This window comes from Apaloderma vittatum, unplaced genomic scaffold, assembly GCF_000703405.1.
Source record: "Apaloderma vittatum isolate BGI_N311 unplaced genomic scaffold, ASM70340v1 scaffold21451, whole genome shotgun sequence".
Taxonomy (NCBI): domain Eukaryota; kingdom Metazoa; phylum Chordata; class Aves; order Trogoniformes; family Trogonidae; genus Apaloderma; species Apaloderma vittatum.
The window spans coordinates 1-60,345 of record NW_009701021.1 but is presented as its reverse complement, the minus strand read 5'-3'; the positions used below and the strand labels follow the sequence as shown (position 1 = coordinate 60,345).

Below are 60,345 nucleotides of genomic sequence, written 5' to 3'. Positions count from 1 at the left end.
GGGTCCGTTCCCGTCATCTTTTGGTGATGAGAAAATGAGTCGATCTCCTACGTAAATCTCCTGGCTGGCCTGGCACTGTGAGCCATAGGTGAGGCTAGGAGAAAGCACAGCGCAGAACCGAGGTGTGTCAAAAAAAGCGTAGTCGTGCCTCTTTCTCCAGTGTGCCGTCCAAGCGGGCAGGGACCTGCTCCCCCAGTCTGGAGCCCTTGCCAAGGAACCAGCACCAGGGGTCTAGGTCCTTCTTCAGGCTCATGAGGTAAGTCTTATCTTTCTCCTCAAGCTGGGGGTAGGTGAGGGCACAATTCCTGCCAAAGGATGTGCATCCTTCTGGATGAAGCTGAGGGGGCTATGCAGAAATGAATACCAGGTTTGTTAGGCCAGTAGGATAGCAAGTAAGAACAAAGTCCAAACAGTGTGCTGAGGACCTTCTGCAAGGATGGAGGGAGCCAGGGACTCTGTTCCCTGTGAGATTTTTCCACTTCATGTGGCGATTCTCATATAAAATATACAAGCAGCCTATATGTCAGATGTTAGAGCATGTCCAGTCACATATGGTCTGTTAGTGCTACTGTTTGAGAAGTCTTAAACCCAGTGTTTTGCCTTCCAGGACGACAGGAGAACAGATATTTTCTATGGAACTCTGGTGTGAAGCTTTCAAAAATCCCATTTAAAACCACAAGTTTGTAAGCTAGTACTCAGGAATCGATCTGCCACAGCACTAAGTACAAGAGGCCTGTTGTTAGCCAAAAAGGAGGTGCTGCTGGCTCTGGTTGTGCTCTCATGTTTGGTGGTGAGGCTGTGGATGGAGTTCTTCCCCTCTTATCTCCAGTTTATTCGCTCCTGCCCTTGTGCTGCCTGCGGTGCTGTGCTTGCAGAGCTATTTGTGTGGCCATGAGTGATGCAGACTGAAGAATTGTTATGGCTATTTTTTATTCCCCACTCCGACACCTAATTCTGTTGGGAAATTGTGCAGCTCCCTTTCTCTAGGCACACTCCTACAATGTATCTTCATTAACACAAGTCACTGCAGGACTCACCTGCAGCTTTTGATGTCCCAAGCCAGGAGATGTAGTGTGGGATAGACAGGATTGTAATCGATTAAATGTTTGTTTTTCATGATGCTTAGTATTCACAGTGGGAATTTTTTTTTTCTCCTGAGAAGGAAACTCACACAATAAAATACCATCAAAAGAAGAAGTACATAAAACCAAGCACTCAAAAATTAAGAAATGACAGGCTGAAACTTTTCCCTACAAGTTAACGCAGACTTATTGTAAAGGGCTTTTTGGTCCATTTTGCTTGTGAGATTTTGCATCATATTTGTTGCAAGTGTCCCTCATTTAATGCAGAATTCACCTCGTGCCCTGCCAGTGAGCCTGGGATGTGTTTCAATCAGTGCCCTTCCCTTGGGCCGTGGTGCTGTGTGGGCAGCGAGGACAGGCAGCGCGGGACGGGGAGTGCTGCTGGGGACACAGTTTTCCTCTACTGTGGAGCTCATCTATCACCTGGGCTGGTGCCTGCAACAAGCTTTTCTGAGATGGCTGTTTTGTGCTTTTTTCTATTCTGCAGAGAACAGCTGAGCTGAAGGGGATCTGATTAAGAAACAGCTTCCAAGTTGTTTGAGAGCTATGCTGTGAATCCATGAAGTACCACAGAACATGAAGATATCACAAGACCCAGCTTCCAGTGTTTCCAGTTGTGAGATCCAAAACTGAGGGCACTAAAAGGTCTTACTGTTTTTGCCCAGCCTCTCCTGTGGCCTCCCCTACCCTGTTCATGGTCTGGGACCCCATGTCAGCCCAGCCTGCGGCTGTCAGTCCCTGCCCCAGCAATGTGGTAGGGTGCCATAGCCCCTGCCCTGCCAGCTTGGAGGGAGCAGGCAGACCTTGTGGCTCCCTGGTGAAAGCCATTTGAGAAATCTAACATTTCAGTTTTAAATTTTTGTCTTTCAAGGTCTTGCATATACAACTAAGAGAATAATGCCACCTTACCTTGCAGTGATGTAGTGCAAATAATTTAGTATTTCTAATGAAATGAGCTAGCAAGGTGTGAAGACCAGAGAGCCCCCCTCGCCCTCCCTGGGAAATTACTGGCACAGTGAGAGGCTGGAGAGGAGGCAAGAGCAGAGCCTGTCTTAAAGCAACCACATGGGAGTGAAGGACTGGATGCTTCTTGGTTTATTCTTTGCTGTTGTCCTGAGCAGCAGATTTGCTTGAAAATTAAAACGTCCCTTGAAAGTCACCAGACATGTCAGCTGTTCTGTAAAACTGTCAATAATACTACACTCTTCAACATTTTTCAACGTATAGCCTGTTACTCCCCTTCTCCCAAATTTTTACTTGCTGAAGGTGGGGATGGTGGCAGAGATGACCCTATTCTGGCCCTATTGAAGTCAGTGGGAATTTTCCCCTGACTCTGTGAGTGTCAGCATTTCACGTGGGGAAAAAAAAGTTGCATTCCTTTGCCTCTTTAAATTACGACAAGATCAGTGTGGATTTGGTGAGTGCTAAGTGTTACAGAAAGCTGTTTCCTTGAGCCTGAAGATACTGCTCTTGTTTCAGTTAAACCAAATTGTGTTTTAAATTCCAATTTCAGAAGCAAACACAGATGTGATAATTACCACCTATGAACAGGAAACTATGACTGTGTAAATGGGTCAACATGCTGCCTGGGCTTGAGCCAGAGAAGTGTTTTATTTATGCTACAGAAACCACAGTTTGTTTAGAAGGGAAGTTTTAGATTAAATCTTAGTCTTTTAGGAAGAGGTATAGTCACTGAAGCTTATGCTGTCACTAGTCCTCACTTGTTCTGTAGAGATACTATCTGCTGTGTATTTTATTTGTTTTGCATTTTATTTGCTTTGTACGTTATGTGCAGTATGTTAATAACACTATTTGCAATATTAATAATATGGGATTGCTTGCGCTTAGCTGTGTGTGTCAAAATTATCTGGGATCATGTCACGGCCAGTAACATACTATCTGTGAATTTGCAGATATTTTTTACTAGCAAGTTTGGTTAGAAAGCCCTGCCATGCAAGTATACTTGCCCTTGCTCTCAATTTGAGCTTTTCCCTGGCAGCAGCATCCCGCTCTGACAGGTGGGCAGTGCGGCAGGAGGAGTCCTCAAAGAGTAGTGCCGGCTCTGCGGGGTCTAGGGTTGGAATGCAAGTGTCTCTGGCCTGCTAGATTGTGGAGGAAGGAGTGAACGTGAGCTTCCAAAGGAAAGAGGACACTTCCCTGAAAATATATTTTTCCTCTGACGAAGACTGTGTCGAGCACCTTTACAGCAATGAAACGCAGTTAATGAGACACAAAGCTCCTCTCTCCCCAATCTCTCATATTGTTCTCCTTGGTAGAATCCAGCCCTTGCACACTGTGCTAGCATAATCTTAAACCAGAGGTTTTCTGGGCTGAAAAAAAAGCAGTTTTAGTGAGCAAGCCTCATGCCCCGCAGCTCAGAAGTGGAGGCACGAGCAGGACCGTATCCCATGGAAACTGCAGGGGGCACAGTGTCATTACTAGAGGGCTGGGATAATTAGATGCTGTTAACTTGCCTTCCCTAACAAGCTAAGAAGGGATGTTTCATGGTGGAAAATCAAGCCCTGGCTTTGACTGCTTGTCTGTGCAGAGGTGCTGCAGTGTGATGCTGGGCTGGCGCTTTAGCTCGCTGCCAAGAGAGAGGCGATGGATGCCACAATTGCTTTCTCCCTTGTAGTAGCAGTGGGTTGCTCGTGGATCTGGGTGGACCAGATGGTTCTTTGGGCTGATGGTGTGAAGCACGAGGTGGTACAACTGCTGGTAGCTACAGCGGACTTGAAGCGTGGGACAGTGGGAGCAGACAGCCGGCCGGGCCAAGTCAGCAGAGTAGCCTCCTGTCAGCAGACGAAGCCGGTGCTGAACCACGGGCATGGATGTGAAGTGACAGCAAGGCCTGTCAAGAAGCCCCATGTCACATCAGGGACACAGCTCCCATCACCCTGTAACACAGCATTTGCTCCCGTCCCCGTCAAAAGGGATGAGATGCAGCCGTGGGGATTTGCTCAACAGCCGGCACTGAGAATTTGAGGGAAAAGGCTTGCATCACCTTTTCAAAAAGTTCAAACCCACAGATTATAAAAGAATTATCATTAATATAATACTTTCTGCTCATACATAATACCTTGAAATGTGTTCATTTGGAAGCTGAATATATTTGGTATTACTCTGGGTGTATTTTTCTTACATGCAGCTGTGAGGAGCAGATCCCTCTTACCTGTTCTGGGCCAGCAGGATGAGGCATTTTCTTACAATGTGGAGACCCAGATATGGCCATTTGATTGGTATCTTTTATTAATTCTTTTTCCCCTGCAGAAGTGCCTTGTACAGCTGACATCGCCAGGTCAGCTATCTACAATGCTGAATAATCGTAAACATGTTTGTCCTACTTATTCCCCTGGAGGATTTTTCCACTTAAAATATTTAAAGGAATATGTACTTGCTGTGACATAGGTCTATTTTAGAAATACTGTCAGATTTTGCTAATGCCAAAGTTCAATGATTCAGTAATGATTTTCCTACAATTTGAAACCAAAAGGTTTTTCCTGTGGATAAAAAACTCTTTACCAGCTGTAAAAGTTAAAACTGTCTAAGCAAAAACATTTGTACTTTTTATAGAAAATCATCTTCTGATATTAAATACGTATGTGTGACAAGACAGTTTTGTGGTCTTAGAACTGATAAATTAACTTTAGAAACATTTGTTTCTCAGGTGTGTCGTCTCTGTGAAGTACAGCTAGGTAAATGAGTTTGATAACGCTTGAACACTTTTTACACACACTTCTGATAGTGTTAGATTTTCGCAAGTCTTTTGCCTCTAATATTTGTCTGAAGGGATCAGAACAGAAAATACAGATTTTTCAAATTATGTTGATGAAAATGAAAGTGAACAAGAGAAACCGCCAACAATTTTGAATAACAATATAGTATAAGGATTGCTTCCTCTCATGTAAGCTTAATGTTTATCCTTGGGCATAAAGAAGAAAAGAAAGAGTAACTGGGGAAATGGTGTTTCCAGAGCTGCCAGGAAGCACTGTTAATAGTTTAACAGAATTTATTGTAGTATTTGTTAATGTTTTAACAAAAATATTAGGACAGAGTTAACTTCCTAGTTTTGTTTTTATCTGATACCAGTGTTGTTTGCAGATTATCAGTCAAAGCGTTATGATTTATTCAGATACTTTGCTCCAAAGATAGTTCATTGAGGAAGTTTATTAAATATTATCTGAAAAATGCTGTTTGTAACAATACAGTGAGCTGGTTCATATATCTTCCCGGTTAAACAAAAAGGGATTTTTCCATGTATCTATCACTTTTTTATATCTTTTACAACAAGAGTATACATTTCAGATGGTAGACATTTCACTTATATTTAGGTGACTGCATTTTTAGGTGGTAAACCTAAGGTGATCCTGCTCTGGCAGGGAGGCTGGAGTAGATGATCTTTGAGGTCCCTTCCAATCCCAAACATTCTGTGATTTTGTGACTCTGTGATTCTGTAAACAAGTCAAACAGAGAAGACTCTTCCAAGCACTTTTCATGGATGGAGTTACTTAATAATCTGCTTTTCAACTCAGTAGGTTCCTGTGATAGCAGGGAACTGACCAGAGAAGACACAGGCTGGTGATTCCTGCAGGTGAAGCGTAGCTCGATGTGTAGGGGCAGATGAACAGTCCCCATGGTCACTACCCTCTGACTTGGTGGCAGCCCCTTGCCCTGACTTGGCCATCTCCCTGTCCCTATGAGAGCCTGAGCAGCCGTGCCAGGCAGAGCCCTGAGGGTTGGCTTTTGTCCCTTCCCCGAAGCTCTGGCCTGTTGGCACCTTTCTGCAGCTGGGGCCAAGCTCTGCCATTTCTGAGCAGAATCAAATAAAATAATTCTGTTAATTTGGCTTCACCTCTTCCAACACTTTCTACAGATTGGTGTTTTGTGATTGATTCCGAGCTCTGAGCGGAGCTTTGCTGTAAACGGGATATTCATATGGTGTCTCATTTAACGTCTGTTACCTTGAGGCGTTTGTACCACCACATCCCTTGTGCAGTGTGTTTACAAAATCCCCCTTTTCTACCCGAAAGAAATTTCCTATGAAAATGTGTAGGAACTTTGTAGCTCAAAATAATCTGTATGCCTCTGTCAAATTCGGTTAAGGCTGGCCAGAAGGTTACTGGGTCATACACACATAGAGACACATGGTGCCTCTGTGTCTTGTTTTCCTAAGGAAACGAAGTTAAAAATGATCTTTTCCTAAGATCAGAAGCCAAATTATTACATCTGTGCGAGTAGGGAAATCCTTCCTTTATGACTCCAGAACTTAATGACAGCAAGCTTTAAATGCAAAATTGGAAAAAAAACGACAGCTGTCTTCATGGGGAGTTACAAAACATATGGGTCTGGCCAGTGGGTTGAAAACCAGTTTCAGGGTGAGAAAGGACAACAGTTATCCGACCCAACCTTGACATGCAGTTATTCCATGGCTCACACTTTTACGACTTGTTTTCCAGTTTCTTACCACTTTTGTACAACTGTCTGTAAGGAAGATGCGAGATTTGGAAAAGTGAACATTAGGACTGCATATAGTAGCTGTCCCAGGAGTGAATTGTACTGTAGCAAAATCAATTCTTTTCACTCAATATTTCCATTTGCACCTTATGCCACAATCTTGTGTTCTGGTGCTTATTTGAACGGACTCTTTGACTTCCCTCTGAGAAATTGATTATCAAAGTAGTCTTCTATCCTTTCAGCATCACCTGCATTTCTGATTTCCATTTGACTTTTCTGAAACATCCTGTAGGGCTGTGACCATTTAGCAGAGCTCATAAGAATAACATGTTCTCTTCATTATTTTTTTGAGCCCTTGCTTTTACTGCCATGTGCAAGCTCTACTGACCAAGACCTTATGACATAGTGTAGACTATTGACGAATAGAAAAAGAGACTGAGAACTGCTCCCAGAAGGTTCACCCAGGAAAGAGTCCCTTTCAGATATTTCCTCATTAAACTACATCTTATATTTTGATATTCTTCAGTAAAGTGGCTTTTAATCTATGTATGGCTTATCTTCATGTAAAGCAAGTTTCGTCTATTGCATGGTTCCACGTCAGAAGCCTGCGAGTGTTCGATCCGTGCTGTACTGGTGTGGGTGTCTTCTACTTTCTGCTTCTGCTTTCTGCTCTCTACTGATGTCAGGCCAAATTGTCCATGCCCTCCAGATCGTTCTTCTATGTTTTTAAAAAAGGAGACAGAATTTGGCATTTTCTGGTACTGTCCAGGGATCTAGGGCTGTCCAGGCAGAGTTTAGGGTGAAAAATACGTTGTGGGGCCAAGGGCTGTGGGTGGGCCTGAAACACAGTGTTGAGGGAAGGGTAGAAAGGGATCAAGCTTCAGGAGAAATACTGGAAGTCTGTGTTCATTAAATCACTCTCCTCCTCAAAGCAGAGATGTGGTCTAGGGTTCCTAAATCTCATCCTTCTTTTGCAATCACCAAAGAGCTGAGAAGCTTTCTGGTGATTTGTGCCTTGCGTTCCTTTCTGTGCTGGTCCACACAGATGTAACAACCTGGTCCTGCCTTCTTACCTGACGTGACAGATGTGTTTGTGGTGGAGAACTGGAGCCTATCCTTACTATTCCTGAAGGGCTCTACATTCTCCTGGTCAGATTATTTAAGCCAAATCTTCTTCAATAACTGCTTTCATGTTTGTGACATAAGACCTGGGGGATTGCTAGACACTCAAAGGTGGATTTGACACGATGTGAGCTCTGCTTTGAATATGTGTTGAAAAGCAGGCTCCTGGCACCTCAAATTACTGTTTATTTACTATTTCTATATACTATTTATTCACTAATTATTTACTATTACTATTTTGCTATTTATTTTTTTCCCTTTATCTGTCTCCAGTTCAGTTCATGGTCTGTAAAATGGGAGTAATAATGGTGTCTCCCATCTAACCTAGGAGGAAAATAATAAAAAAATAGTAAAGCATATTGATACAGTGATGAATGTCCATAAGGAAATGAGTGATTCCTTTTGGACAGTAGAATTTAAATAGCATGTAAAAATCAAGTATCGGATAATACCTTGAATAACAGGAAGAAAATGAGATGCTAGGCTTCTGTTCGTTAAATTAACACTGTCTTCTCTTCATTGAATAATATAGAGATCTTGTGGCAGAATAGTGTGCAATCATGTAATCAGAGGTCATATATAGTCTGATAAACAGGTGTGCATCTGGAGGCAAACCCAAGTCGCACAGGTCTTTAGTTCTATTCTTTTCCCAAATCCAGTGTCAGTAATCCACTGTGCTAAGTATTTTATTTCAAGAAACTGCCTGAAATGTTGGTTATCAGAAAAACAATACACAGAACATCACGAGCTGTTTTGTACATCCGTCTCCCCGTACTCCCCTCCTTGCCTGTTGCCACATACATGTCGTAAATCCTCTGCATTGTTGCTCTCTAAGGAACTGTGCAACTGGTTCATTGTTCGTCTGTCAGTTTGCATATGCAAATGGCGCGATGCCATACATTTCAGCAGCAGAAGAAGCTGTTTCTATAATCAGGAAAACTAGCAATTAATGAGGTGGGAGTAGGAGCAGATATTGCTATAGGCAGGAACAGCAGGCTTTTGTGCTGTTTCTCCATGACTTTTTTTGTCTCTGCTTGGGTTTTAAAGCTGTTGCTGAGACGGCCCTTGGTTGTTGTCTTTCTACTTAATTCCACCTTCTGAACGCTCAGCACTATGTAAACGTGCAATTGAAAACTCGTCGATTCTGAAAATGAATTTAAACATGAGGAGACTTGATTTGAAAAAAACTATGTAACTGAACAGTGACCTTTTAGAAATCTAGTTTCCTCAGCATATGTGTTGCTCTCCAGGCTGCCTTACGCCCAAAGGTGGGAAAACAGGAAACAACAACAACCCAGGCAAACTTTCACCAGAGGTGAGCGTCACCAGAGAGGACCACGAACAGGAGATGCTGCCTTCTGGACATTTCCTTTGCAGTACTTTCTGTATATACTTATATGTAACCCCTGCATTTATCTGCTAGCCTTCTACCCTGGTATAAGCTAATGTATTTTACAAACGCTTTTGTATCGTAGCTTGGTATTTAAAAGGAAACAACAGATGTTTGAGAGCAATTCAGAGAGGAAATGAAAAGAGGAAGAGCATCTGGAGACTTGAGTCTGTGCTGGAGCTCTGGTTGTTGGTTGATTTAGTACTCCTCGGTCTTTGCAGTCTGATCTGGCCTCTCTGCTTTTGAGTAGGTGCCCCAAAGTATTCCCCAGCACACCTGACTTTGTTCTGGGCATGGGACTATGCACCGCAAGGCTCTGGAGGAAGGACAGGCAGCTGAATTGCTTTGACACCAACTCCAATTGCAACATCCACAGCTATGAGTTTTAGATCCTTTTCAGTTCTTATCAACTCTCTGGTAACTTTGGTGCCCAGAAACAACTGTCTGTGTTAACAAAAGTTTTGCAAAAGACAATCATCCAAAGAGAAGGGAGTCTGGGGACTCTAATAAAGGGTTTTGTGTTTTACTGCTCTGAGTAAAGCTGGTAAGCCTGCTTCTTTTATAGATTTGATAGTCACACCTATGAGCATCTTCACGACAAACTGTTACACCACCTGTGGTGATGATAAATATTTTATACTCTTCAGAATTTGTGTCTTAACAAAACTCTTGGTTATAATTACCTGTGTGTTTCTGTTATGCTTGTGTCTGCTGAGTTTGTGCAGACCATATCTGTACATCAGAACAGGCTTGACAGGAAATTCTTGCGTTATTCAGCTTCTCTCGGGCTGAGGAATAGAGAGTTTGGGAACAATTTTATGTTGGAAGTGGAATAGTGCAATGTTATCATGATTCCCTGGTATTTGTTGGGAGGGGTGTTTCCTTCACATCTCCGCAGCCCTGTGCTTGCTCTTGCTCAGGCTGCTTTTGTCCTCAGTGAAATGTGAGATTTAATGAACACCAAGGTTCACCTACATAGTCAGTCTCTCTTCTGAGCTACACTTTATTATTTAAATAAACATTTTTATATTTTGTGCCCTTCTGTTGACTTTGTCAGTGCATAGTGCTGGAAATACTGAGTGAGTTATCTTTTACTATCAGGGGTGTAGTTTATATCTCTTAAAATAGGCGCTATCTGTGTTTAATGCAAAAATTTCTTCCTTTCATTGAGCTTTGGTGCTGTATATTATATAGTGTCTAGACCTGGTCAAACTTAAAAGCAACACAGAGACATTTGATGGAGATCAGCCTTAAGGTCAATCCTTTGTTGCCTTTGGATTTTGCCACAAACAGTTTGAAGAAACGGGTAAAATCAGAGAGATGGCAAGGTGCAGGGTTTTTTTTCTCAGACTTTTCTTTTTTCTAATTTATATTTAAGATGATCAAAAAGCCTTATTAATGTAAATTGTAAAGATAGAGGTGGTTTTTTTGGGTAGTGCTTTCTTCGTTGGTTTTTTTTTTTTTTTAGAGGGATGTTTTATTCTGCTCTAGTGTTGACTGTTTTAATCCTCCAGACACACTATTCAAACCTTCTGGAGGTTTCTGCCAACACAGTTAATTCAGGATCCTAGGACAGCAGTGAGAGAAAAGCATGAGAATGCGTGTAACACTTGTGGAGGCCAAAGGTATGAAAGGGTTCAGAGAGGGGTAGGTCCACAGAGGGCCATTAAATGTAATGGTCCAGATGCAACTGTGGTGTTGGTGGAGATGTGGGCTTTAAATGAAAACTGTTTGGATAGATCGGGAGATTTTGAAGTATTATGTATGTGGGCTTGGAGATGTTTTTATTTAGTATGTGGCTGTTTTCTAGAAAACAAAATGAGTGTTGCAAATGTATCAGTTTTTTTTATTTCTCAGAGATAGAAAAGAAAATGCACCCTTTACGAAACTTCCTTTAAATAATATAACATATAGGAGAGTATAATAGCTTCAGTTTTAGGCAAGCTGGACAATGTTAGGTTTTGAGTGACTTGTTTTTTTTGGATATCCAGTAGAATTTTACCAACATGAATGGGATTGAGTCTTAAATGCTTAAAAATTAGCAATGCTACATAGATGCAGCTCCACAAACTGCACAGAGCAACAAAAGTGAACTGAGTATCACTAGCAGAAAACGTAAAAGAGTGTGCACATATGGGTTATGGTGAGCTTCAGCATTTATAGGAAAAATGATGAAAAGAAAGAAGAAAAGCAAGCTGCTTATGGAAATCATTTTCCAGCTATCCTGGGTCATAAATAATTTGTGCCAAAATAAAAAGCACTAAAAATATTTCTTCTATGCAGATTCGACTGTTCTAGTATTGGACCAAGCTGGGAAGCTTGAACAACTGCTGTGCACCTAGGTTGCATAATTTTTTTAAATTGTTACCCTTTCAGGTATAATGGAATATCTATCAGCTAAGAAACAGAGATACGTTTGGAGCCTTTAATATTTACAGGAGAAAAAAAGAAATGGCACAGATACAGAATCAAATTCTTAGTTTATTTATAAAACCAAATGACGCTGTTGACTCCATGCGAACAAGAGCATGTGGTGTTTATTTTCTTTTTACTCTGCATTCATTGTCTTTTAAAGATAATGCAAGTTTTGATGGTGCCTTTATGTGCCATCGTTCTCTTCATAATGTGAAAAATGCTTTCATGTTTCTGATAGGGAAATGATAATTTTCAATCTTGAAGAGATTGTCACATAAAGGAGATTGCATGGACTGAACTGCATATGCTGCACAGATGAGGTAATGTCTGTGGCGCACACTTGAGATTAACCTGGTTGATGCACAGAATACCATTTTAATGATGAATTAAAAAACAAAGAGGGGTGTGTGTGTGAACATATTACTTTGGGCAAAAAGGTGAAATCCTTCTCTAAGAAGGTTAAACGTGAGAGAAAACCGCTATGCTGCAGAAATGAGCTGGAGAATTAATGCATTGTCAGAGGCAGTTTGGAGAAAAAGAGTATCTTCCCAAGTTGACATATGATTTGATGAGGGGGCTGAAGAAATGTAGCGGAGGTGTAGAGGGGAAATAGATAAAAATAATTCCCGTTTCCTCTTACCATCAGACTTCCAGGTGTTACTTGTTTTCTTTGCCTCTTGAGTCTGATAAAAGACTTGTGGGAGTCAATGAAAATATTTTTGTCTCTGTATTCTATTTTTCCCCAATAACAGAAATTTTTAGATAAAAAAACCCCATCGTGATAGTCCTAAAGGCACTTCTTTAGGTGATGTAGACTGCAAATTATTTCCTCTCAGGAAAAGAAGTATATTCCTAGATCATAGTTCAGTTTTCAAACCAATTTTGATCTATTTTCACAAAACTAAGGCTTTAAGATATGTAATTGCTCTATAGTTTCAAAATCTTCTTACTATTGCATGTGATAAGCGATGTTGAAACACACCCTTCCAATAATTTAGATACAATCAGTGCACATATTACCTGAAAAAAAATGCTTTACATACAAAGTGGGGGAAGAGTGTGTTTTACAGATTGCTGCACTGAAGCTTTAGAAATGTTGCACAGTATTGATTATCTATATAATTTTTAGCAATTGCTGAGACTCTGTAGCCTAGTGACTGGGAGATTTTACATTTTCCAGATGTTAGGAATATCAGCCTCTGTTGTGCAAAGGAACTTTTTCCTTTAGTTATATGTATTCCTTTTAAACTGAAATCATAAGCCGCTTCACTAATGCGCTCCATTTATCACAACAGTCTAAAGAATGCACCTTCAAAAATGGATTTTGTGTAACTGCACAAGGAAGAGAAAGGTGAGAGGTGGCTTTATTAATTGAATAAGGTTAATCTTGTATGGTGAACTTCTTGTGCAGATAACTATAAATCTGAGCAAAATCTCAATTGACTGCCACTTCCATGAGTTATGATGAAACGCGTTATATTAACAGGTTGAAGGATTTTGTTAATATAAAAGTCCTCAGATAAATGTTTATTATGATAATTCTTGATAAGTGGTAGAAACGGCTATAATTAAACAGGTGTCAATAGCTTTAGGCCAGCCAGTTTCCCCTAGGCAGACGGCTAGAAATACTGACAGAAGCATGATTCAGGTTGGTGGACTCTTAACTCAAGGATTGCTGCTTCAAGTCAAGCTGCAACTGCCAGTGGAATGGGATTTCAGTCAATGCACCTTCCTGCACAGCATCCAGAGAAACAGAATCATAGAATGCATTGGGTTGAAGGGACCTTTAGAGGTCATCTAGTCCAACCTCCCTGCAGTGAGCAGGGACATCAGTCAGTGGAAGGAGGTGACATTCCTGTGTTGGCTTCTACCCCATTTCAGAATATGAGTTAATCTCCTTGTGTGTCCCATGTCCAACACCAGCATCAATGCAGCTGCCAGGACATGTTTCATTTCAGCCGCTGAGCGAAGGCTACCCAGCCATTTGCTGTGTGTGGGGGATTTCCTAGACAGAAATCACTACTCTTTTACTGTGCATACCATGTGCAATGAGACTGAAGCTTCTGGGAAGTATTAGATTGACTGCAAATGTGCAATAAATTTGGCACTCAGGGAGTGTTTTGGGCTTGCTGTGCATATGTGAATCAGCCATGCAGTCTATTAACGGCAAATCTGAAGCTTGCAGGCAGTGTCTGACTTACGGCGTGTGAATGTACAGTTTGTGTTGGAAGGGACCTCTGAAGACCATCTAGTCCACCTTGCCCCTGCAATGGGCAGGGCCACCTTCCATTAGACCAGGTGGCTCAAAGACCCATCCCAACTTGGCCTTGAACACTTCCAGGGAGGGGACATTCACAGCTTTTCTGGGCAACTTCTCCCAGAGTCTCATCATCCTCACAGAATAAAATTTCTTCCTTATACCTAATCTAGATGTACCCTCTTTTAGCTTAAAGCCATTGCCCCTCGTCCTATCACAGCTGATCTGGACAAGAACTTCAGAAAACATCACATTTCCAAATGACAAATAGCTGGAAATGGGGGCATGTTTGGGGAGAGCTGGGCTAGGGCAGCTCAGTGCAGATCATTGCAGAGTAGGTCAGAGTCTTCTGGAAACTGAGGAGACTTCAGTCTTCATGCTAGGTTTGTGGTTCCTTAAAATGAAAATTGAAGGGTACTAAGTTCCTGCAGAAAAATTAGAGGGCTGTATAAGGTCAGAAGAAGAAAAAAATAGGTGTTTTTTTTTCCCACCATGGTTTTGCGTTATCTTCCCATAAGCTGTGTATGAGGTAGTGATGGAGGGGAGAATGTGGAGCTCCCAGAGTGGCAGTGTTTGGGGGGCAACAGCTATGGGTGTGAGTCCAGGCTGGTTCTCCTCATGAAAGGAAAGTGTGCTGCCTTCTCACTGTACATGTGCTTTGTCTGTTTTAACAAATTGGCTGGAGAATGGATTTTTTTCTCTTTTTTTTTGTTTGTTTTGTTTTAAATCTCATTGGGAAGTATTTTGCTGCCTAGTCTTGAACCTGGAGGCTATTTTTAATTTTAAGAGGAGTTTCTCTCTTGATGAGGTGATAACTTAAAATTGCACAGGAGGACCTGATGCAGTGTGTTTTCATTCAGAGGGCTCTGTTTTACAGGCAAGCCTAGTGATAGAAAAAGGAAGCTTGAAAAGAAATTGTTAACTTTATAGATCTAAAGATGTTCACTTTTCTGCACATGTGTATTTATGGGTTGGAACATTATGCTTATATGCCAAAGAAATATTTGAATCCCATGCAGTGCTCCAATAGGTCGTACATTTCCAGAACCTTACTGTGTATGTAGAAATACGCATCTTGCATAAAGAACATCTCAGAGAAGAAGTTAGGGAACTCCGTCTGGCAGAGGACAGGAGGGAACTTGAGGATGGACTCCTAACAAAACATTGAAGAAGTTTGGCACTACTTATAAGGTCAAAGCCCAGACAAAAGCAAGAGGGCAAAAGGAATGTCACCACGTTAGGAAATATGTACTGACAGCTAATACTGTTGCTGCAGACAGACGTTTCAGGCACAGTAGTTGGTAGCTATCCCAGAACCAGCACAATTGGTGCTTCTGCCCTACAAAGAGCTGGTCGTGGGCGGTGAAATTGCTGCCTTAAAATCAAGTCAGGCCACTACTATCCTTTTCTTTTCCCTTATTGTTTCTCTCTAGAATAACTGTGACTTCCAGAGGTATCTTTAATAATATTTCCTTGTTATGTGTACCAAAGGTATCTCTTAATTTTTTCACTTTGCTTCCAGAACAGTTGCCTATTTATTTCTGTTTGCAGCCTTGAGGACATGATAGCAGGCTGTGAGCTTCTGGAGTCAAGAATCAGTCCCTTAACTACTATAAAAAGTAAAAAAAAAAAAATCAATCTCAGTGAAGTTTGGCATATTTTTCTAATTGATGCAAATGAGATGAAAGGGATAGCTCACTTCTGGAACCTCTACAGGATAGTTGCGTATCAAGTGTTGTGTGAATAAAGGAGTGTACCATAGCTGCAAAAATGGGCATTGACACCATTCTGCTCTTTAACAACATCCATTGGCATGTGTCATTCACGTATATTAACAGCTGTCACCATTTCTCTTCTGCTCACCTCCCAGTTCATACATTTGCATGATGCAGCTTGGTCAGTTAAAAAGTTTGGCGCTGAGAATTGTTGAGACTCTTATTCCGACTTATTTTCATAAATGGAAATGTAATTGCAAATCTGCTGATACTTTTCCCATCTTTACCAGAGCAAGACAGCAGAACAGAGTCAGCAGAACACCTGGGCAGGTTCTTCCATGTATTGCTGCATTGGAACCTGTAGCACATAGGTCTGTAGTACAGACAAGGTACTTATCAAAGGAACAAGTTCTCTGGCAGTGCAAACCGCCATGGACGTTTTTAAGACTGAGATCTACTCTTGAATGTTTTTTTTCAATAAAATTATTGGTCTAGTTTGAGAGCACCAGGATAAAAGTTTTCTGAGGCTGCCTGGCACTGGTGGCAACTACAGCAGGAGAGGAGGGGATGGGTCAGCTGACACAGATGGACCAATCACAGTGTTCCTTCCCACGTGCTCAGTATAAAAGGGCCCCTAAGGAGCACCCTGGGGCTTTTAGTGCTGCTGGGCTGGGAGGGTGGGTGTTGGCCATCTCTCCCTGTGCTGCTGGTGCTCCTGCCTCATGTTTTATGCTGCAGGAGAGTGCTGTTTGATGGAACAGATTGTCTTGCCCTGCATCACTGAGTGGGAGCAGCACAGCTTTTTTTTGTTTTGTTTTTTTTTGTTTTTTCTTCCCCTACTGTGATTGGGACTCTGGGCTCAGGCACTCCTGTCTACTGCTGTGTCCAGTCTGGGACCCTTTTTTTTCCTGCTCAGGACCTTGTCATCCAAAAGGTGGGAGTTCTGTATTAACGTATTCTTTTGTGTCTTCGAACATACTTGTGTGCTTGTATAATATCTGTAAATAGTTCAACAGCTTCATTGCTTTTCTAAGTGTTATTTTCTTCTTCTTTAAACTGGTTCAAGTTTTTTTCCAGTGTCAAAGTCTCTCTCCCTGGTTCCCCTGTTATTCTCCCCTAGGAGGGTGGTGAGGCATCATAGAGGGTGTCTATCAAAGTCTAGTGGCTGGGCCAGCCTTAAACTTTGACTGATTTACTGGTAACTCAGATGGGACTGAAAAGGCTCTTCTTAGGGGCCCTTATATACTGAGCACCATGGGAATGAACACCATGATTGGTCCATTTGGGTCACTTGACCCATCCCCTCCTCCCCACAGGCACATGTCCCTCCTCCCTGCTGTGATTGCCAGCAGTGCCAGGCAGCCTCAGAAAACTTTTATCCTGGTGCCCTCAAACTAGGAAAATTATTTTGAGTTGATTTTGTGGTATTTCTTTCTCAATCAAAATGAGTACTATTGAAAAAGTTTTGAGCAAAACTGGCTTTAGATGATACTTTTGTGTAAGAAGTATTATTCCCGTGTTTTCATTTCATTACAGCTCTAATGTTTGGTGGTAAACCAAGTTTCTGCCAAGCCTTACTCTTTATGGAAAGTTTTGGAACAATCCAGGCTCAAGCGCATCATCTTACTACATCCCTTTAGTCAATTTGAAGTTGAAATGTTCATGCTTTTGTTTTAAATTACCTATTTAACCCTCTTCTGGAATTCAGAAGGAGGTATAACGCAGACAGTATGAGCTTGCTTTCCCTTCCCTTGGTTAGGAGAGTTGCCCTGTTGTGCTGTATTGTGCAGCCTGATTTCTCCTGCTCTCACCTGCTCTGTGGGAGTGTATTTGATGGTTGAAGGGATGTGTGAGCTGGGTGTTAAGTAGCACAGGAGAATCAGACTGAAGACACTCTTCAGAAGGTTTGTCCAAACATCTGTCTTGCTAACTAATCATACTTAATATAGTCATACTCAGTAAATCTTTTGGTGAGGAGTCTGACTCTCCTTTTAAAGTCACAATCATTCTGTGAAGATTTTAGTATGGGTACAGTAATACTTATGCTGATACAAAGCAGAACATACTTCAATAAGCATCCTAAATAAATACTGGACTAACCACCTAAGTACTTTTACCATGATATATTCAGACCTATGCTAAGAAAAACGGGAAATACGAGTTTATGCTGGCTGTTAAAACAGCAACACCTTTTACAGGGATTAATTTGTGTGAGTCACTGATGATGAAAAGGTTATGCTTGAAGAACCTAATTCAATAACTATTGTATTTAAATGGGTTCTTTAGTGGGCTTTGGATCAAATTTTAATTTCTAACTTAAGGTATTTGTAAGCTAAAAGATATTTCAAATGCCTCTGGATTTCTTTTGATGTGTTAAATATGTTCCAAAGTGAATAATGGTTCAAAGGAATGCCTTGTGCTTGACAGAGTGAACTTTAGAAACAGTACAACTTTTTGCCACTCTAAGTATTTGCTATAGCAAAGTCATAGTTAAAACCAACCCAGATTATGTCTGTAGGGAAGGCAATGCAAGGGAAGTAGGTGAGACCATTTTCCAGTGCACTCTGGGCTGTGAGTCACATTTCAAGTTGTGGAGTGAGCAAGAAAGGGCTAAAGCACTTACTGTGAGTAGCTTGCTTAAACACAACATTAAGCTACATGGGAGGTCTGTTTAAAACCATTTTGTTTAGCAAACCCCCAACAATTAGGATTAGAAAGAGTTTGCCTGTTAACATTTAAATCTAATTTCCTGCCTGACTTCATGGCAATAGCTGTATGATACGAAAGACCTAAACTCAAACTTCGGTCAGATAATCTAGAAAATATTCCTAAGCATGTTTATATGTGGTCCTGTCTGGTTTCTTGGACTTTATGAACTTTTCCCCTTTTCATTTTCAGGATAAGCTGTGAAATGTAGCCCTCTGGGTATGTCTAGCTGTGAAATGACATTTTCTAGGAGCTGGCAAGTCCTGTGACTGTGCACAGTAGTGAAGGGTCAGCAGCTCTTCTCTGGAGGTTTAAGTACAGAAACGCATTTTGGGAGAGCGTTTTGTGTTTAAAACCTTTGTATTCTACTCTTCCAGAATAGCCACACATTCAAAACCTGAGTCTGCAGCTGCAACAGAATCATGTCAGACTGGGTGCCTTCTAGGACACCAGCTGTCATCTGCTCTTTCACTGCAACAGTGGCTGCATCTAATGGACTGGTGGGACAGCTGATGCATGTTCACCAGTAAAGTCAGTTAGAACTCTCTATAAGAACTTGAAGGCTGGACTGGGTCCTAACCTAACCCCCAATGCTGGAGAAGGAAGAGGCCACTTCACAGTGGACCTTAGGAGAATGACAGTCTTTTCATATCCATCTTCTCACCTGAAAAGATTGTTGCTTTACGGATCAGCCTTCCCTCCCCCGTGTCCAAATGCACCTGTGGAAACAATCATCTGTTTTAGGCCAGACAAATTAGTACTCTGAATGAAGACAAAAGGTGTGTTTGTGGGGATTGTGTCTGATGAAGAGACTGGGTTAAAAGGTTGGGAGATCAGCGGGCTACAAAATGCATGAAGAAAGGTTTCTGAGACGCTCAGAGGAAAACCCCATCCAAATAAACAGTGATTCTATAGACTTATTTGGGTCTCAGAAACAGCTTATTTTGATGATGGAAGTTTTCCACGTGGCCATTCTTACTCTTTTTTTGTATTGCCATAGTACCCTACAATGTGAGCCCAGCAGTTTGATTAGGTTTTGCATGGGTATTTCCTTGTCGCTTTTATTGTATTGCTTTGAAATATGTTGTTATTTTTAATGGGGTGCTATCATTCTGCTCTCTAGGCTTATCAGTTCTCTCTGCTTCTAATCTTACACCATAGCACCTTTCACTGTATTTCAGATGAGAAGGGGACTATTATAAAATGCTTTAATAATACTATTATAAAATGCTTTTATAAAACATAGCATTTTATGCCTTTCCTTCTGCATCATAATCTTTATCGCCTGAGATTTTTTCCTGCTCCTTCAGTGAAATCCATATGGACTGTCTCCCCTGACCCTGGAGCAGCTGCAGTTCATGTCAAACTGAGGAACGTGGAGCAGATGCCCCTTGCTCAGGGATCTTGTAGAGTATGTCCTCAGTAGCATCTCTCTATTTTGTTTCTCACTCTCAGCTTTATTTCTCTACTGGCTTCAGTACCATCTCTTCCTTGCTGCTTCAGAAAAGGTCAAGTTTCTTGGTTTCTGCCCCTCCCCTTACCCCAAACCATTGTTACTGCAGTCTGTGGTATGAGCTGCTTTTTCACCCTAGAAGAATCCCTTACCAGATTAGTCCTGACTGTCTATCAAGGAAGCTGGATGCTCAACATTGTTCCTCCTTGGAAGGTGAGAACTTGGAGTACAGTGGTGGGACATTGTTCAGTGGCTTATTATGTGTCTGTCAGATGTCAAATTTTGTGGAGAGCTTGTGCAGGCAGGCAGCTGTGTCAGTGTTGGAGCAGTCTCCAACCTGGGTTTGTCCCTAGCTGGTAAGTAGTGGGTGGAGCAGGCAGTGTCCATCCCCATTCAGTCTTCCCTCATGTCTTCCTCCCCACCCCCTTCTTTATAAATCGAGTCACTGGAGGACTAAACTGGGTGGCTTTGTCCACTTTGTCCTGCAGTTTCGTGGCAAACAAGACGGTGAAATGTCTGCCTGCCAATGAAGGGAGAAGGAACAGAGGGATACGAGTGCAGACAATAAGCCACACGTGCATTTTCCTAAAGCGTGGTTGCGGGGAGTGTGTCTGATGAAGGAAGCGGTGTACATAATGCATGAGAAAGTGTTTAAAAAACATTTAAGTAACACAGGGAGACAATCTATTTTCTTCCACTTGGTAATGCTCTGGGAGCTGCCCTTGCCCCAGAAGCCTTCTCAGCTCTATAACATGCTTTAGTTGCCTCAGAGCAGAAGAGTAATAGGGTAAACAGAGATCTACATTTTGGTTTTGGCAGGCTCACAGGGGAGCCACGAGGACCAAATACAGGCACATTGTAAGGACATTACTTAAACGCAGGATGCAACTTCAGACACCACAATTTCTAAAGTAACACTAGGTTGCACAGAAAGCACGTTTTTCTCCCTTCCAGACTGAGGCCTCCAAAAGTAGCACTGTACAGCTGCGTCCTGTTTTGAGGCTACCAACATATACTCAGTTTTAATCCCTCCAACAGACCCTGTTGCCATCCCAATTTCCTGCACCATGGGGTGAAAATGCAGCCCAGTACAGAGATGCTGCAGCTTGCCACACGTGAAAGACGACTTGGAAACTTCTGCTCTAGCATGCTTCACAATGTAATCAGTCCAAACACATCATTTTTCCTTCCACAAAGAGCTTTGCTATGACTCAAACAGCAGAGTAGTATTAACTGCTAGCACACTCATCATTGCACTTAACTAAAAGCAGATTCTTTCCATTATACCCTACAAAGAAACTATCATAATTGCACTGTAAAGTTTGCTAATTTAACAGCCTCCCATCCCAAATGCAAAACCTTTGGTGCAGCCAATATACAAGTAAACTTCTATCTAAGACTTGAACTAAGTGGAAATACTTCAGAGTAAAGCCCTTCACTGCTGAAAATAGCTTGTGTTATGCAATTACACAGTATGAAGGAAGATAAGGCCCTGACCCTGAGTTTAAAGTTCAAATTAGCACTATGCACCTAGTTAAAGTAGGCACTAATTAATCTGACATACTTGAGTAGAAGGGATTCTTGAATCCTGAATCCCACCTGCTGGGATAAGCAGGCACATCTCTGGAACATGGGACTTTCTCTTCACCAGATCAGAAATGACCCTGTTATCCTTGGGTAGCAGAAGGCAAACTAGAATTGTTGTCAACTCAGCAATACGCCTTGTATCTGCCTTGGTATTCCAAACACACTGTAGACATCAGTGATGGAGCCATTCGTATAACAAATTATTTTTATGTATCTCCTAAAAATACATAAAACAGAAAAGAGAGTGCTCTGGCCTTGGGCTTCCTATACAGAGGCAAGGTGAAAATAGCAGAAAAAGAGAAACATAATGAGTTAAGTCACCTCCCAGGCTCGTATACGAGTGCCAACCCTTTTCAAAACACAAGGTTCTCGCAAGTGCCATTTATTCCAATAGGATACACATCACTAAATAAAATGAGTCACTATGAATGAATTGGATTGACTAGGAACAAAGTAGGAGCTCTTTATAAACCCAAAGCATATTGGGCAGTAACTGAAATGCCTGCAAATATTCAGAGCACTAGGTAAGGATAAATTTATGCCAGCTTGCAAAGAAGTATTACTTGTATCTTAATACTTTTGGCCACATAATTATTTTATGTCATATCACTGACAAGAGATGAGACTAGAAGCTGTGAAAAGGCAATATCATTAGGAAAGCTAAGATCATATTGTTTACTGTGGGAAAAGAAAAAAAGCAACATTTTATTGCAGTTATGGCAATAACTAAGCTGCATGCTCATTCTGTTCAAACAGCAATTATTACAATTTTTTTTTATTAGACGGTAATGGATACCTAGGAAATTCTCAAAGTAGAAATCTGTAAATCCATTTATAAAATGTGACTGACAATCCAGAAACAGATTTTTAACAGATTTTTTTTTTTTTAATTAAGCATGGAATGGTCATTCTGTCTGACTTAAACTGGTCTGATTATTTCATTAAATAAAGGGAACACAATTTAGTATGTGCAAAAGCTAATATTTACATTGTTCAACACATAAGGGCATGATCACACTAAGAGAAACTGATGGAGGAGGAAAATAAGTTGTTCTCAGGGCCCACTGTAGTAAAATAAATATTAATGGGTTTAAATTGTAGTAATGTAGAGTCAGGTAAGGTGTTAGAATTTTTTTTTCTTCTAGTGATATAGCTGGTGGGGCATGGGAATGAACAGCACAGGGAAGTCACGGAACTCCCTTCCCTGGGAAAGTTTAACCCATTTTTTGCCAATGTTTATCTGCAGTTGAACTGCTCTGGGACAGACTATAACCATCTCTTCAAGTATTTTCCAGCCCTGTTTTCTAACAGTTTTAATAAGGCTATTGTTAGTGATTTTCTCTTGCACAAATTGCCTTTGCCACTTGAAGATGCGGCTCTCAAGCTCTTCGCCAATCACTTGTTCATGCATATTCCCTTACAGCATGACAGCAGCTCTCTGGTCCATCTCAGGCAGGAGTAATCCAGCATCACTGCCCAGCTTAGTTTAAACACCGTACGCTGCTCTGCCTGTGTAACCTCTGCTCTGTCCTACCTGTATTGTAAAGGATATGCTCATTTCCAGAAACAATACCTGCCATAGAGAAATCAGGGTAGAAAGGAAGAGATGAAACATACTTCTCTTAACTGCTCTCTATTTTTCTTTATTATTTCCTCATTAAATACATGAGAGTTTGAGTGAAACCAAGTGCACAGCACACATAGAGTGGGCACTGGATAAAGATGGGGCATGAGACCATCCGAATGCAATGATCCCACTCAATGTTGGGACTTGCTAACTAGTACTACACTGGAAAAGAAAAAGGAAGCACAATTAGGGGGTCAGCTGGAAATTCCAATTATACATTTAGCTTATGTAGTTAACACAGAAAGATATAATTTCCAATAGTTTTTAATTTAAACATTTCTCCTGCTGCAGCCCTTGCATTAACAAGCCAGCTGGAGATCCTACCTTGAATATCATCACTGCCTTCAGGTTTTCCTCAGGTGAGAGAGAGAAAAATCATTTTATCGGAAAAAATATTCTCTTCTATGCACTGTCATATACACACTTCTACTAAAGATAAGTCCTTCAGCTGCTTGCTGAAGCCAGCAATGCTGGTCTAGTGTCAGCTACAGAATAGTGCTGTGGGGATTGCAGGAGTAATTCCACTAAACCATTGCTTCAAAAGCATGGCTAGCTTCAAACTTAAATATAATATACTTACTCAAAGTTAAATTTGAGTATGTCCAGAAGCCTTAGGAAAAAAAGAGAGGAAAGCCTAATGCTTCAGTTGAATAGTTTGTTGGAGCAGGAGAACTGGAGCAGGTTTTTAATTTGGGGAACTGTGCTGGTTCATTTTATGTTGTGAGGGAGGTGGCACTGAGAAATTACCTACCAACAACCCACGCGCACCTGTACTATAAAAGCAGCGCAAGAGTTGGGCAGCCGGATGGTTGGGCGTGACGGATGGTTGGAATGGCACAGGCAGAGAACCAGCCAGGGAGCTTGCTGTCCAGCGTGCACACGTAGCTTAAGCAGCATTCATTGAACATCATGTTCATATTAAACCATAAGCAGCTGTGTGAAGTACAGGCTTAGACTAATAATAGACACATCATTAAGCGAGTAATGAAGAAGCTGAATCTCCCCCCCTCCCTATTACTTCTCTCTCCTCCCTATCATTTCACCTACTTTTAACAGAATAGCTCCTGGATTATCTTCCCTGTGGGGAATGTTGACTTTATCATTGTGTCATGTGTATTTTACAGGTAAAAATATTGCTGAAAACACTATCTTGCATCGGTTCAGTAAACTGAAAGGAACTGAAAATTGACAAACGTATTAAGAGAATTAAAAGTTAGTCAGAATACGGGCAAAACCCCACTTTACTACCACGTGCCCACAATGTGCAGCACAGGCTGTATCATGCATGGAAAGACCTGACAATCAAAGCCTTTAAATTCTAGAACAGAAAGCCCTCCCTCCTCTCCGTGAATTATTTAGGCTTATTCCCAAGTACTTTTCAAACAACTGTTTTAGCATGAGATCTTACACGTTAGCAAAGTTCTGCCAATCCTCCTATCATTAAACTATTGTGGATGATCTTCCCATTTTTGCAGTAATATTAGACTTAGGCCATAGAATCGTCAGTTATGGTTTTCAGTATTTGCTCTCGGAACATGGCCCAAGCCCCGAACCCCAAAGGCTAAATGTTTCAATCCACTTAAGGTAAGCGTGGAAGAAGCAGTGTAAAATCTAATGAAAAAGTTTCAAGTTTCTTCTTCTTTCTTCCTTTGTGATACAGGCTATGTGCTCATTTTAACATCCGAAATTCATCTGTAAGTGATCAAAACCACAGTTGAAACACAAGAACAAAGGATTTACCTAGTGAGTCATCAAAGTGCTTTATTTTATAAAGCCTCGCTCTTGTTTGGAGTGTAATCTAAGCACTAACATATACAATAATGAGTCTTCCTTGCCCTGTCCAAATAAACAGTTTAACAACAAGAATGAGTGACAAAATTGCTAAACAGACAAAAAGAATGCTTTGCTGTAAATGTCTAAAAGAGTCTAAAAAATGTACACTCATGGGCCGCAATTAAATATGTACTCCAGGTACGTGTACCTCATTTTTACTTCACGATCTCCCCGTGGCTTCATACTTTAAGAAGCCACAGCATGCTCCAGAAAATGAAACTTGGGTGAGAATGTCAACAGCTGGGGTATGCAGGGAGAGGACAAAAAAAAAAAAAATCAAGCCACAGTACCAACTTATTTAAATACATACAATACAAAAGTATACACATACATTACAGTGCTGCAGACATCACTAAGTCAAATGTAACAAAAAAAAAAATCCTGTAGGAAAGGTTGGGGAAAGAAGTAAAAAAAAAATTAGTACACAGCAGCAGGGATAGTATTGCCTTTGGCCGCTGAAGAGAGTGTAGAGGGTTGCTGTCGTATGGGCTCCTCGGAAGGAAACCGCTGCGTGCGTTCTGCACCGTTGCAGGTTTAGCAGCACCCACACGAGTTACGGAGAAGGCATGCTGGCACTCCGAATCCCAGTTACAAACGACGACGGGGAGGGTTTGACTTCTCTTAAGTTGCCTACAAAACCTAACAATTTCAATAAAGAAATTTTAAAGGCACAGCTTTAGCACAGTGTGTAAGTAGATAAACTTTTTAAGCATATGTAAATCTGTCTCTTTCAAGCATGGAGTCTTTCAGGGAAAAATACAAGAAGAGAAGAAATACAATGTCATTGTTTCAAAAGTCTAAACGAGTTAAACATGATCAGCACAGTTTTAGGCAATGTACTATACAATCAAACTTGAGTAAATGGTGGGACAGGTCATTTTGATGCTAAAAGATGACCTTGGGAAAAGTCCTTCAGAAATACCCTTTCTCATTGTATTGTAAAAGAGTCTATTGCGGAGGTGAGCAAGACATTCACTTCAGTACACTACTGCACGTTACGCCTTGGAAGATGACAAACATTACTTCATTTGTACTGCAAAATAACTTTACATGTAAACTCAAAAGTATTGTACATAGGTCTGAAATTCAGAAATATCCCTGCTTTCCTAATAATGTAAACAGTAAAATTCAGGGTTCATTTTTCGAGGGATAATCTATAATAAAAATACTGCTGTTTCAACAGTATGACATAAGCAGTCAAACTTCAAATTCCTAGTAAATTACAAGGAAATGGAATTTCTATCAGTGTGCACATCTTTCATAATGGGTGAAAGATGGAGCAGCTATTGCCCAAAGCTATGCGCTTCTTCAGATAAGCTTTTTTTTTTCCACTTGTAACACTATTAGTTCCTATATTGCAAGAATATAAAACAAATTAAAACTTCAGGTAACAAAGTGAAATAAGCAAAGTTTTCCCTTAACGTAAGTTTACTGTAGCAAAAATGTATACATAGCATGAATTATGTTAGCTCTTTGTAAGAGACGCCGGCTCTCAGATGTCTGAGAGGCTGAACTTCCTGATGCAATATGCTGAAAAAGAAGACCAAAAACAGGAGAGAGAGAAGAAAAAGGAAAAAACCCAACTGCTAGGAACCAAATGGGAAAAGCCTCCGGCAGCTGCTTTTTTTAAGGAGTGCCAGTGTGCAGGGTGTAACATTCGCAGTAGGGTTTTTATTATTATCGTCATCATCGTCGTCATGAAGAATACTGTCATGTATCTTTTTAGTTCAAAAAATAAACTGATCCACAGTTTACAATTTGATATCAATAGTGTAGATTTAACATGCATTTACTCTTCCCCACCCCCACCCCACACCTCTTTGCTCATTTATTCCATTTCAGCTGGTAGCATCAGAGTATTACTGTCACAGTGCACTCTGAGTAAGCTGTTCTATTTATTTAATTTATTTAAATTTTATTTTATTTTTTGCACACACAAAAGAGTCAGAAATAGCTAGAACTATGCTGGGAATATCAGGCAGCTGTTAAAGCAAGTACTCCACCCCACTTCAGTCATCTTTGCCAGCAGATGTAAACAAAGGGGTTGCTTTCTGTAAGATGAGCGCTTCTCTGAGTTCCTTTTTTTCCCTACTCTTGTAGCCACTGCTGCTGTCCCCAGGTCTCGTGTCTGTCCCGTGTAACATGAGAGGTTACGTCAAGATGTTGGCAATAAAGTCCAAGAAGCGCTTTGAATACTGTTCAGGATTAACAGTTGAAATTTCTGCACCAGCCTGTACAGAGAATTGGGAGGGGAGAGGAAAGAAGGAAGAAGCAGTGATTTACTTGATGCTTTGTGACTGTGAGACTTACTCAACGAATTTCATGTGCAGTCTCAGAACCAGACAACAGAAACACAACTTGTAACGGCCCTGATGCAGAATCTTACTGATGCCTTCTACAGGCTTCACGTGAGTACAGTGCTACTTGGTACTCATCACTGTAACTGCAGGACACTCATCTTCCATTTCTGAAACATACTCTCTTTCCTTACTTCTCTTTACTTTCATTGTCTCCTACATAATTTCTACTGCAGACGTAACCATGCCACCCATTGATTCATCAACAGATTCTGCTCTGTTGAGCAGCACTGCCTTTATATAGAGAAGACTGAATTAACATACTCAAATCTGGCATATCACCACTTGTGTAATGTACATTGCTATATGAATGCTAAATAGCCTGTTTTGAGGGTAATAACTAGTAACATTTTTTTCAACATACATGCATTTAAATCTGGACTCACTAGATAAGCTGTACAATTGCTATTTCAATGAAGTCACAAGCTCATTCACACTTTTATTCGAGGTTTGCAGAGCCTTAGCCACATTTTTATTTATTTTTTTCCTTTTACAAAAGGGGAAAATTGCATACATGCAATTAATGAACAAATTCAGTGTCAGGTGTCTCAGGATGGAGATAGTGCAATAAACAAAATGGTTGTACAGAAGTAATGCTCTGCATTAAGTTCAGATTGCAGTCAGCTTTAATAATCATAGTCATTATCCATGACATATTTTTATCCCTTATTTAAGCCAGAAGTGTGAGTTTTCAAGGTCTGTTGCATTCAAAGTTCATTAATAATTGCCAAAGAATGGCTGCACATGGTCTGTGTCAACTTTCAGCTGCTCTGAGAGCAGAGAGTAGTGAAAGCACTGTTTTAGAGTCAAAAAATACCTTCTACGGGCCTCTGCTGGGTTTACTGCTGGGCATTCCACATCACTCTCTACTGTAAACTCAACAGCCTTGAGTCCTTTGCTTAAAACCCCCGCAGTGCCTTGGTTCTTTAGATACTTAAGACAAAGGAGGGATTTTAGACTCATGAAGGATTATGCTATTTTAAAAAAGCTCATGAAATTCAAACCTTAAATCATCATAGAAGTGATAATGGTAGACGCAAATTGGAAAACTGGGTGGCTTCACCCATGGTTCTTTGGTGTTTGCTGCTAAGCAGCAGTTTCAGTCAAAATAGATTCATGGCAGTCAAACAGAAGCCTTCACTGAATGGTCTCTGAGTATTTCATACGTAGATTTTATGCTGAATTTTGTGAATGGTATTTTTTTTTCCCCCCAGAAATCCTGTAAAGTGAGCCACATTATATGCTGAAGAACTAACATTTTAACAGGCTGTATCAAATATTGAAACCACCAGTATGGCCCTGCATCTGCAATAAGATTCACACCAGCATTCACAGTGCTGTGTGTTAACAGAAGCTCCTCGTGAACAGCTTTGTGTGCAATAAGGTGCTTCTCACAAACTTAGGACAAAGTCCTGAACAGGCATCTCACTAGAGCTCTTTATGGGTAAGAAAGTTATGTGTACAGCTGAAAAGGGGGTTCCACTCTCAATATGCAATGTATAGCACTTGCTCTGTATTTTTGTATCACATATAAAACTAGGAAAAAAAATCAAGAAAAAATCTGATCTATTTCCCCTTTCACTAGATTGCCTGAAATGTGCTATGTCAGTGCACTAAATAACAGAAATGCCTTAGTATAAACAGAATCACAGGAAAAAAACCCCAACCAAGATACTTACACCATGCTTTACCGTCTTTGCAGCATGGGCAGCTTTCTTTTTTGCATCATAATGAGTAAGAATGTCAATAATGGCCATAAAGTATACTTCCTTCCTAGGTGCATCTGCAAATGGCAAACACATGGCAGAGAGAATGAATTTTGAGACATCTTAATCACGAGCCTTCCTTCTAACAAAGGAGACTTTCTAAGCTCAATCAGCAGCTAAGACAGGTTAATGTCAGTCAGAATCACAGATCTGTAAAGACCACAGGCTCAAGCTGTCCTTAACTGAGAGTTTAATTGCACTCATATATAATGCGAAGGCACTTAAATGAGTGTAAAATAAACCACTACCATACAGAAGAGGAATTAGTGCTCACAAAGTAACGTGGATTTCATCTTCCTTTGGGGAAAAAAACTACGAAGTTCTATATGAAAGGTAATGCTTCTGTATCAACAAACAAAATCATATTTTCTTTAGGAATAAAAACATGTATTTATCCATGTAAATGCTTATGAAAACAAAAAAGAAATTCCCTGTTTTTAACAGCCATAGGTAACTAGTTATACTTAGATTTACACACTACCATCAAACCCAGTTTCAGGCTTCTTAAACACTCCTTACGACAACTTTCTTAGCTGGAACAGAGAAATTGGGTATGAGTGACCAAATTTCCAAGAAGCCCCCAAAAGTGAAATATAAATTGGAATGCTTCTTTTCTCTTTCTTTCTAGACTGTTTTTAACACCATTGGCTTATCTGCCAGGAAAAGAACAATTATAGATACCAGATTTCCTGAAAGGGATGAAACCCCCCCATGAATTAATTGAGAACTGCTAAGCCAGTATAAAATTTGATTGCAGTATACAGTCAAATTGTACTGACCTCTTTGCATCCCCACACATCACAGTATTTAAGAGCTATGTTCATAACAGTGCTGAGCATTACAGGTGTCTTCTGGTTTCTGCTGCAATAAAGAGCAACTAATTTCCCCTTCTGCAGAGTGAATTTGTATTTTGCAGTTTAACTTTGCCTTTATGCTGCTGAGAAGACTTTGATTCCAGTGTAAGAATACAAGCATCTTAACATAAAAAATAGTTATTACTGCTTACTTTCATGGGATTTTATTCCATAAACATCAATAGCTGGATCAAATTCCCCCGGAGCCAAAGGCAGTGAGCTGTTCAGTGTGTTTCCTGGACTGTCTGGAGGGGTTCCAATGGGGTGGGTCCCATCGCTTTCACCTTCCTCTTCTCCATCATTCTCTTCACACTCTACCTCTTCCTGTTCAGCTCTTTCAACATCATGTATTCCAACCAGCAAGCTGTAGTCCATGAGTTTCAACTGAGCAAGGAACTAGAAAGTGATAATAAGCAACTTATCAGTAACACTGGAAAATGTAAGCTCCACTTACAAACGGAAGAAGTTCCACAGATGTCATTAGCTGAGTTAAAAAAAGGGACTTCTAAGAGAGAACAAAAGGGAGGATTAAGTGATAAAGCTAGCAGACACTTGAATTTATTATGATGTAGTAACAGCACACAGGTCACTTATAAGAAAGCTGTTACCCACTTTCCCAAAATCCTCAGGGAAAAATCATTTTTCCTGTAGTGAACACGAGAGCTTGTGAGAGACGATGACTGTCATCCCTGTCTCGTGTTTCAATTAGGGCTGTCCTGTCACCGCTCGACGTCCAGACTAGCCTCTGTGCTATCAGGCGTGCTACGATCTGGTGCTAAATCCACCCCCTCCCGCCCTTTTAAGCCGTATTAAAGAATTGTGCAAAAGTGTTTAAATACTCTTACAGTGGAAAAGGGTGAAGTTTTACACCATGAAGATACAAATGATGCTATACTCCCTTTATAGTGACATGCTCACAATTTAAACCACGTAAGCAAAACATAAATGTGAATGTAAGGGTGGTTTTGAATAAAGACTGAGGACAGGAGTTTTCTGAGAGCTGAAAGATGTATACACTTTACATGTATAGAGAAAGTGTTATTTTAGTTGAAGGGAACTGGATAAGGCAAGAAAGCTAAGAGAGGAGGATGGAATTAAGGGAGGTATAAAAGCAGAAAGCTGGGATAACCTGCTCAAGGAGGTGAGCAGTAGGCAGGGCAGAGCTGTGATGCAGCCTAAAATCAATACTGCAGTTCTGAATCCACGGAGATCCTGCTTCTGAAGAGAAAGAGGCTGCTGAAAATACAAATTGTTTCAGTTTTTAGAAACTCTGTGTTGTTACAGTAAGGAAGGTGGAGCAGACCAGAGAAGAAGGGATTTAAGCCAGAATTTGGAACAGTGATAGAAATAGATGAGTATAAAATGGAAACGAGAAACTACAGTTTGTCAAAATTCTGATTCTGAGAAAAGAGAGGAATCAGAGATAACAAATGACTGTAAATTCAAGTGGTGGAAGAAAAATAATTGTGTGATTGATAAGAGGTCTTAAGAAGAAAGAAGAAATTAGTTATTAATAATTTCAATATAATAAAGCAAAAGCCTCTTCACAATAGAAGAGATCTAAGTTTGAGAAGATGATGTACAACGACATACAAGAACAGATGAGACAGGCCAAAGGCAATGGAGTGCAAAGACTCCAGGCATATCACTAGGTACTTGATAAATACCAAGACAGACAGGAGAAAAATCTACCAATAATCATAAAAAAATGCATGAAAGAGAACAGACTCTTGGGAAAAAGAGTGAACTGCAAATTAGAAGAGAATGACTCTGGGAACAAAGCGTGCTGCTGCTGACAGAAAAGAGATGTACGGACATCAACACAAGGAAAAGATAATCTGACGTAAAACGGAAAACCATGCATATTTCTTTTTTCTCAAGACATTTTCAATGGAATGAGGAAGCAGGAAAATAGACAAGTGGACAACAAAACAGCAGTAACAGAAATTTATCTGTTTGAACACAAGAAGGGGACGTTAAGACTTGATTATGAGAGAAATACAGGAACAAAACTTAATGACAAACAAGAAAGGATATAAAGTCATATAGTCTAGAATACTACTTCATAATATATTTAATTATAAATACTGTGTGATAAGATAATAATATGCTAAGTGTTGTGCATTTCTTTTCATTGTAGTGAAATATGAGCGTTTACACACTGGGTACAAAGTGCATACTATCAGTTAGCTAACAAGGGCAGAAGTACCAATAAAAAACCACAACATTAAATAATAGCTTGCCATTGCTAAAAACAGGTGCCAGATCACTTCACGCTTTACATGGATATTTAACAACGCTTTAAAAACCCAGGAAAAACAGGTTCTCAGGACGTGATCTGGAATCTGCCATTACATTCAGAATCCAGTAAATGATGCAGAGGATCGCATGTAATCCACTTCTGGGGTAATAATGTATCTTCCACATTCCTTGGACGTACTGCAATCTACTTACTGTAGAAGCATTAGTCAGCAACGGCAGCACATGTTAAAAGAAGACAAAACTTAAGCCCTAATAAACTTATCTCCAGAGCTGTGATATCAGCATTCTTGCAAGTACCATATTTTAAATATAAAATAAATACACATTATTTTAATAATTATCATCACCTTAAATTTCTCATTGTTACTATGATGGAAAATAAGATTTCCTCAAAAGCAAACTATTGGGTAAATTCAAAAGTTAAAATATTCTGTTTTGTGCAGCTAATGAGATATATATCTGAAGAACTAGACAAGTAAATTCACAGAGCCATTTGATATAAACAACTGAAAGTCTTAAGTCACAGATACATTCTGCTATCACAATTCTGCTACCTCTTCCAACAAGCATAACAGATTTTAGGCTTTGAGTATAAGGGCTGCAAAATACTGTGCTTAGTGTCAATATTTTCAATTATGGAAACTAGAATCAAGCTGTGTGAACTAGTTATTTTATTTGCTGAACTAAATCAGTTATAATAAAATGTTACATTATATTCACATATTAACACTCTTCCATTAAGTATTGACTATACTCAGCCAATTACAGATTTATATGAAAGACTACATTAAGATAATGAGTCCAGCTGCTACATACAAATTACTGAAGCACTCTACCGTTGCAATACTAAGGATGGTATAAAACTGGGTGACCAATATGAAACAAAGAGAACATGCAGAGCTGCAAGGGAGGATGCTGCATCCTCTGTTACGGGCTATGGTCTAGTACACCCTCAGCTCTGGTGTATGTCCCCCTGTTAAATGAAACTAACAATACTCACCTTTCTCTTGGGGGCATTTGGAAGTACTAGGCTCGCAAAGCGCTAAAGTACTAAGTAGTACCATCATTTTAACATCACATCATCAAGGCAGGGACAAGGTATGGCCACCAGCTATGGCAGCAAGCCATTTATCACACCAGCAAAAGCAGTGAGCAACTCCTGAAAATTTAAATCGTGTTTCATTTAAAACAGTCAGAGCTTACAGTCTTACAAATAAGAGCTTTCATTAATGAATTACAGCTATGATGTCCTGGGATATCTGTAATTTGCCCCAATTTGTTTCAATCACATTTTAACTGAACAGGCACATTCTTACCTCAACATCCTTCTTGAGTTTCTCAAGGAACATCTTTTTGTTATTCTCATCAATATGAATCTTTTGGCCATCGTTAATAAAATCATTGTCTTTGAACGTCGGCAGCTCTTTGGCCTAAAATAAACCAAAACTCCTGTAAGAGCAGGGTGGCACAGAGGAGCAGGGTGAAGCTGCTGGCCCAGTGTGGCGCTCCCCCTCCCCGAGCTCCCGAGGGCACCGCCGAGTGGCCTCTCCGGGGGAAGCTGAGGCACCTCCATCCCATGCAGATCTCTGTAACTGCACCCAGGGAGCCGTTTCCTTAGTTCATCCCTCCTGTAAATGTCCTAGAAGGTATAAGTTTACTGGGCACACAGCAAACGTAGCAAAGACAAAATCTCCGACTCAATACTTGATTTGCATCGGACCTTGATTTGCATGGAGCTTCTTCCAAGATGTCATTTCCCAAAGTGACTGGCGATAAGTGAAGTCGAAATACAACGTAGACCTCAAAACAAAGTGCTTGCATCAGGTCTTATGGATGAAGTCAGACTGAATTACATTTTTACACATCTACTGTGAATGTCTATAAGTGCCTAATACCAAATAATTATTTGAAAGCATCAAGTGAACATGAATTATGAAATGCTGCTCAGAAATGGCAAATGCCAGAGAAGACCACGGCCTTTTAAATATGTAATTAAATATTCTTGATGTCAGAGCATTACTTGATTATCTTCATCTTTAACTCTCCCATGAAGTGATTTGCAACAGCATTAAGGAAAGCTAGGTAAAGTAACTAGTGGATTCGGTACTAAGACCCCTCAAATGGGCTCTGTTTTCAAAGGGCAGTGACTGGAAGGAAGTTTACTGAGAAAAAAAACACCCAGAAAGCCAACGAACAGAACAGCAGTTCCTTCAGGGTATCTGATCCAGAAAACTAGAAGTAATAGTAGCTTCTGCAATCAGAGCCTTAAAAAAATTGGCCCATTAAGAGCGAAGAACAGCCTTTCTCCCTGCCCCTCACATTTAATCAACAGCAGGAAAGAACAAGTTCTCTTTACAAAGAAAATGTTGCAGAACAACTGAGTGCTATAACCCTCAATGACCATGAACTAATGGCTAGGTTACTTCAAATTAAATAATTTTCCCTTAATCTGAAAGTCCTTCTGCTATGAATAACAGGCAGCTAATATCAGGCTACTGGAATGCCCTTGATAGGTTTAACTAGTCAGACATTTCTTACAACCTTACTGGAAATGGTATTTTTCATAAAGTTTATTTTCTTCCTGCGACATGGTAAGGAAAAGAATCTCAGAGGTTCCTTTTTCGGCTCCAAAATGTACATATTGGAAAGCAAATCATTAAAATGTGAGCATTATAGCAGATTCTGAAATGCCCTCGTAGATCTTCACAGGGGCCAAAAGTTCTTTTTGTTGCTAGGCTGTGTGCAGATGTGGTCAAATTACTCTGTTCCCCAGCTATCCAAATTTATTTTCTGGATTTTGTGAATTGGGCAAGATCCCACAGTACTGCTTTTGTTCAGAAAACTGACCCTTCTCTTCCAATAACTGCTCAAAAGCACTTGAGCAATTAGTAACATTTTAACAGTTATGAATCCACCTTAAACCCATCACACCCTGACACCTATGAACTCTGGAAAAAAATAAGGTCCTAGTCTGGCTTCTCTGAATTATTACTGTGTTGCATTTAGAACCTTCAGATAGATTAAAATAGAGATCCTCTATTTTAATTTAAAATAAAAGGAAAAAAACCTGAGGAGCTGAGATGGAGCTATAACCATCCATCAGCCCCAGACTCCTTCCATGGAGCTCCCTGCAGTGCTCCACTGCTTTTCTTAAAGGCAACGTTAGACCCTTCTTCACACTCACGATGAAATGTTTACTACAATATGACAGCACAGCATGCATCAATTTTCTTTCTGGCCTGCTCAGTAAGTCATTTAGGATCAAAATGAGTAGGGGAAACATCAGAGAAGCATTCCAGACTAAGAGCTGTAGAGATTATCATACACAATAGAGCAAACTGTCCCACGGATGAGGTTTAACTCTGTAGAGGTGGGTCTATGGGTCCAGGGATGTTGCCGACACTGGAGGATGGAATCCAGCATGTGAGATGCTTAAGAATGGAGAGGAGACTTGGATGAGCTAATTTAAGATGAAACAGTAATGAAAGGAATGCAGCAAACCAAGCTCCCTTCATTTCTATCTCAGAGTCACAAAAAAAAAAATTCCTCGGATTATCTTTCCACCTTGTATATCCGAGTTATTTATGAAACTAGGCAGAGGTGAAAGCGAAACAAACCCATTAACGCTGAACCCCCTCCACCCTATTCATGCTGTTTAAAGCTGAGGGATGAGTAAAGCGGAAGGATGTGCTTGTGGTTAAGACGCTGAGATGCAGGTTTATCTCTAGGCTCTGCCACAGACTTCCTGCCCAGCACAGCATCGGCAAGTCAGATCCGGCGGGTGGTGGGAGGGGGAAGTGCAACAAGACTCAAGACAGTCCTCCCACCTTCAGTAAAAATAAACTTAAATTGCAAGCCATGTCTCTTTCTGAAGATGCTAGAGCTGGTCAGCCAGTGGTGCAGGTGTCACACTCCACTTTAACTACTTTTAATAAAAGTGAGCCAGCGAAGCCGACACAGCCGCATTTCTTGCCTGCCAGCACAAGACCCAAGGGGTGCTCCCAAGGACATTCAGGGCAGTGAATCAGCTCTCCCAAAAAGCCAGGCTCTTCACAGCTTTGTGTGCAGGCTCCCCCACACCTCAGTAAACCCTCTGAGCACTTTTATCCGAGGTCATTTTATTTCACTGAAACACCCACAGCTGTGAAGACTTGACAAATGCAGAACTGCATAAATGAAATGCCAGTATCAAGGCCTGTGAAGAAAAAGAAGTAAAAGCAGGGGGGTCCCATAAAAGAAACTGAAGCTAAAAAGCTATGTGCCAGTGGTTGCCCTCACCAGCCTATTCTATGCCTTCTTTTTAGGTGTTATTAGACAAAGTGGGGTTTTTTTGTTGCATGTTTTTGTTTTTGTTTTTTTTTCATGTGGGCTGGGCAATATTATTCTCTCTATTTATTTAAAGCTGAATAGCCCTAGGATACTGTTGCAGTCCCAAATATTACTCATGACAGCCAGCACTAATAGCGATTCTAGTAGCACTTCAACTGAAATTCATGCCTTAAAATTGATTTGTGAATTTAGGAATTAAATCCTATGAAATATGCGACTATGAGGGGCTCTCATAGGTATTTAAAATTAATAATATATGTGTTCATGTTGAAAAATCCCCATACGTTCATTTTCTTCTTAAGCACTGAAATAAGTAAACACAAAGAAAATCACCTTGTGGCAGTTTAAAACACTATCTGAATGAAAAAAATTGAGACTTTGCTTTAATGAAATAATTGATACAGTTAATTTTTAATGACGTCTCAAATATTTCCAATGAAGCAAAATTCTTGTTGAAGAAAGATTCTCCTGGAATATAATTCATTATAATGAACATATTACTATCATTAAAGAACTAAATATTTTAAGAGCTGCACAGGAGATGAACATCTAACTACTTCCACTAAATTAATAATAGATTTTCTTTCTGAGCTATCTCCATTGTTTTTAATCCTCTACTGAAAGATGCAAGAAAGACACAATAGATTTTACAAATATGAAGTATTTATTTATTAAAAAAGCATGTTATTTTCTCGCTTCATTTGCATTCCAGAGTGCCACAGTCACAGAGAATTCTGATGGCAAGAAGATTTCACTGCCTTTGAAAAGGCTGAGAAGTAATAAAATCTCTGACTAAGATGATAGAATGTGTAAAGCCTGATTAAAAAACTAAATTCATGGTGAAACAAGGCCACTGACACTGGTTTTGAAAACAAACCAAACCAAAAGATTCTTAGAAGGGAAGACCCAGGTGCAATTTACTTGTATATGAACATGGAAATGATTTTTGCAGATTTCTTAACACATCTCAGTTCTGCATCCTGTCCTAATGTGTCAAAATGAACATCAGCAAATTTTCTTTCCAAACAGATTTTTGTGCATCGTGACCAAAAATAATGATGGTGGCTAACATTAATGCTGATATATTGGAAGAAGCTTGGTAAAACAGCTGTAGGACAGTTTGGTTTGAAAAAGGAAAAAGACTAATTCTTCTGTCTTCACAACCTGGCAGCAATTTCTCACCTAACAAAGGCAAAGATTAGTTTGTAGGGGAAACATTGCCTAGTACTTATTGTTTGTTTGGAAGTAGTTATGAGTCGCGTTATTCACACAGCTCATCATGGCAAAATTGGGCTTACAGTTTCTGACTTCTGAAACTGGTATAAAACATCTGCCAACAGTGAATTTCCACACTCTGGGCTTCTTTTCACAGCAAATGGTCATGCCTCTTTTTTAAAAAAAAAATTAAATAAGTTAGATGAACTTTAGACTGACTGAGGCCACCAGCATATATGGAAGGCAGTATTTTTTTTTAAAAAAGGATGTAATACTAAATACAGTTTGCAATAGTTTGGCACTAGTTTTGAATGAATCAAGTGTCTGGAGCCACTAGATGTACAAGATGAAAGAATAACTAGAGGTTTGTTTGGAAGGCTGAAGACTGCAGCTTCTGGCCTCCAGTAGTCACAGGAGCTGGGTCCAAATTCTGTTACATAATTTGCCTTGTCCCAAACAGGGGTTTCTAACCAGACGAGGGTCTGCAGCTCCACTTGGCATCACAGGACTGTAAACAGCAATGGAAATAGAGCTGGAACCCCAAAATGGGGTTTGAAAGGGAACACTGCAATGGTTTTAGCCAGTATAACAAGCACTTTCATTGGACAAAAAAAAGATTGTGCAGAACACTGTAGATGGATCAGGATTTCAAGCATGTACCAAACCAGTAACTAAACATCTTTTCAATGCTCAGGAAAATGCATCCACAATTATCCCTAGTGTTAATATCTTCCTTCTGCAAAATGAATATGCAACACATAAAGTGCAAGAAAAAGTTCCCCTTCTAGTTCTTTAAAATTCTTTTAACATATGGAAAACAGACTTTAAAACAACAACAAAAGCCCAAAGGCAAACTAGTGATTTGTTTTGAAAAACAATAATGGGATTGGTGTCATGTGAAGGCTAAATGCTGAAATGGGAATCTGGACTCTAAATGTCTAGTCCTATCTTTATGATTCATTGTAGTGTGATGCTTTGAAAGGTACAATCTCTGTATATGCAACCTTGCAATTAATTTCACAGAGAAATCTAAGATGTGCTTCACATGTCTGTTGCGTGAGATCAGCATACGAAGCAGCTTGAAATCAGTGAAAAAATAAGTAAAAAGATGTTGCTCTGAAATTCATTATTTTAAAATAGCAGGAACAAATAGCTCAGATTTTGGGATGACCTACCTTGAATGAAGTTTCACTCACGAAATCAAAAGAAAAAAAAACTAATTCAGGACTGAGTAATCTTATTGTTATGCTCTTGTACTAAAATTCTTCTTCATTTATTTATAATTGTCCTCTCAGAAATCAGTTAATTATTATAGGTTGTATTATAAAATGTAAAAAGTAAAGCTAAGAAGTGATCTCGCATCCTCCATTCTTGTTATCAGAGCTATGTGTTTTGCATAGAATTTAACTAAGATTTAACACAGCCATCAACTATGGCAATTTTTTCCCCAAAAGGAACCTGAATAGAAAATCATTTGTTTGATGCATTTACTGTAATTTTTCTGCATTTATGCTTATTTATGAAACAACACAAACCACAGAGGTTGCAATGCAACCAGTTTTAGATTAATTTAAAAGCCACTTAATAATCCCCGAAATTGCTCAAGAAAGATGAAATATCACGGCCTTCAGTTCAGTCCGGTTCTATTTTTCTTAAAATTTCCTTCCAGATTGCTCACTCACAAGTACATGGTTAAGCTCTTTATAAGTACAAGCAGGCTCAGCTGTAACTGCTAACTCGATGTCGTACTGCAACTACAGCGTAATTGTGAGCAGGCAGACCACCAGGCCAGCTCTGCATTATCCTGGTTTCACTTAAGACGGCGAAATTGTCCAAGGAATGAATCAAAAATGGCCACTATTAAAATAATAAAAAAAAAAAAAAGAGAACTAAAGACTAGGAAAAAAATAAAGAAGCAGATGTCAGAATTTGACACTGTTGAAACATACCATCCCTTTTAAAATCCAAGACTCCTGTAAGTGCATGTTAGGATACTTGTTGCCAAGAAAGTGCATCTTTATTATTAAAAGTATCACTTATAATGCAAGCGAGAGGAACTGTGCGTTAAGGTAAAATCTAAGGGATGGAGATTGTCTCCACACTGATAATCACAAAATACTGAAATGACCAGTTTCAGAGCTTCTCATCAATATGTTAGGATATTAAACAGTTGAAGACAATCAGACAGGAGATGAATTAAAAACAGGACAGAAAAGTAACATTCTTAAGGTCATTCCAGCTAGATTTTTAAAAAAGAGTTTGAATACTAATATCTATTTTACAATACAAAACTAAAGTAGAAGAGTACTTTTTTCCTTAGTTCTTATTTTATGGTCCACTAAATCTTTTTTTATTTTCAATTGTCTTTTTTAATAACTGAGTAAATAACAAAAGAGTAGTTTAAGAGGAAAAAATATTCAAGAACACTAATTTTAGCCAAGTTTGCCATTTCAATGTAATCTATCTAAAATTTGCAGTCTTCATTAGAATGTGACTGAAAGACTTGCTCTTTTGTTTTCTGGCTTCTGCCGTTTTAAAAGAAGCTAACATATTATTCTCAATATGCTGAAAACCATTTGATGACTTGAATATTGGCATTTGAAATTAAATATGAATTACTTAAAAGCCCATTTAAAAACTACAGCATTACCAGGCCTTTTAGCTGTACATTTTAGCACCAAAAGCTTCCTGTCTTTTATTACTTTTCTGTTTTTCAGATATGAATTGCAGTGGACACTTTTATACTAAGTAATTAAATAGTGCTGCCATTAATGGAAATTCTATTATTATTAATGTCATTTCAGGGTGATATTAATAAACCGACGATTTAACTTGCCTCTGGCTAAAAATTAACTGATAAGCTACGCCACTGGCTAAGTATTTGAGATTGTCTGGTTTCATTTAATCATTCAGAGCATTTTCTTTTAACATAGGAGATGCTGAAATCTCTTCAGAGCATTTGCTACAATGTTTTTTTTTTTTTTCCCTTTTCAAGCTAAAATTTTCTAGGTGCTTTAATATCTTTAAGACTGGCTTGAGATTCCCACAGAAGACAACAAACAAGGAGTTTTAAATGGGCCAATCTTCTGACCCTTTCCAAAACTCAGACAAAAAACATGAAATAAGCAAAACACTACTTTTCCTTTGCTGGAAACCCTTTCTTAAAGTGTTTGTAAAATGTTGTTCCCTCTATGAACCTGGAAGTCCAGCCAATTAATTCCCTTTCTTAGAAATGTTTGTTCTGAGTGCTGGCTTGTGGCTTCCCTGCCGCACTGCATCGGTGTTTGTGGGCAATGAGGAGTAACAGGCGGCTGTTGTAGCAACCTCAGACCGTCTGTTTGCAACATCAATAACCTCAGTGGTGTTCTGTCTCCAAGAAAAGAAAACACTCTGTGAGATTTAAAGAATTCGGGGGAACCACTTTTAAAAAAATATTTCTTTCATAGGATTACGTGAACTAACAGGGGAGGTTCTAGAAGTGTTGAATAGGAAATTTTATTTGCCCTGCAGAAGTTATGATTTCACATTAAATTTAGATAATAATTATCGTGTACAGTTATACAAAACTATGCAATCTCGTTTCAAGTTAGCCATAATCAATTTCAACAGCAATTTTGCCATGAACTTACACAGAAAGTAAATTAAGGCACTGTTTTTTTGAGGTTCTCACTCAACGTATTAACTACAGCACATGCATGCTACTATTAATCTATTTATTATGATGAGACATATTCCTAAACCTGCTCAAAAACACTGCACTAAATATGTGTATAGTATCAGCTCCTGTATAGCTGAAGAAATGTAATATTGTTAAATTTCACATTACTATTCCAAGCACTAATGTTGCAATCTGAAGTAGTCCTATATAAATAATGTGCTCTCCTCATTTCTATCAGATTATTTTAGTACTACCAGCAGAGGTTTTCAATGACACTAGGTACTATTTGTTAGACATTGAAGTGTTAATCCCTCTGCATTAAAAACCTGCTGCTAAACAAGAACAAAAATAGACCACAAGAAAAGAACGGAGACCATTCAAGACATGATCTTGAGGGCCCGGTACAGCAAACGAGAGCTAATGCTGGTTTTGGACTAGATGGTCTTTTGAGGTCCCTTCTAACCCCTAACATTCTGTGATTCTGTGACTGCAACTGCAGTTGTCATTTGGGACCCAGTAGTTGCTTAACACTGGAAGAAAAATTGTCAGTGTTTGGTCCTAGCTTAGGAAAAAACGGAAGAAAAAACTTGACACAGAGTTTTTCATGCAGAGAGAACCGTAGGGCTGACAGCTACTGCATGTCCCGTACTCCTTAGTGCAGTTGTGTGATCTGTAGAAGACTCAGTGAGGCAGGTATGGTACAACTAATGCTTAGTAGGAAAACAAATGATTGAATGGGATTTGGGGACAACATAAAATGAAGTCTTTTAAGTGAGTTGCTGAATGATCTTATGTTAATTCAGAAGGAATGTGCTTGGAAAAATTAAGAAAACGAGGGTCATGGGATCCTAAACTTCACCCAAATTTGGAAATCTAAGAAGTCTTAAGATGATGGAGACTGTGTTCCACCTTCAATTATTTGTAGAATCTCTAGACAAACCTCTCCTAAAGTGCCATTAAGCTATTCCACTGAAACCTCAGAGAAATGTTCGTTTGGAGAACATTAAATTTTCCAAATGAACTGAAGTTGGAGATGGAGAAAAACAAAGTGATCTATTTCCTTTTAGAGAAAAGTTTCAGCCCAGAATTTGAGGGAGACTGTCTCTCATTATAGCTACATGTACATCTAAGTCTGTCAGTTGTTTGCTCATTTGTATGAGCTTTACATACTGCAAAATTCTCACAATTCAAGGTTTGGTTCATCTTTGCATTCACTTTAGAAGTGGTGCCACGTCATATCATTCCATTAAGTGACATGGAGTATTCATAAATCTCAACATTAAAGAGCAAGAGAAAGAAGATGAAGAAGCAGGAGGGAAGAGAAGAAAGTCCTGACGTTTTTCTACCACAGGGCAGCCCCTGAAGGAACTAAGAATAGAAAAGAAGAGAAAAAAGGAAAAGGAGGAGGTAGAGGATTGTCTCACTTACCTCTGAAATCTCAACACCACTGCAAACCAATATTCAAAGGTCTGCAGAAAATAGAGGGAAGATAAAGGAGGAAACAAGGTAGAACTCAAGAGGGGAGAATATGACAGAAAATAAAGAAAAGGGCCAGAACAGCACTGGTTATGTTTGTCCTGAAACTAGCTAGCAGGTTAGATAACTGAAAAAGAAACAGAAATGCACCATACCTTTTCTTTGTCACTGGCTTCTCGAGCCACAGTAGAGCCCTGTAACAGAAAAAATGGATCTAAAAATGTGCATATGTCAGAAACTAATTTGAAAATGTTACGACAACAGGTCAAAAAGTGGATGAACTGCATCCTTCTGAACCTGAGATACAGTAGGTAGAACGCCGAGGGCCACTGAACTGCTGCAATCACTTGAATAAGATATATCATGAGAGAAGAAAGATGGATTAAATCCTCAAATGCTCTACATCTATTTTCCTTCTGACTGTTGGAGCTTCTTCCTGTCTCAGGCTCATTTTGAGACTATCATGCTGGAAGTTCAGTTTGCTTGACAGAATTCTCATCTTTTTGTGCCAGTTTCACTGTATGGTTATGGAATAGCCTATTCTATGTAACTACTTGGACATATATAATACGCATTTGAAAAAGATGTCACACAATATAAACACATGAAAATATTTAAAAGATCACAAAGTACAAACAAGAACAAAGCACCTCACAGCAACAGGAAGTCAAAAGAAGAGACGAGACCAACTGTGGATTCACAAGATTTACAGTGCTGCCAAGGACATTTAGGATATTTATTTTATTTTTTCCATATTTATTTCTTAGCTTAAAACGAGTAGGCAACGCAATCCTTTCTGAATAAGCTGGAGGTGACGAAAAAATGGCTGTATTTATTTCTTTGCAAGTATCTTGGAGCAGGATCACATCTTTAAGTACCCAGTATTTATTTATCACGTAATAGCACTGCAAGAAATAACTACTATTAACTGACACTGTAAATTAGTTCTGTTGTCTGTTGGAAGGTGTGCATTATATAAAGAAATGTTGGAGTGGAGTCATACTAGTTTAAAGAACCTGAGGATTCCCAACTACATCTGATAACCCGTTTTTCATTCTGTTTGCGGAGAAAAACTTAGAAAACTTAGAAACAATGGAAAGAGAAGATAAATGGGCCTGCATGTCTTAGTTACCATGTACGGCCCCGCAAGCAGGGATTTCATTGTATTGTTAACTGATAACAAAGCCTGCTAAAAGTCTGACATTTTAGTTTACTGATGACACAGCTTTTATGTTGTGCTCTGTGCTCCAACAGACTATTGGGCCTGAAAAAAGATCAGCTGAAAACCAACATAGAGGAAAAAAAGTAAATTCACAATAGTAAAAATTAGGGAGATTGTCAAAATTGACATTGAAGTAATTTTAGTAAAATGCCTCAGTGGCCAGGAAAATAACTTTGAAATTCTATGCTGATCTGTGCTCTCTTTTTCTTAGTATCATCTTACTTGTGCTGCAAGCAAACTCTAAGCTGGCATCAAAAATATTCACGTACAAAACAGTAATCTGAATCTACAACTGCAGATGTTGTAGCAATGAAAATCAAGAAAAAGTGATTTGTAATAGATGCAGAGTAAATCTGCTCAGTGAAGGAATTTATTCTGAAGAATAATATGATATTGATGTTAGATTCAAATGGCAAGAATTTATTTTTAAAGCAATTCTGTCCAGCTGAACAAACTGAAGAATACAGAAGCATTAGCAGAGGTAAATAAAAGCAAGAGCTGTTGACACTAATGCTAAGAATGTGCTGTATATAACTAATATTTCTTTCTGTTGTGCTTATATTCCTTTTTAAATGTATCTGGACATTATGATGTTCTAAAACACAGTTCTCTCAAATTAAAAAAATAAATTTCTTGAGTGAGCTCTACTGCAAATAATACTAAAAATAAAAAAGTCCATTGTTGAGGACCTGGATATCAGCTCTTATAAACCACATTCAGTCAACTGTCCAACCTATTGCTAGGTAGATACATGACAGTAGGAAAGGATGGTGCAGTACATAGCATTACAAATCTCTTAATACAGACTGCTGAACTTCTTAAAACAAGTTTGCAGATGCACTTAGTGGTTCAATATATAGAAATTAAATGTATTATAAAGAAGTAGGTTTCTAAAGAGAGACTTTATGGAGGAAAATAAAATACAATCCCTTAGATAGAAAGACTAAGATTGTATTTTGGACACTGTATATTAACCCTTGGCAAAATTACAGTGAGCAGATAAACCTGAAACAAAACTAAGACACACCTTATGATAAAACCAACAGAATTTTTAAGGAACCTTCTCTTTTTTACCTTAATTATTTTAAAAGTATATAATGAAGTATGAAGCTTTTGTAGTAGTGATGTACTTTGTTAGTAGCATTTTATTGGTTTAAATTATGATGATAGTTATTTTATAAAAACTCTCTGCAGAATCAGCTGTGGCTTTCCATAATGTTGATAAAAACCTATAGGAAGTAGAATTATTATTGTACTTGCGTAAATGATTTTACCTGTAACCTTTACTTATACTTAACAATCATACCTGATTAAATCACTCCCATTTAAAAATGCACTATACAAATAAATTTGTACAATTTCTATAAAACCATCCCTCAGTTTTGCTAAATCTCGATGCAGAAGTAAACCAGTTAATGCTGGCTCTTACATAACACAATTTAAAATTAATTAAAATTCTGAGCAATATTCAAGCATTAGCATAATCTAACATCTATAATAAAAAATTTCAGCTATTTTGTCAGTTATTTCATCAGCAATTATTTCTCACCTTTAAATCATATTTTCTATAAACAGATAAACGATGGCTGAACACATTTCTTGTAACAATCATATATACTTCAACTCCATCAACAGTAAGCCGGTACATGCCCAAAAACTGGGGAAGAAGTGTATTCCCGTGACACTCCACAATAAACTGCAGGAGCAAAAGAAAAAACAAATGAGGATGGATACATACTATATAAATATATACATATATTTATAAATTTTTGAACATAAAGCACACAGAAACAACACACTGATTTGCTGAATATATATTTGAGTGGACACAAACCTTCAAAAAAATCACGTCAAAGCACGATGGGTCTTCATCAGGAAGTTACCCTGCTTTTGTATAAAAACCAAAATCTTGAAGTGATTAACTCTTGACTTCTATAGGCAATCTCACAGGAAGAGCAGGCTTCATTTGACAAACCTTTCCACTTTTACGGTCCAAAAAGCACACCTAATGCGGATAATGTATTTGGTACTGATGTCAAAAACATAAATATTTTTTGAACATCACACTGCTGTGTTTTCTATTCTGCTGTACCAGATGATATTTAATTTGTACATTTCTCTGTTCTCAGTATTTATTTGTTATGATGAATATTTATGGTGCTCATATCAGCAAAGGATATTACTTATTATCACCAACTTTCTGCTAGTTCCCATGTGATCATTGAATTTCAGGGTCTATAGAGTTGAGCAGTGAAGTTCACAATCTCTGTAATTTTTTTTACTTATGTATCATTATATTTCCTTAAAGTCACCATATTCCATTACAAATGGGCTATTAACCTTGAAAAGATTTGCCACATGCACCTGAAACCTCTATTTTCTATTTTTTTTAAAACACTTGTGTTACAACTAGTACTTTGAATTTCTATTGGAGAAACTACCAGAGGAAGCAGAAAAAGTACAGACTACATCGATGGTGAGAACTACGGAAGAATAAGTGTTTATTCCCAGAATAAAAATGCTCATACTGTATTAATCCTAAAACTAACTCTAACACATCCACTCCTATTTTGTGGAACCACAGAAAAGTTAAGCCATAACGATGCAAATCAGAAAAGGACTCACCAGCTCTCCTCTTTCTATTAATACCAAGTCTCAAACAGAGGAACTTGGAGAAAATTTAAATATTCAAGCCCTGAACAGGAAACATGAAAACTAACCAAGTCAGCTTTTAAAGCAGGTTAGCTTTTAAACATTCATTGAACACTGAAGCTGCTGGGTTTTTTTGCGCCAGAGAGACCAGGTTGTTAGAAACACATTACTTTAAAATACAGGACACTTTAGAACAAGGTAACTGAATAGGCTATTTGAATTGTTTAACAAAGGTAGGTAGTATTTGGCAACAAATAATATAACAAAGCTCTTGGAACCCTACGATTTTGCAATTTTGTGCTCCTCTGCTAATTTTAAGGAATTTCTCTCACTAACTTTATACTGGAATCTGTACATATCAGATACAGACTTCTCTTTTTTCAATGGCAAAATAAAAATAGGAAGATTCAAGAGTCCTGAAAATAATCTTGTCCAGCAAGAAACAAATGGAATGAGCAACAAAGATGGAAATCGAGTAGAACCTAATTTTGCCTAACAATGTTGACACATGAGCTCAGTTGAACTTTGCTGGCACAGTTTGGGTTGTAAGCCCCCTTTCTATCCACCCTCTAACTATACTAGAGGTTAAACGTCCCAAAGCAGAGAACACACAGTCATGACACATTTGTGCAACTTCACAGTGAATAATTTTTAAACTCAGACTGCCTATGAATGGGCAAAACATCTTAAGGTGATGCAGAAGCTGAGGGAAAATCAGAACCCTAGGAAAGAAATGTAATTCTATGCCCTCAAATACAAAGAAGTTAGACAGTGAAAGTCCTCAAAAGCAATGTCAGTCCTGAGCAATGCACAACGATAGATTCGTTTGCACCTGCGAAGACTTGTATTTAACAGATGCAGAAGTTTTAGTTGGAGTTCTTGGAATATTTTCAATCGTAGGGCTGTCTGTTATCAACCTCACAAAGTAGTTATGACACTTTAAAGAATACGTAGCTCATATTGACCATCAGTAATTTCTCTTAAAGATCCACTTATAGAGTGACGGATCCAGCCATTCCTAAACTTATGGCTCTTAGCTACAGAGTCTGAAATAAAATAAACACTACTATTCCAATTTTGATATGGGTATCTGAGAAGCAGAAACTTCATCTGAAATCATACAGAAGGTTTGTGCCAGGTGAAGGAATGGCAGCAAAGCATCTCCAGTACCAGGCCAATAACTCCCTGCCCCTCCTCTCAGCTGGTAGGGTCACAGTCTGGACTCTTAAACCGTCTCATCAACCCTAGCTAGTGCTAACTGATTTTAACCTTTCTGGTTCTGAGTGTCCCCATCTGTAAAACAGCAGTATCATTAACGCACAACATATGCAACATACCCACTGTAATAACATAAAATAAATCCTTTGGTTAGCAGTATACAATCTCCTTCCAAACTGTTCTATATTACATAACAACGAGAAAAAGGCAATTAAAAAGAATCACTTGGGTCCTTTAAGTCAGTCATTTGCTAACACTGTTGTTTCATTTTAATATTTTGCAAACAAGCCTTCGGAAAGGGCAGTGTTACTAGCACGCAACACAGGACATGAAAAGCTCTGCTACTGCTGCTCTTCACTTGATAAAAAAGGATTTGGTCATGCTCTTGCAGACTTCTAAGAGACTTTCTCAAAGCAGACCATTTACTGAAAAAGCTGCTTCCTACTTGCTGCTGGCTGTGGACACTTGTGCCATTGCAATTTAAAGAAAAGCCCCTGCAATGATTTCAGTGTTTCCCATGAGAGCATTTCTTATCCTGATGGGGAGACAAAGGAAAGAGGGAGGAATGCCACTTGCTTTCAGCATCTACAAGGTTCATCTAGAACTTCCTACCTTTGAAACTATCAATCCCCCATATCTGCATCACAGAGGAGGCAAAACGTGTCATCTGTTTGGGTGGGAGTCCAGCAGGACTTGCACTGGTGACTGTGGTTGGCAGATTTTCAATTTGTCCATCTTGATATAAATGAAGTAGCAATTTAGTCACCTCAAGGTGCTTTTTAGGAATGATTTCCTGAAGTTTCCCAATCAGAGCTGGAATAAAAGTGAGCCTAGAAAATAAGCCGGTACATGCTTAACAGGACTGCTAAATTTCAGTGCAAGAAAAGACCTTCACTCCTTTATGTTAACTCTTTCTAAAAAGAACATTAAAAAAATGCTATCAAGCAGCCTTGCTAAATAAAACTCTAATACTTAGCTAATGCATTCACAAGTCCTTATATGCAGTAACAAAATCCATCTTCTTTTATTAAAGAGTGTTGTATTAAACACCCTATATTTTTTATTCATTGAGACAAGTTTTTTTTTTCTGCACAGCATGAGGACAATATTCCCTTTAACAAAATAAAGGATCATTAGCATGTTGATCCATTTTATCAGCTGTGTAGTATAGGTGTCAAATATATATTTTTCTGAGCTATCTTGAGCCCCATGCTTAAGGCTGAAAACTTGCAAGAAATTCTTTGTGACCCTATATTCTCATTAATTTTTGTATTAATATAGCTTCAATGTTCCTTAACAGGAACAGAACTTTTCCTACCTCATTTTACATGAGAAATAAGATTCTTAGCTTCTTCCTTCCCCATAGTAATTCTAGTAAGATATTAGGATGACTAAAAGATAACATAGTACATATAATTTATTGGCAAAGAAGTTACGCCATTTTTGTTTCTTTTTCAAAAAACATGGGGTAAAATTACCATTTCTGCTATTTCTCCTCCTCTCCTTGAAGATAATCTGTGGAATGATTTGACATCAGTTGAAGACTAAATACTGAATTATATCTATCTCAGTTCTATGTGAAAACTCAACATTCTTACTTCTCACAGAAATACCCTCCACCAATGTGTTGTGTGCATGTGCGCTGACATGTGGAATGACTCCCCAAAAAGGAGGTTGAGAAGTTGTCTGGAGTTGTATCATGTTTCAGAATGTTCCAATTATTGCCATTTTCCTAAAACCTAATAATTTTATGGAAAATAATCCATTTACACACTGACACACTGAAAGGGTTAATTAGCCCAACTACAGCACACAACAGAATGTTACAGATTTTCAAGGCACATAAAGCTGTTTCCTTCTAGTAAGTCATGTGAGAAAGTAATTTCATGTACAGAAGCATTCAATAAATATATAGGTTTTCAGATATAAGTCCTGTGATTCACAGTCTTACATTTCAAGTTGTTTCAAACTTGGGTCAGTGTTAATTCTACTTCAAAGTGCAACTTAATCTAAATGTTACCACCACGTGTGATTATCTCGGCTGCAGACCTGCTACCAGGAACATTACACGTGATACTGCTACAATCAAATGAGTCACTGGACATGCTAATTTCTTCTGAAAGTGCTGTGCTCAGCACCAACAGCTTTATACGTAAAATACAATAAATATATAGAAAAATCTGCTGGGGAAACTCAGGCCCCAACAGAGCCAGTGTAGCCAAGTTTGTTATGCCATTTTGTGGGGTTAGATGTTGACCTATGAAATTTCACATCTTTCAGTGAAGATTTTCAGTCTGTTTTTGGGTAACAGTTCCAGCCCATGGTTCTACAGTCCTTTAGCGTATTGCCCTTTTGCAATTCCATCTAATGCCCACGCTATGAGTTTCCCATTTTCAGAGTCCCCTCTCCCATCGCAAACAGCGGGCCCACAGGGGCAGGTGAAATGCAGGCATTTCGGAGGAGAACGGATCCACTTTCATCTCTCCTTTTGCTGCTTCTCCCAGTTCCTCATATCAAAGCTGCTTCACTGGTCCATTACCTTGGCACATACTGTTCCATCGTGTGCATATTTCTTAGCAGAATCATAGAATAGTTTGGCATGGAAGTGACCTTTGAAGGTCACCTAGTCCAACCCCCCGGCAGAGAGCTGGGACATCTTTAACTAAATCAGATTTATTCACACACATTTGTGTTTGAATAATAGTACATTCCATTGCCTTACTTTGCCTTTTTACTTGCCCTTTCCTCTTCTTTTTGTGATACAGATGCCATTTATGAAGAAAAATGGGGGAGCTGGGAGGAAGCAACTGATAATCTGTGCAAATAATGACATGGGGGAAAGATGACACAAATATAGATTTGCTTTAGCAACCCACCAGCTTGATGTCAGCCCATCTCAGCGGCAAATCATAGACACCTAGTCCCCACTTTGTTTTCTGGAGTGTTCTCCAGCCTACGTTGTCACCCATTCTGCAACAAAATTGCTTTTAGCCTACAACAAGGTTTTTCTATCTATTTACAATTTTAATGTTTTCTGCTACATTCCACTCAATGACCTTGTGACATTCCTTGATTCCTGCACATCCCTCAACCCCAACTTGTGGTGCAATTCCCCCTTTCTCCACCTTATTACCTACATTTTTTTCCCTTTTATTTGTCTTCCTGTTTCTTTCGTGTATTTTTCCTCTCCAGAAGATAAGGCAATTTTTTTCCCCCTGCTTTTACTTTCTCCTTCATGCTGTCGTCTCTCCTTTTTAGCTTATTCTGTCCTTTCTTTTCTTCCCATTCACTTCTCCATCACTCTGCTACTTGCTGCCTCTGGTAAATGGGCAGTCCCTCTCCTTTACCACTATTCACTATTTCTGCTCGTTGCCAGGGAGACAAACAGGCAGTGCAATAGGTGTCAGTTCTGCATACAATTACCTGTGTAGGAAAGAGAACCGGCAGTCAACAGGAAGAGCCACCCTACAGAAAACCTAAAGGGTACCTGCACTCAAGAGTCATTTTATACTGGAAGGCTTGTACACTAACAATTCCCTCTTGCTTGCATGCTTTGAGATGGCTTCTCAATTTCTTTTCTTTACTGAAGTCACCTGGGTGTCAGCACTGGGGAATAATAAATCCCTTTTGAAGTCAGTTTTAACGAAAAAGAAAAAAAGGTGTTCAAAAGGTGTTGTTTCTTCCTGAGACACTCAAGTTGCTTTCATTTATTTTTGAAAATTTCTACCCTGCCTGTTATCTATTCTCAAAGAGTACAGGACGCCACTTGTACATCAATTTAAGATTTAAAGCAAGTTTATCTCACCGGGAAGGGCAAGCTATCTTGATTCAGACATTTCAGAAACTAGCACATCTGGCTACAGAATTTTACACAACTGTCACTGATTTCTGCCCTTGAAAATCATATTTGTAGTTCAGAAAATATCCACATACACACTAGTATCTACAGTAGCATATCTTGTATTTTATGAAATGTGAAATTTGCCTTTAGGAAGAAGCGGGATATCAGTTCCTTAAACACAGGGTGAAATCCTGGCATCGCACTTATCACAGATGACTTTGCTGAGCTCTCTGTCGATATTGCCAAAGGGAGCAGTAAGTTTAGCTCCATTTTTCTGGTCCATGCTCTTGGGGTCAGTAGCATAGGTTCAGAACAAAACTGCACTAGATCTGGAGGTATTTCAAATGAATATTTGCTTTTGCTCTCAAGTACTATTTAAGTATTCACCATGAACACGCTTGATCAACTTACACAATTTTAAATGGTCAAACTACATCTGTGAGCCCATAGAGCAACAGCTTTTCTAATATTTGAAAATCTGACTCATTTGAGCATAACAATGGTTCTAGTGTATTTGGTAATCAGATGATGTTCAGCTGAACTAACACCTACAGAGTAGTGAGAAGAGTTTCTACTCGTAACAGGTAGTATATTAATATAAGCAGCCCAAACCAATTACAAATTATCATTAAATTGTGACTAAGACCAGTATTTCATACTATATATAAAAAAATATTACAGTAGTTAGAAACTGGCTTGCAAGCAAAATCACAGCATAAGAACCTAATGTGTCATATATATTTGTACTTACCATAGCATGTAGAAAGGTAGCTGGTTCATGGTCTAGGCCATTTTGCCTTGAAAAGTAGATAGAAGGCTGGTCCATGCTTGATGGACTTTTAGTCATAAATAACAAAATGCTTTGCAAGTTTAAGCATGGAGAAAGACATTACTCCTCCTGCTTGCTCGTAAGCAGTGTGCTTACTGATTTTTAAATTTTGCAAGAGAAAATAATGATCTCTAGTGTTCCTACTCAGTACTAAAAGTGTCAGACTCATCTGATGAGTTGACAGAAAGTGTCAGTGTTTAGACTGAAGTGTTCACCATCTGTCTGAGGTTGTGGGCCTGACTGCCACTAAAAAAAACAAAAGGCATCACATCAGACAGGGTAAACGAGTGAATGCAACTCATAATTTTGGATAGCAACTATAATTTACAATTGTCAGGGCTATTATTTACAATTCAACAGTTTTAATTTGGAATTGCTATATATACTTACGTGCTGTTTCTATAGTAACTTCTCCTGACACTTCAAGCCTGGTTCACTGTTAGTTATTTACACATTTCTAGCATGTAGCCTTAGGCTTGGAATTTGATCTTTTTGGTTTTATTCTTGGTATATTTTTTTATTTTAAATAGTGGTCATAACAGTGTAAATTATGACACACCTAACTTGGTTACTTTTTCAGAATGCTACACGATATTGCAACAGAACTCTACCCAGAAAGGAGAAAGCTAATAACTAAACTAACTTATCTTGTTTTCACTCCTAACATGTTACTAGCCATTCTGTTTCCTGAAAATAACCTGGTTTCTCCAAGGTGTACAGTCCTGTCCATTATAACTTTGTTTAATTAAAACTCAAGCAACCTAGATGTGGTAGTTTTAGATTTACAGGTGTTTACAGGCTATGCACAATTCTTGCTCCTTTTGTAAATAACTAAGTACACAGAATGTGTAACTACAACCTCACTTCCTCACAGCTCCAAAGAACAGATGGGCTATTGCACCGTCAGACGGCTGGAGAGAGGGAGGATGGAAAGAATTGCATGAGTTTGTGGACTATACATCTCCACAGTCTCCAGTTACTGATAAAATAACATTTATTTCTACTTTCCAGTGGTAATCTAAGTGTCTCTTTCTATACTTTTGGTGACTTCAAAAAATCATTGGTACTTGGAGTTAGATTTTGGAGGTGTTCATGGGAAACTGCCCCGCTACATTTCTCTGCTGACTGCACTAACTCCCAGATGCCTCATCGGTAGCTTTGTAGTTCAAAGAGACGCAATGAGGATGACAGCTATTTTGCAAGGACCAGGGATAAGACTGTTTTGGTGAATGAAGAACACACTTTTGACTTCACATGGTCCCCTTGCCCAGTATTCTTAGTTTAAATGTAGCTGTCCTCTTGTATTTATCGTTAAGTAGTTTATGCAGTCTTGAAAAATGTTTGATAAGGCTCGTTTGGTCCCTAAGCAAGGACAAAGGTACTGCCAAGGCCTACAATGATTCTATCAGCCTGGAGCTGTTAGCCTTAATAAGGAAACAGGTGAGTAAATATTATGATTTAAAGGAAACTCATTCAGAGTTTCAACCTGGGGAAGCAATCTGGAATGAATTTGTAGAGGGGGAAAAAATAGACCGAGAAAGAGATAAGGAGATGTTCTGTCACTAATGGCATTAATTTCACTAACAATCATGTCAGAAGTAACTGGAAGGTAACTGGTGCCTTCCTGGGCAGGTGAAAAAGGGTGGAATATACCGAGCGTTTACAAGTTACTGTTCCTAATGGACAGATGATCCAACTTCAGATCCTTTGAGAGTACTTGATCTCTAACAAGGGAGAAATAATCTGAAATTCACATGAATCACCTCCCTAGTCTTCATGCACAAGAGAAAGGTTATTTCTCCCAGGATGATCCCTGCACCACATAACTGGGTCTGACTACGTCTGCATGCTGCCTTCCTTGGCAGGCTGAACCTCCCAAATCCAGCTCTGCTCTAAGAGCACTCCGGCACAGGGGTATGATGTAACAACAGATCACTAGAACTCCCAAACTAGTCCCAAACACAATCACACCTGGGCTGTGAAGGCCACTTAGCTGGGCCAAAAATTTTCGCACACACGGTGAGCACTGCTAGCAATCAGTGAACTGCACCTGGAGAAAAATTAGCAGACTAAACATCCTAAACATCTCATATTTTGTACTTCTGTGTGTAAGCACAAATAGTTTCTTTAACTGTGGCAGCAATTATGGAAGGTACTGTGGAGTAAGGTAAGCACGTAAATCAGTACAAGGATCTTGACATTTCCCCTACTGGCCAAAGCGTATGCCAAAATAAGATTGAACTCACAAGACCTTGTTTTGCTGATAGAGACTTCCACAGAGTACCAATGCAGTATCTGAAAAGTCTTGTACTACTATGCCATCTGACTAAACCATAAAGTTACATCCATACCAGTGAATCAGATGAGCCTTGGACTGTCCTTTGGCATCAGTTCTAGTTGGAATGGAATAACTCGCATCCAAATTATTAAGGTCGCCTCTAAAACAGGATGCTCATATTCAAACTCCCAAGTAGGAACAGTATTTGGCCTAAGTTAATGCCCTGAGCCTTGCCCAGAATTATTTGGGAGAGAGCTAGCTGGGCCAAAGCAAAAGCACAGTAGGGACCATTAATGAGCTCAAGTGCCAGTAGATACTGTCTGGCATTGCACCGCTTGCTAGTAGAAAGGTAGCCTGAGGCCAGTCTGTGTGAGAGTGTGATTATTAAAACCTTTCCACCAGGACAATGGGTCCTCTAGACTTTGTCAAGAAGACTAAGATAAGCTTCACTTATCTGAGAAACATCTAGAGAAATTGTAGGACAAGCTACTGTACCTTATGATTTCAAGCATCTAATTTCCAGCAGCAACACACAGGACACAGTATCAGCCGTCACCAGAGTTCATGGGATTTAATTTAGATTTTCTTCAACTAATTCAAATGATTTTGTTCAGTACATTGCTGAAGATACTGAAATAATTTAATTTAAAAGTCCAATTATTAAACTCTCTCTGTATGGGAGTTACTCTACATTTACAATGCTTCGTAAAGCACTCTCAAGTTCTGAGACAAAAAGAAACACAATTCGTATCTTTATGAATATTTTGGAGGCACCAAAGAGACTTTTCTCGTATGGATGTTGTCCCAGTATAAAGTGAAATTAGATGCCTGGTACAGATCATTATTTGTTGTAGTCTAGCCTATTATGAACCCTGATGTTTGAAAGCATTAATGAAAAAAGACTCCATATTATTAAGTTCATTCATGTTAGCATTGTCTTCATCGTCACTAAAGGAGATGACTGTTGTGAAAAGCAGTATGACTTTTCACATGGATTAAGTCTCAAAATCTGGGTCATTAATACTAGCTTCTAATGCCAAATATGAAAGAGACTGAAACTTTAATTCCACTGTACTGCTTCATAGATCAAATCCTTTCAGATTAAAGCTGAAATTGTAAATCGTAAAACTCTAATAAAAATAACCCCCAAATTACAATTAAATAATAGTTTAAAACTCTTTGGTAAACTCGTATAATTAACAGATGATCTTATGAACATTTCAGATAGTGACAATATTCATCTACATTAAAACAAACACACTGTGGACCTACACACTATTTAAACCAAATAAAAACATGCAGAGAGAGAAAAGAATTCATATCTAACTCAATGAAGGCTTCCCTACTACTCTGGTCTTGGAGGGAAGAGTTCTCCCTTCAACATAGAAGAGTGGAAAGGGGATCCCCACATAGATGGCCGGCAATGACTTCTACCCCAAGCACCCCAAAGGCATACTTTTGCCTCCCTTCCACCTCACAAGATGGTTTTAAAGCTGGTTTTACAAAAGCCACAGTATTAAAACAAAAAAAAAGATCAAAAATCTTGCAAGACAAAAAATAAACCACCTAAAACAACTACAAAGAAGCCCCAACCCTAAACGTCCTTGAAATATCAACCTGCAGACGTGAGCAGGAAGACGAAAAGAGGGATAAAAAACCCCCTCCCAATTGGTATCATATTTTAGATGATTTTTAGAGGCTTTTCTGATTTCTACAGTTTTAGAGCTCATTCAAACAGATCTGGGGCTAAGAAAATTAGCACTGATTTTATTCAGGCTTCTCATAATTCCCAGGTTCTGCTCCCCACCATGCCATCCACAGAAATCATACACTGGCACAGTATGACAGTTATCAAGGCTGATTTGAGGGATCTCCACTTTTGACTTTACTGTTGTTTATGGAAATTCATATTGGCAAAACCTTTTTTTTTTTGAGAGGAATTCTAGTATTACATTATATCCATTTTTTCATTTCTCATACAGCTTAACTTTAATTGTTTGAAATCTGTTGTTAGCCAAACACAGAATAGTGATCAGACCAGGAAGAATGAGGTCACCTGCACCACTCACATCTATGTGCACACAGACATCTCCAAACTAGTTCAGAATGAAGTAGCTTCAAGCCTGTGACTCTACTAGCTTAAAGAAACATCATCTTCCTAGTCAGGCAAAGGAGCTTAAGGCCTCCAAGTTAGTATCTCTGTATCACATAGATATATAATTTTTCTTAAAGCTAGCTTAGATATTCTAAGCCTTGTGAAATACAGATGTACAATAAATTGCTCGTGCAAAAGGCAAAAAGAGTGAAATGACTCCTTTTCTATAATTACTAATTTAAAACTTTTAACACCCTAAAAAAGATTAGAACTAAAACATTTAAGAAGAGATCCCACACCCCGATAATAACTAGTATACTACCTGATGGTATTTCTTCAGTATGTTGTGCATTTCTGCTACATCTTCACTTGTTATAGTTTTGATGATATATCTTTTATCGTAAGATGTATGAAAGCGGGCACCACTGCGTGCTTGGGAATCATTGGCAAGGGGTGCACTTCTTGTCAACGAATTCTGTCAATAGATTTAAAACAAAAAAGCATCATGTCAGATGAAAATACGAACTTGTAATTAGAACAAATAGAAACCATTTACATTTTTAATATTTTTTTCAATGCATCTGCGCCGAGCTGAATTCTGCAAAGCGTGTAATCACAGACTGTATTATCTTGGCAAATAACTTCAAAAATATTCTGAGAAGAAAAGAATGCTTAGGGGAAGATACTGCCCATCAGTGGTTCAAAAGTGATTCTCGATGCTGAATGAGAATTTATTGTATTTTGTTACATATACATTCTCAGCTTTTGGGAAGAAAGCATGCAGTAATTAAAAGTCCCAAAGGAACACTGTATTACATCAAAGTAACTATAAATAGAGGATTAATCCGTAGTAACAGTATCACTTTAAATCTGAGCAGGATTTGCTCTTGAGCCGGTATGATCTGGTACATAAACAAGATCACAGCTAGATTTCTGAGTTATAGGTCCCGGGCTATTCCCAAAATTTCATATCTAGTGTTAAGACAGTAGCATTACTGTACAGTACCTCTTTTTGTAAAACAGATAGACAGACCCTTTTATAGATTCAAGGGAGAAAGATTAGTTAATGGCTGTATCATAGCTAGAAGAAAAACTGCTAGAGACTAGTGACCATTTTTAGACTGAAGTTTGAGATTACTTGAGCTTCAGTAGTAGCAAAAGAAGCCTTTTTTTTTTTTTGAGAAAATAGCAAGTATTCCAATTAGGTTTCTTTATATTTAAAAAACATACAAATAAATTAGACAAAGTATAACAACTTTCTTTTGGCCAAAACCATCCGTAAGAGTTTACGCCAATTGTTACATACTTGAATTAGATCTTTATTAATTTCTTTTTAAATAAGTAGCAACAGCAGCAGCATAGTCATGAGAAAACACAACGATGTTCTTATACCCCATGTGTACTACCACAGAAATGGATCATACTCTGAAAAGTTTAAAGAAGTTAATTACAGACTGCTAGAATACTTCTATGTTTATGAAATAAACTTGCAGAACCCATTTGGTATATCCCTGCTGGCAGCAGAAACCCCCAGCTCATGCTGTTGTTCCTCATTGTACCACATCGCACAAACAGCTGTTGCTAAACTGAAGTACACTTTCTCCCTTTCCACGGTCATGTACTGTAATGTTCTCCCTTCTAGAAGAAAAGCCATTTTCTCAGAGGATTTAATAAAGTCTTGTGCATACATGTAAACGTTGCAGATTCCTAAGTAGCAAAAGGTCAGCTTCAGCAGCTCCAGAATATGATATGTTTGTGAGAACTAAGTCACAAAACAGATTTACACTGGAAGAAGGATGGTGCTTTCAGAAAGTAATTACAAATAGGCTCCGTCTAACCACAACCAGTAACCAAATCCACAGAATTTTGGTTTTGTAGGAGCTATGTCTTATTTGGAAGTTTTACCACTATAAACCCGTCCACAAGCTCTGTGGTCTTCAGCTGGAACTGGACATGCAGATTCAACCCCAGTGACATAAAGTCAGTAATTATCATAAAGTAGTAACTTCAACCAAGAGACAAAGGCAGCTATAGCCTCGATTCAGGCAGGCACTTGAACATGTACAGTTACATCTCCATGTTTTGGAGACCCATTGACTTCAACAGGCTTTCAGCTTAGTTAAATCTCATCCCAACTGTGAGATGCTTTCTGAAATTAGTTTAATATGAAACAAAAAAAATTTTCCTCAGGTTGTTTTGTTCAGTTGAAATACTTCAGAGAAGTAGAAATAAAAGTAAATCACCTAAAAGCACATAGCTCTACAAGGTCTCATTAGACTGAAAACCTTAATTATGACATGTAGGAAAAATAAATCTTGGTGTACTTCTCCATGTCTATTTCTTGGCTTGTGAAATGAACTACAATCATTACTAACGTTTATAATAAAAGTGATGTCTTTCTCCATGATCCTCTCTGTTCACTAAAGAAAGAATATGCTTCCCTAATGTTTATAAATAAACAATTTTCAGAACAGAGTTTTAGGGCCAACCATTGCTGACTCAGTTCCTCCCCTGCACTGGCTTTTGGACAGCCAGTTTTAACAGATGTGAGTCCTGATACACCATCACTTCGTATGACACTGGAGATATTAGAGGGGGGAATTTAAGTGTTACTGCAATTTTCTTTACCTGTTTTCAGATGTTTCCTACTCAAATTCATTTCCCCCCACTCCACCATTAAAATGCTTTTATGTACTGATGAAGTCTGTTCAAGAGAACAGGTATCATGCCTGAATTAAATTCTCTTAATGCTACACTTGATATCAGTACTCCATTAATTTTCAAATTGAATCATAAATAGAGCTGGTCATAGAAGCCATAGTCTGTAGAAACCCATTCTATTCTAAAGTCAGGACTTGGTTTTGTTTCCAGGGCACATATTTAATAGCTTAAGATGAAGAACAGATAATCGACATTTTAAAAATATTGTGCAAATTTGGTTACTTTTATCACAAACTAAAGAATATGATGTAACATAATAATTACTTTTAATTTTAAAAAAACTAAAGCATAGGTCATCATTAGCATATGTAGTGAATTAAACTACTGCTAAGTTATTAGGCTGTAACTCATTTAGCAACAATAAAACCTACTGGGTAATTATTTGTTATTGTTCCCAGCAGAAAACGGTGCATTATTCTGAGGTTAACTATTCCAATAAAGGAGTAGCCATAGTTTTCAGAATGTATTTTTCCCAGTCTTCAAACTGTAAGTCATGTGGCATAAACCTTGAAAACAATTAACCTGGGAGAAGACTTAAGGTTTTTTGCTACAAAAAGAAGCAGAAAAGTAGACTTGATAGTCTGCCACTGAACCTCTGAAGGAGGAGGGGAAAAAGGGAAGACTGAAAGACAGATCTGAACTAGCATTACTCTCCAAAATTTCAAATAATCAAAGGTGTATTTTAACACTCTTCACCAAAAGACTTGTCAGATTTGAGTGAAATTCAGACCTGGGAGTACTCAGTAGCAGTGAAATATCTTGCTAGCAATGTCTTGACTGAGATATAACACATGGGAGATGCTCCTTCTCTGGACTTTTCACTTGCTGAAGCTCAGTTACTAGTTCTGCAGCCAGAAAGGGACCACTTCTGACTTCAAGCCTTCTGAACACTATTCCAATAACTTGTCCTGGGTTTAGCTAAAACCCAGTC

General features: G+C 38.9%; 1 protein-coding gene across 1 annotated transcript; it reads right to left on the bottom strand.

Annotated features, from left to right (window-relative positions):
* Positions 1 to 26,564: 26,564 nt before the first annotated feature.
* PIP4K2A (phosphatidylinositol-5-phosphate 4-kinase, type II, alpha) lies at positions 26,565 to 57,168 on the bottom strand (the record flags this gene model as incomplete). The annotated part of the gene is made up of 7 exons (XM_009879001.1): positions 26,565 to 26,872; positions 28,678 to 28,781; positions 29,771 to 30,014; positions 33,197 to 33,310; positions 42,714 to 42,752; positions 45,330 to 45,476; positions 57,016 to 57,168. Coding segments are annotated over 7 exons (882 nt in total), but the record flags the coding sequence as incomplete, so codon positions are not given.
* Between the last annotated feature and the right edge of the window lie 3,177 nt (positions 57,169 to 60,345).